General features: G+C 43.9%; 3 protein-coding genes, 1 long non-coding RNA gene and 1 pseudogene across 7 annotated transcripts; 4 read left to right on the top strand and 1 right to left on the bottom strand.

Annotated features, from left to right (window-relative positions):
- The first annotated feature begins 15,446 nt into the window (after positions 1–15,446).
- LOC127918189 (uncharacterized) lies at positions 15,447–17,652 on the top strand. Of its 3 annotated transcripts, none has more exons than XR_008099390.1 (3): positions 15,447–16,252; positions 16,589–16,768; positions 16,892–17,652. It is a non-coding gene; the product is annotated as an uncharacterized LOC127918189 (long non-coding RNA). The 3 variants fall into 3 exon arrangements; XR_008099389.1 differs by having other exon boundaries at positions 16,233–16,342; XR_008099391.1 differs by lacking the exon at positions 15,447–16,252 and adding an exon at positions 16,373–16,468.
- An 8,228-nt stretch (positions 17,653–25,880) lies between these two features.
- LOC127918193 (fas apoptotic inhibitory molecule 1-like) lies at positions 25,881–27,433 on the bottom strand. Its single transcript, XM_052501459.1, has 4 exons — positions 27,095–27,433; positions 26,758–26,986; positions 26,250–26,299; positions 25,881–26,075 (listed from the first exon to the last, which is right to left on the bottom strand). Exons 1-4 carry the CDS (start codon positions 27,209–27,211, stop codon positions 25,881–25,883), a joined length of 591 nt encoding a protein of 196 aa, XP_052357419.1. The 5' UTR covers positions 27,212–27,433.
- Positions 27,434–29,649: 2,216 nt separating this feature from the next.
- Positions 29,650–40,845, top strand: LOC118375862 (coiled-coil domain-containing protein 80-like; annotated as a pseudogene).
- A 2,357-nt stretch (positions 40,846–43,202) lies between these two features.
- On the top strand, positions 43,203–49,130 carry LOC118375865 (ubiquitin-like-conjugating enzyme ATG3). 2 transcript variants are annotated; one of them, XM_052501458.1, is made up of 12 exons: positions 43,203–43,376; positions 43,787–43,828; positions 44,055–44,104; positions 44,454–44,524; positions 44,949–45,056; positions 45,180–45,229; positions 45,366–45,447; positions 46,144–46,178; positions 46,294–46,449; positions 46,939–47,066; positions 47,286–47,422; positions 47,924–49,130. In XM_052501458.1, the coding sequence occupies exons 1-11, from the start codon at positions 43,305–43,307 to the stop codon at positions 47,413–47,415; spliced, it is 924 nt and encodes a 307-aa protein (XP_052357418.1). In that variant the 5' UTR covers positions 43,203–43,304; the 3' UTR covers positions 47,416–47,422; positions 47,924–49,130. The 2 variants fall into 2 exon arrangements, with proteins under 2 accessions (XP_052357418.1, XP_052357417.1); XM_052501457.1 differs by having other exon boundaries at positions 43,205–43,376; positions 47,286–47,354.
- A 420-nt stretch (positions 49,131–49,550) lies between these two features.
- LOC118375864 (thiamine transporter 1-like) lies at positions 49,551–65,686 on the top strand. Its single transcript, XM_052501456.1, is given in 7 exon segments — positions 49,551–49,780; positions 50,337–50,784; positions 50,787–50,899; positions 51,257–51,503; positions 51,706–51,898; positions 63,751–63,892; positions 64,021–65,686. Coding segments are annotated over 7 exon segments (1,479 nt in total). The 5' UTR covers positions 49,551–49,633; the 3' UTR covers positions 64,210–65,686.
- Positions 65,687–72,089: the final 6,403 nt, after the last annotated feature.

Here is a 72,089-nt window from a genome sequence, read left to right as displayed (position 1 = left end):
TCTAGAAAGAACACAGAGCGAGAGGAGGCTTCTAGAAAGAACACAGAGCGAGAGGAGGCTTCTACAAAGAACACAGAGCGAGAGGAGGCTTCTAGAAAGAACACAGAGCGAGAGGAGGCTTCTAGAAAGAACACAGAGCGAGAGGAGGCTTCTAGAAAGAACACAGAGCGAGCGAGGGAGGCTTCTAGAAAGAACACAGAGCGAGAGGAGGCTTCTAGAAAGAACACAGAGCGAGAGGAGGCTTCTAGAAAGAACACAGAGCGAGAGGAGGCATCTAGAAAGAACACAGAGCGAGAGGAGGCTTCTAGAAAGAACACAGAGCGAGAGGAGGCTTCTAGAAAGAACACAGAGCGAGAGGAGGCTTCTAGAACACAGAGCGAGAGGAGGCTTCTAGAAAGAACACAGAGCGAGAGGAGGCTTCTAGAACACAGAGCGAGAGGAGGCTTCTAGCACACAGAGCGAGAGGAGGCTTCTAGCACACAGAGCGAGAGGAGGCTTCTAGCACACAGAGCGAGAGGAGGCTTCTAGCACACAGAGCGAGAGGAGGCTTCTAGCACACAGAGCGAGAGGAGGCTTCTAGCACACAGAGCGAGAGGAGGCTTCTCGAACACAGAGCGAGAGGAGGCTGTTGTAATAGTTGTAAATGAGAACTTGTTCTCAACTAGTTAAATAAAGGTGAAATAAATAAATAAATAAATAATTGGTTGAGCAGAGAGAGCTGGTCAGAGGATGGTAGACGGTGGGGTCTGCTGATATCTTGTAGAGGGTAAATCAGGGAACCAGTCTGACTCTTACAGCTACTGGGCTTCTCCTCTTCCTCTCTGTGTAGCACCACTTGGGTGATGCCTCAGCAGCTCTGGGCGACAGAAAGATCACCACACAACGTTCAGAATAGTAGCCAGTCGTCCTCACCACGAGCCCTCTGCCTCGGCACTGCTGTAGTCCTCTGTCTCCCATTCCCCTCACCCCTCAGGCCACTTTTCAAATGATGTTGTCAGAAGATCAGGAATTGGCAGCCAGGTGAAACAAAAACATTAGCCAGCTAGCTAGCTAGTTAGCCAAGCAAAAACATTAGCCAGCTAGCTAGCTAGTTAGCCAAGCAAAAACATTAGCCAGCTAGCTAGCTAGTTAGCCAAGCAAAAACATTAGCCAGCTAGCTAGCTAGCCAAGCAAAAAACATTAGCCAGCTAGCTAGCTAGTTAGCCAAGCAAAAACATGTTAACCTGTCAGTCAATCTGCAAATCCATGGCTGAAAAACATGTTAACCTGTCAGTCAATCTGCAAATCCATGGCTGAAAAACATGTTAACCTGTCAGTCAATCTGCAAATCCATGGCTGAAAAACGCCAGATACATGCAATAAACACTCTGCTATCTAAAACTATCAACCATTAACACCTACAAAAATGACTTCATATGTACACATCTACAGGAGCTCTGTGCTTAGGCTGCTACTAGGGCGCCATGGTAACAACAGAACAGTCTAACTATAGAAAATAGTGGGGTTCAGAGAGACAGCCAGGGAGAGCTGCAGGCTGCAACACAGTAGCTGGCTCTGTTTCAGACACCTATTAAGGTTCAAGAGGACCAGCATTCATATCGCTGGGAGAGCTACACCACTCAGCTCTGTGAAACCAGTACACAGGAAACATACACAGCCTAAGGAATTCAGTTGGGGTGTGTGTGTGCTTATGATTGAATGCAAAGTGTACAAATACATGAAGCATGCACACTCACAAGTCACCGACAAGACATAAGCCCTTCCTTCCTTCCTTCCTTCCTTGGCATGTCATGTGTGGCTATTTGACTAGTACAGTAGAAATCTACGATGAAGAGGGGTAAAGGATGGGACATAGCAGCCTGCCACTACCTCTCTCTCACCACTTAACGTTACCGTCCCTGTCTCCCTCTCACCCCTTAACGTTACCGTCCCTGTCTCCCTCTCACCCCTTAACGTTACCGTCCCTGTCTCACCCCTTAACGTTACCGTCCCCGTCTCACCCCTTAACGTTACCGTCCCCGTCTCCCTCTCACCCCTTAACGTTACCGTCCCTGTCTCCCTCTCACCCCTTAACGTTACCGTCCCTGTCTCACCCCTTAACGTTACCGTCCCTGCAGCCTGTCTCCCTCTCACCCCTTAACGTTACCGTCCCTGTCTCACCCCTTAACGTTCCCGTCCCGAGAGAGAGAGCTCTGTCCTCTGGGGCTAATTATCCCTTTATCTCAGTCCTCACCACGGCAACACACACACAACGCGTACACAGAAGGGACACACACACACATGGGACAGATTGTACCTCAGGTGTGTTTGCGCATGAACATGTGTGTTTGCAGCAGCCTGTATGCGTGCTGAACAGCTTAGGCAGACGCCGTACATTGCCTTTCCAGGGTATATCCACAGCTGCCAAAAACAACGTTAGTGATTCCCTGGGTCAGTCAGTGTCCCTCTCTAACGACAGCTGAGGCAGATGAATAACCCCCCTGCCTTAATATGACAAGATGTATTTAACCTAACAGACAGGCCTGGTTTGCTGTACACCTAATATCATACAGGATACAGAGGGAACGCAGTGGAAGTCTGTGGACTGATGGGACCACTGGGGGATGTTCGGCTGGCGCTGCATGTTAGCAGAGGGACTATGTTCCTACACGCTACAGGCCCTAAAACAGCTTGGAAACACACAGATCCAGGTGATATTTTGACCCTTCTAAAAGGACTGATCGTCTCTCTAGGCTACTCAAGGGTCAGAGACCTCACCAACATCACCATATCTACATCTGATAGCATTGATCTGGAAGCTCCTCACAATGTGTCAACGAGAGGGCGGTGAGGATCCACGCCACCATCAGAACAGGAGAGATGCGTGATGACACAATCACACAGCCTAACCTCTTAATGCTGTTTCAGTCTGTCTGTCCAGTCTGAAACTGTCTGTTTCAAGGTATGGTCTGTGTTCTAATCTAACACAACATCCCCACAGCACTCAGTCAACATTCATTATAAATAACTAGAATATATAAGAACTAGAAATCATTAAATAACCCAGCCAGCCCACATTACATGAATCACACAGTAACTCAACAGCCTGATTCGTGCAGCAACAAGGCCAGCGGATGGATGCACATTGGTCCTCTAATAGAATGGAACATCAGCATCAACACGAGAGGCTGATGAGCTGTAGACACTGAGCTGCCTTAAATTCCTGACGTTGTTAAAATGGAGGACGGCCGGGCGGGGATCCCACTGGCAGATGGTGACCCAATACAAGGAGAGGGTCCTTTAGAGAGAAGGGGGCATTGATTTCACCTCCAAAAGGCCAGATGGGGAGAGTGACTGAGTGGTGCCTCCAATTGACCTTAGCTCCGCACAGAACCATTTTCTAAAGCATCATAGTAAGTGATGACCAATAAGACTGAGCCAACACCATGCAGATAACAGGCGTCCCCCCCAGGAAGTAGGTGTAACCACTAGACATAGCCTAACTCTGATGGATAATGTAGTAACTAAACATTATATAAAACATTATATAGGCAAATGGGATAATTCAATTAAGGCTGATTCTACTCGTGTTATTAGTCTCTTAAACATGCTACACATCATGATTAATGAATGTTAAAATAAAGAGTTATGTATAAAATAATGTATCAATAAAAATGTGGTTTTAGTAGTAGGTCTTCCAGAAATGAGAAAATGAACCATTAATGTCTCCAGAAGTGTATTACATGATCATCAACAGGAAGAGCTCATTATCCGGTGAAGGTCCGGACTCATGGTAGTGAAATTAAATTAGGCCTCGTTAGTTAGCCAATGAAACATGTATCGTTGGATGAGACTAGGCCCTTCAGGGTGAGGAGCATCTGTTGTACCCATTTCAATAGGAAGCAGCTTGTTTCATCTATAGGAAGAAACAGAACAGTGAGCTCCAACAGTATTGGGAAAGTGACAAATGTGTTGTTTTGGCTCTGTACTCCAGCACTATGAATTTGAAATGATACAATGACAAACTGTCAGCTTTAAATTTGAGGGTATTTTCATCCCTATCGGTTGAACCGTTTAGAAATGACAGCATTCCTAAACCTAGTTCCCCCATTTTAGGGGACCAAAAGTATTGGGACAAATTCACTTGTGTGTATTAAACTGGTACCAAAAATATTTGGTCCCATATTCATAGCACGCAATGTCACAAAATGTGTCACTGTCCCCAATACTTTTGGAACTCAATGTATTAGCCTCCACTACAAACAGGGCTTGTTTCATCTAAACGTGTGTTAAGAGGGAAGGTGAAGCAGTAAACTAACAGCCTACACTACAAACAGGGCTTGTTTCATCTAAACGTGTGTTAAGAGGGAAGGTGATGCAGTAAACTTCTTCGCGTCTTGTGACGGCCGGCCGCCCAACAACCTGCCCGCTCGACCCTATCCCCTCCTCTCTTCTCCAGACCATTTCCGGAGACCTTCTCCCTTACCTCACCTCGCTCATCAACTCATCCCTGACCGCTGGCTACGTCCCTTCCGTCTTCAAGAGAGCGAGAGTTGCACCCCTTCTGAAAAAACCTACACTCGATCCCTCCGATGTCAACAACTACAGACCAGTATCCCTTCTTTCTTTTCTCTCCAAAACTCTTGAACGTGCCGTCCTTGGCCAGCTCTCCCGCTATCTCTCTCAGAATGACCTTCTTGATCCAAATCAGTCAGGTTTCAAGACTAGTCATTCAACTGAGACTGCTCTTCTCTGTATCACAGAGGCGCTCCGCACTGCTAAAGCTAACTCTCTCTCCTCTGCTCTCATCCTTCTAGACCTATCAGCTGCCTTCGATACTGTGAACCATCAGATCCTCCTCTCCACCCTCTCTGAGTTGGGCATCTCCGGCGCGGCCCACGCTTGGATTGCGTCCTACCTGACAGGTCGCTCCTACCAGGTGGCGTGGCGAGAATCTGTCTCCTCACCACGCGCTCTCACCACTGGTGTCCCCCAGGGCTCTGTTCTAGGCCCTCTCCTATTCTCGCTATACACCAAGTCACTTGGCTCTGTCATAACCTCACATGGTCTCTCCTATCATTGCTATGCAGACGACACACAATTAATCTTCTCCTTTCCCCCTTCTGATGACCAGGTGGCGAATCGCATCTCTGCATGTCTGGCAGACATATCAGTGTGGATGACGGATCACCACCTCAAGCTGAACCTTGGCAAGACGGAGAAGGACCCTTCCGGGGAAGGACTGCCCGTTCCATGATCTCGCCATCACGGTTGACAACTCCATTGTGTCCTCCTCCCAGAGCGCTAAGAACCTTGGCGTGATCCTGGACAACACCCTGTCGTTCTCAACTAACATCAAGGCAGTGGCCCGTTCCTGTAGGTTCATGCTCTACAACATCCGCAGAGTACGACCCTGCCTCACACAGGAAGCGGCGCAGGTCCTAATCCAGGCACTTGTCATCTCCCGTCTGGATTACTGCAAATCGCTGTTGGCTGGGCTCCCTGCCTGTGCCATTAAACCCTACAACTCATCCAGAACGCCGCAGCCCGTCTGGTGTTCAACCTTCCCAAGTTCTCTCACGTCACCCCGCTCCTCCGCTCTCTCCACTGGCTTCCAGTTGAAGCTCGCATCCGCTACAAGACCATGGTGCTTGCCTACGGAGCTGTGAGGGGAACGGCACCTCAGTACCTCCAGGCTCTGATCAGGCCCTACACCCAAACAAGGGCACTGCGTTCATCCACCTCTGGCCTGCTCGCCTCCCGACCACTGAGGAAGTACAGTTCCCGCTCAGCCCAGTCAAAACTGTTCGCTGCTCTGGCCCCCCAATGGTGGAACAAACTCCCTCACGACGCCAGGACAGCGGAGTCAATCACCACCTTCCGGAGACACCTGAAACCCCACCTCTTTAAGGAATACCTAGGATAGGATAAAGTAATCCTTCTCACCCCCCTTAAAAGATTTAGATGCACTATTGTAAAGTGGCTGTTCCACTGGATGTCATAAGATGAATGCACCAATTTGTAAGTCGCTCTGGATAAGAGCGTCTGCTAAATGACTTAAATGTAATGTAAATGTAAACTAACAGTCTACACTACAAACAGGGCTTGTTTCATCTAAACGTGTGTTAAGAGGGAAGGTAAAGCAGTAAACTAACAGCCTACACTACAAACAGGGCTTGTTTCATCTAAACGTGTGTTAAGAGGGAAGGTGAAGCAGTAAACTAACAGCCTACACTACAAACAGGGCTTGTTTCATCTGAACGTGTGTTAAGAGGGAAGGTGAAGCAGTAAACTAACAGCCTACACTACAAACAGGGCTTGTTTCATCTAAACGTGTGTTAAGAGGGAAGGTGAAGCAGTAAACTAACAGCCTACACTACAAACAGGGCTTGTTTCATCTGAACGTGTGTTAAGAGGGAAGGTGAGGCAGTAAACTAACAGCCTACACTACAAACAGTTCTTGTTTCATCTGAACGTGTGTTAAGAGGGAAGGTGAGGCAGTAAACTAACAGCCTACACTACAAACAGGGCTTGCTGTCTAAACAACAACTAGACCATCACAACAAAACACCCTTCACTCAGCCTCTAGCATCAACTTTACAGTCAGGAGGTCCGTGTCCTGAGCTTCAGACCGACCGAGCAGACGGCATCCGCGGTCACACTCCCTCCTCTGGGACTAGCAGACTGCTGGGAGTGCCAAGCCTGACACAGCGATCAATGCACCCGGAAGTGACATCATAATGCCCCTGGGGAAGCTGAGGGGGTGCGTGTGTGTGTATGGGGGGGTGTAGTACTGCATGTCCCCCTTGTGGCACACACACACACACACACACACACACACACACACACCAGGAGGGGAAGCTGCTCTCTGTTCGGAGCCAGACACGGACCGGACTAAAACAAAACAATAGCATGAGTCTGATTCCAGCAGCATATCACATGGAGGACATCTTAAAAATAACCCCTACGCTAACACACTTCCTGCTGAAAGGAGTGCTGTGAGACACACACACACTAGCCTCCCGGTGCAGCTGCAGTCCACAGCTGGTGTGGCCTGGGCCTCTCTCTGCTTTCAGACAGGACTAACTTAGACTTGGACAAGCTTCCAGTCCCCTCGGTCTCTCCCCTCCCTCATGCTTCTTTAACAGGGCTGTAGATAACAGCTAGTGGCGGAGTGGAGCTCTGTCCTGTCAGCAGCTGTTTCTACTTCCTCCTCTAGTACACCAAGACTCCACAGGCAGGCTAGACAGGTCTTATTCAGTCATGGGGGGGTCAAGGAATGATCAACTTCTGAGGGACAGGAAGAGGGAAGTTGGGGGATTTTCCAGCTACTCGGTTTGAGAGGTTACATATCTGAACCCTAAGTTTGTCAAGTAGGCTACACAACAGTGTCATAACAGTGACACAACAGTGTCACAACAGTGACACAACAGTGACACAACAGTGACACAACAGTGACACAACAGTGACACAACAGTGACACAACAGTGACACAACAGTGACACAACAGTGACACAACAGTGACACAACAGTGACACAACAGGAGAGGAATGGGAGGCAATGTGAGAAATGAAAAGGCTGTAATCTACAGTTGCATCGGGTGACCTGTTCTCATTAGCTACGTAGCGGTGGTACACAGACGGTGTTTCTGTTCAGTCAAAACAGCTGTAGCCGTTTGTTCTGCCTCGTTGGAGAACTAAACACTTCCTCTCTGAAGAGGAGTGACTCAACTAAGGCCACAGGTGTCAGGGGAGATAGGATGAGATAAGAGCAAAACCATGGCTATCTACAGTAAGAGAGGCCTTTTCCAAGAGGTCCCACTGCAGCAAATACAAACACAGTACAATACAGCCCAAGGAAGTGGCAACCAGAAGAGAAAAGCATCTGTGACAGGGGGGCTCTTCACAATGTTACAGGACAAAGACAGAGGGGGCTCTTCACCATGTTACAGAAGAGCAAACAGATGACAGGCCAGGCTGAATCCCAATGTTCCCTAAGACAAAGGCTCCCAACCTTTTCACAATGTTACACCTTGAGGATAAACATTCCGTGGCACACTTTTCCCATTCATGTTTTAAGGTAAAAGACCCATCCTCTGAGGGGTACTGCAAATCAGCAATTTTCTGGGCAAAGTTTTTTATACATTAAATTATTTTAGTATTTGAAATATTTATGATAAAATACTCATGATGGTTAAAATTGTAAGTACCCTTTAAGAGAGTTCCAAATCTGACCAGAAATAATGTTGTTTTTAGCTCCGGCTAAAATAGGTCTTTAGAGACAGTGGCAGTTTTCTGCATGTAAATGTGCAACCACTGAAATCAAGCCATGCTCTGTTTGTTTCTATGGCAGAGGCTGTGGTATAGCTAAGCCCAGAGCCATGTGGCACACATTTTTCCCTATTCATGAATTAAGAAATAAATGACTCTGGCTACTGGTAAATCTAGTTAGATTACCTGTGCTAATGGTTTTCACAGACAAAGTAAAATGATACAAATGACTTTGCTTGAAATATTCCTCAAATGATAAAACAAGTCCAGTGTTCTCAAATTGTATCTGACCTCCACTGGTGTCCCAAGTCAACATCCCATGTATCTGACCTCCACTGGTGTCCCAAGAAATCCCATGTATTTGAGCTCCACTGGTGTCCCAAAACATCTTTCATGTTCTGACCTCCACTGGTGCTCCAAGTCAGCATCCCATGTAAATCTGACAACCACTGGTGTCCCAAGTCAAGCCCATGTATCTGACCTCCACTGGTTCCCAAGTCAACATCCCATGTAGGACCTCCACTGGTGTCCCAAGTCAAATCCCATGTATCTGACCTCCACTGGTGTCCCAAGTCAACATCCCATGTATCTGGCCTCCACTGGTGTCCCAAGTCAACATCCCATGTATCTGACCTCCACTGGTGTCCCAAGTCAACATCCCATGTATCTGACCTCCACTGGTGTCCCAAGTCAACATCCCATGTTCTGAACTCACTGGTGTCCCAAGAACATCCCATGTATCTGAACCATGGTGCTCCCAAGAACATCCCATGTATCTGAACTCCATGGTGTCCCTAAAGACATCCCATGTATCTGACCCCCATGGTGCTCCCAAGAACAGCCATGTTCTGAAACTGGTGTCCCAAGTCAACATCCCATGTATCTGAACTGGTGCCCAAGTCAACATCCATGTATCTGACCTGGAACTGGTGCTCCCAAGTCAACATCCAGATGTATCTGACCTCCACTGGTGCTCCCAAGTCAACATCCCATGTATCTGACCTCCACTGGTGTCCCAAAGTCAACAGCCAGAGAGGTGTCCCATTCAACATCCCATGTATCTGCCTCCACTGGTGTCCCAAGTCAACATCCCATGTATCTGACCTCCACTGGTGCTCCCAAGTCAACATCCCATGTATCTGACACCCACTGGTGTCCCAAGTCAACATCCCATGGAGGTCTGAAATGGTGCTAAAGAACATACCATTATCTGGCCAGCCACTGGTGTCCCAAGTCAACATCCCATGTCTGACCTCCACTGGTGTCCCAATCAACATCCATGATCTGACCTCCACTGGTGTCCCAAGTCAACATCCCAGAGCATTCTGAATCCACTGGTGTCCCAAAACATCCCATGTGCATTCTGAACTCCACTGGTGCTCCCAAGTCAACATCCCATGTTCTGACCTCCACTGGTGCTCCCAAGTCAACATCCCATGTATCTGACCTCCACTGGTGCTCCCAAGTCAACATCCCATGTGCATTAAAACCCCACTGGTGCTCCCAAGTCAACATCCCATGTGCATTCTGACCCCCAACAGCCAGTGCTCCCAAGTCAGACATCCCATGTGCATTCTGACAGCCCCACTGGTGTCCCAAGTCAAAATCCCATGTGCATTCTGACCTCTACTGGTGTCCCAAGTCAACATCCCATGTGCATTCTGACCCCCACTGGTGTCCCAAGAACATCCCATGCATTCTGACCCCCACTGGTGTCCCACAGTCAACATCCCATGTGCATTCTGAGGCTCTACTGGTGTCCCAAGTCAACATCCCATGTGCATTCTGAACTGGTGCTCCCAAGTCAACATCCCATGTGCATTCTGCCCCCACTGGTGCTCCCAAGTCAACATCCCATGCATCTGACCCCCACTGGTGCTCCCAAGTCAACATCCCATGTGCATTCTGACCCCTGTCTGGTGCTCCCATTCACCATCCCATGTGCATTCTGACCCCCACTGGTGCTCCCAAGTCAACATCCCATGTATCTGACCCCCACTGGTGCTCCCAAGTCAACATCCCATGTGCATTCTGACCCCCACTGGTGCTCCCAAGTCAACATCCCATGTATCTGACCCCCACTGGTGCTCCCAAGTCAACATCCCATGTGCATTCTGACCCCCACTGGTGCTCCCACGTCACCATCCCATGTGCATTCTGACCCCACTGGTGCTCCCAAGTCAACATCCCATGTATGGACCCCACTGGTGCTCCCAAGTCAACATCCCATGTGCATTTTGACCCTCACTGGTGCTCCCAATGTCAACATCCCATGTGCATTCCACAGCTGATTGTTCCAAAACAAAGATTAGGAAAATTTTGGAGGCAAAGCTGAGAGTTCCTGCTATCAACCGGTTGGGAACCATGCCCTAAAGAACAGCCAGAGAGGTGGAACCATGCCCTGAACAGCCAGAGAGGTGGAACCATGCCCTAAAGAACAGCTAGAGAGGTGGAACCATGCCGCCCGAACAGCCAGTGAAGTGGAACCATCTTAAAGAACAGCCAGAGAGGTGGAACCATGCCCTAAAGAACAGCGAGAGAGGTGGAACCATGCCCTAAAGAACAGCGAGAGAGGTGGAACCATGCCCAAAAGAACAGCGAGAGAGGTGGAACCATGCCCTAAAGAACAGCCAGAGAAGTGGAACCATTTGCGAAAGAACAGCCAGAGAGGTTAACTATGCCCTAAAGAAAGCCAGAGAAGTGGAACCATGCCATGGAACCATGTTTATTTATTTTTTGTTCATGTTTTGTATTAAAAAACTATTATTTAACTATGCAAGTTAGTTAAGAACAAATTCTTATTCTGAACGACAGGCCTACCGAGAGGCCCAAACCCAGATGACGCTGGGCCAATTGTGCGCCGCCCTATAGGACTCCCAATCACAGACGGTTGTGATACAGCCTGGATTGGAACCAGGATATCTGTAGTGACGCCTCTAGCACTGAGATGCAGTGCTTGAGACCACTGCGCCACTCGGAAGACCTGAGTATCTGTTACAGCGGTGCACTTTGCAAATGACAAGTTAAGGGATGTTGAGTTTTGATCAATATTTCAGGAGGAGCAAGCCAGCTGGATTTTCCATAGCTAACTGAGAAGTGGTAGGCAGCTGGAGGGGATCGTTCTCAAACAGGAGAAATGATGAGAGGAGAGAGATACACAGTGAAATGTGAGATCTACACCAAGCACTACACAAAACACTGACTGCTAAGAATAAGCAGGCAGACTTCAGTGCAAACTTGCCTTGCCTTGTTTATTATTCAAACATTAGATCAGGAGTGTCGAACTCAGTCATTTCCATGGGAGCCCAGTGTCTGCTGGTTTTTCCTTTCAATTAAGACCTAGACAACCAGGTGAGGGGAGATTCTTACTAAATAGTAACCTAATTTCATCAAGTACAAGGGAACAGTGAAAGCCCAGAGACACTCTGCCCTCCGAGGAATGAGTTTGAAAAGTGCATTAAATGAACAACAAACTGTGTGGAGAATGAGGGGATGAGAGGGAGACTGGATAAAGGCAGATATACTACAAGAGGGAGACCGGTTTGAGGTCAGTACATACACCTTTATTGGCCACAAATAGGCTATTGTTGACAAAGAGTGAGGAAGAATTCTAAAAACAGAGAGATGAGGAAGCGTCCATCTTTAGTGATACTCTCTGGCATCACACACACAGTTCTCCAAAAACACAAACCTTTCCCTCATCGCTGTGGCTTCAGGTCTCTTCCTCCATTTCATTACTGGCCTCCAAAGTAGTGAATTCAGAAGGGACACAAATCACATCATCATACAAAGCTTCATAGCGTTCACTGTGACGTTGTGATTCACCCCCCTCTATCCTTCACTGTGACGTTGTGGTTCACCCCCTCTACCCTTCACTGTGACGTTGTGATTCACCCCCCTCTATCCTTCACTGTGACGTTGTGGTTCACCCCCCTCTATCCTTCACTGTGACGTTGTGATTCACCCCCCTCTATCCTTCACTGTGACGTTGTGATTCACCCCCCTCTATCCTTCACTGTGACGTTGTGATTCACCCCCCTCTACCCTTCACTGTGACGTTGTGGTTCACCCCCCTCTATCCTTCACTGTGACGTTGTGATTCACCCCCTCTATCCTTCACTGTGACGTTGTGATTCACCCCCTCTATCCTTCACTGTGACGTTGTGATTCACCCCCCTCTATCCTTCACTGTGACGTTGTGGTTCACCCCCCTCTATCCTTCACTGTGACGTTGTGATTCACCCCCTCTACCCTTCACTGTGACGTTGTGATTCACCCCCCTCTACCCTTCACTGTGACGTTGTGGTTCACCCCCCTCTATCCTTCACTGTGACGTTGTGGTTCACCCCCCTCTATCCTTCACTGTGACGTTGTGGTTCACCCCCCTCTATCCTTCACTGTGACGTTGTGGTTCACCCCCCTCTATCCTTCACTGTGACGTTGTGGTTCACCCCCCTCTACCCTTCACTGTGACGTTGTGGTTCACCCCCCTCTATCCTTCACTGTGACGTTGTGATTCACCCCCCTCTATCCTTCACTGTGACGTTGTGGTTCACCCCCCTCTATCCTTCACTGTGACGTTGTGGTTCACTCCCCTCTATCCTTCACTGTGACGTTGTGATTCACCCCCCTCTACCCTTCACTGTGACGTTGTGGTTCACCCCCCTCTATCCTTCACTGTGACGTTGTGATTCACCCCCCTCTATCCTTCACTGTGACGTTGTGATTCACCCCCCTCTACCCTTCACTGTGACGTTGTGATTCACTCCCCTCTACCCTTCACTGTGACGTTGTGATTCACCCCCCTCTATCCTTCACTGTGACGTTGTGATTCACCCCCTCTACCCTTCACTGTGCGTAAATTCACCCCCTCTATCCTTCACTGTGAAGTTGTGATTCACCCCCTCTACCCTTCACTGACGTTGTGCACCCCCTCTATCCTTCACTGTCTACCACACAAATTCACCCCCACTGGGTCCCAGTCTAATAATAACTGTTGTGATTCACCCCCTCTATCCTTCACTGTGACTGTTATGAATCACCCCCTGGGCCCCTTCAATAATAACTGTATATGAATTCCCCCCTTCCCCACTGGGTCCCAGTGATTCACCCCCTATAATCCTTCACTGTGACGTTGTAATTCACCCCCTCTACCCTTCACTGTGACGTTGTGGTTCACTGGGCCCCAGTAAATTCACTGTGACGTTGTGATTCACCCCCCTACTGGGTCCTTCACTGTGACGTTGTGATTCACCCCCCTCTATCCTTCACTGTGACGTTGTGATTCACCCCCCTCTACTGGGTTCACTGTAACTACATTGAATTCAGGACACTGGGCCCCAGTTCACTGTGCATATGATTCCACCCTCCACTGGGCCCTTCACTGTAACAATAACTGTGATTCAATCCACCCTCCCTTCACTGGGTCCCAGTATAATTCTGTATATGAATCCACTGTGACCCACTGGGTCCCAGTAAATCCTGTGTATGAATCCAGTCTCCACTGGGCCCCAGTAAATAATAACTGTATATGAATCCACTCCCCACTGGGCCCCAGTAAATAATAACTGTATATGAATCCAGTCTCCACTGGGTCCCAGTAAATTCACTGTATATGAATCCACTCCCCACTGGGTCCCAGTAATTGTAATAACTATATTCCAGTCTGCATGGGTCCCAGGACATGTAATAACTGTATAAATCCAGTCTCCACTGGGTCCCCAGTAAGTAATAACTGTATATGAATCCTCTCTAACTGGGTCCCAGTAAGTCTAATAACTGTATACAAATCCACTCCCCACTGGGTCCCAGTAAATAATAACTGTATATGAATCCACTCCCCAATGGGTCCCAGTAAGTAATAACTGTATATGAATCCAGTCTCCACTGGGCCCCAGTAAATAATAACTGTATATGAATCCACTCCCCACTGGGTCCCAGTAAGTAATAACTGTATATGAATCCAGTCTCCACTGGGCCCCAGTAAATAATAACTGTATATGAATCCAGTCTCCACTGGGCCCCAGTAAATAATAACTGTATAACTGTATATGAATCCAGTCCCCACTGGGTCCCAGTAAATAATAACTGTATATGAATCCAGTCTCCACTGGGTCCCAGTAAATAATAACTGTATATGAATCCAGTCCCACTGGGTCCCAGTAAGTAATAACTGTATATGAATCCAGTCTCCACTGGGCCCCAGTAAGTAATAACTGTATATGAATCCAGTCTCCACTGGGCCCCAGTAAATAATAACTGTATATGAATCCAGTCTCCACTGGGTCCCAGTAAGTAATAACTGTATATGAATCCAGTCTCCACTGGGCCCCAGTAAATAATAACTGTATATGAATCCAGTCTCCACTGGGCCCCAGTAAATAATAACTGTATATGAATCCAGTCTCCACTGGGTCCCAGTAAGTAATAACTGTATATGAATCCAGTCTCCACTGGGCCCCAGTAAATAATAACTGTATATGAATCCAGTCTCCACTGGGCCCCAGTAAATAATAACTGTATATGAATCCAGTCTCCACTGGGCCCCAGTAAATAATAACTGTATATGAATCCAGTCTCCACTGGGCCCCAGTAAATAATAACTGTATATGCATTGTCCTCTTCACCCAGTTTCTTAATCCCTGTAAACAGTCTAGACAGTGGAACCTCTTTAGCATATGGACCCCCATATGCCCTCCTCCCTCACTACTAGGCTGCTGCTAGCTGGGGCTTGTTCACCCACCAAGGCACCACTCCAGGGCTCCTTCCTAATCAAGTCTAAAGAGATCGAGCCAGGGCTTTTCACTCCGGCCCGCTGAAGTCCAATTGAAACGGTCTGTTCAATACAATTTGGACCCTGAGGAAGTGGGCACTTCAGAGAGACTTAATGGTCATCAAAATGTAAATGCCTTCCATGTCGGCAGGAGGGGATGAAGCCTGTGTGAGAGGAAGGAGTCATACTGGTTTGAGGGGGAAGGAACGAGCCTTACACATAAAAATACATGGATCACAGACTGTCTGAAACTCAAACATTGTGGGTTGACTGTACGTGTGTGTCTGTTGTGGTTGCTGATGCATCCTGAGTAGCATCCAGCTAAACTCATGGATGGCAAACTCTCATGGATGGCTGATGTCTGTCTGTCTGTCCTGTCTAATGGTCGCCCTGTCTGAGGCAGGCTGGTGTCAGTGTGTGTGTGTGTGTGTGTGTGTGTGTTGTTTTCCCAGCTCCTGGATGAGAGAAAGCGATGACAGCGAGAGCAGCGGGCGGGATAAATTGAGCCACACAGCCACTCATAGGTGACCTTACCTCAGCCCTGTCCAATGAGAAGGCCCCTGAGACTGTGCTCTGCATCATAGGGGGAGGAGGGAAAAGCTCAGCCAGCTGCTACACAACAAGAAAGAGGGAGCTTTTATCTCCATGTCCTGCTGTTCATCTAACACACACTATTGTTAGCCTCTACAGATGATTTGACCTTTTCCTACAGATTATTATCCCTTCAAGCACTGGCCTTTATCAGCCTCATCTCTCCCATCGTTGTCCCATTCCTCTTATCTGTCCTCTCCTTTATTAGCCTAGGATCTGGTCATAGGTTAGATTGGAGAACTGCAGCGTGCCGCCCGGTCCGCCCAGTGAGGGGGGTCCAGGTGGTTAACCCACTGTGGGGAGCTGTTGTAATACTGATCCACTGAACAAAGTGAGGCTCTGGTTTGTTTCACACCAGGTTACACTAAAGGAGGGATTCCACAGCGAGGTAGACGCAGAGGTTGACACACACACACGTTGCTGAAGAGATCTGATAGCCTATGCATGGAGACATGAAGCACCATGTGAACTGTAGACTACATAACATGTGTAAACAACTACCTCCAGAGATCAGGTTACCTGCCTGCTAGGGCTGGGAAATGCCAGGGACCTCACGATACCATATTATCACCATACTTAGGTGCCGATAGCATATTATCACCATACTTAGGTGCCGATAGCATATTATCACCATACTTAGGTGCCGATACCATATTATCACCATACTTAGGTGCCGATAGCATATTATCACCATACTTAGGTGCCGATAGCATATTATCACCATACTTAGGTGCCGATAGCATATTATCACCATACTTACCATACTTAGCCGATAGCATATTATCACCATACTTAGGTGCCGATAGCATATTATCACCATACTTAGGTGCCGATAGCATATTATCACCATACTTAGGTGCCGATACCATATTATCACCATACTTAGGTGCCGATAGCATATTATCACCATACTTAGGTGCCGATACCATATTATCACCATACTTAGGTGCCGATACCATATTATCACCATACTTAGGTGCCGATAGCATATTATCACCATACTTAGGTGCCGATAGCATATTATCACCATACTTAGGTGCCGATAGCATATTATCACCATACTTAGGTGCCGATAGCATATTATCACCATACTTAGGTGCCGATAGCATATTATCACCATACTTAGGTGCCGATAGCATATTATCACCATACTTAGGTGCCGATACCATATTATCACCATACTTAGGTGCCGATACCATATTATCACCATACTTAGGTGCCGATACCATATTATCACCATACTTAGGTGCCGATATTATCATATTATCACCATACTTAGGTGCCGATAGCATATTATCACCATACTTAGGTGCCGATAGCATATTATCACCATACTTAGGTGCCGATAGCATATTATCACCATACTTAGGTGCCGATACCATATTATCACCATACTTAGGTGCCGATACCATATTATCACCATACTTAGGTGCCGATACCATATTATCACCATACTTAGGTGCCGATACCATATTATCACCATACTTAGGTGCCGATACCATATTATCACCATACTTAGGTGCCGATACCATATTATCACCATACTTAGGTGCCGATATGTTATGCGATTCTCATGATTCTTATATGTATTGCGATTTGATACTGTGATTTTTATTGCGATTTCGATGTTCCAAACATGTTGCTCACCACATGTCTGCTGCAGAGGGACGAGGGAGAGACATGAGAACTGCTGTTGATCAGTCGGGGAAATAAAAGTGCTGAAGACATGTCTTACTATTTAAAAAGAAGATGAGAACAAACTATGAAACTATGAAAGAAACACACTGGAGTTTTAGTGCAGGTACAGCCAAGTAGCGCAAAAATAATATTGTCATATTGTCAAAACAGTACAATATTTTGTCAGAAGTAATATCCCGATATACAGGTGAATGAAGGTGAAAGCTATAATCCCTTATTGATGTCACCAGTTAAATCCACTTCAATCAGTGTAGATGAAGCGGAGAAGACGGGTTAAAGAAGGATTTTTAAGCCTTGGGACAATTGAGACACAGATTGTGTGTGTGTGTGTGTGTGTGTGTGTGTGTGATTTAGAAGGTGAATGGGCATGACAAAAGATTTAAGTGGTATGGAGGTGGTGCCAGGTGCACCGGTTTGTGTCAAGAACTGCAACGCTGCTGGGGTTTTCCACGCTCAACAGTTTCCCGTGTGTATGAATGGTTCACCACCCAAAGGACATGACAACTTGACACATTGTGGGAAGGTTGAATGGCATCCCTGTGGAACAACACCTTTAGGACCTGAGGAACTGGTTATGAAGGGAAAAGGGGTGTTTTCCTAATGTTTTGTACACTCAGGGGTTTGTGGAGAGGCCAGAGATCATGTTCCCTGTCTGCCTGGTGGGAGGCCAGAGACCATGTTCCCTGTCTGCCTGGTGGGGAGGCCAGAGATCATGTTCCCTGTCTGCCTGGTGATGGTTCCCTGTCTGCCTGGTGGGACCAGAGATCAAAGCCTGGTGGGGAGGCCAGTCATGTTCCCTGTCTGCCTGGTGGGAGGCCAGAGATCATGGCCCCTGTCATGCCTGGTGGGAGGCCAGAGATGATGTTCCCTGTCTGCCTGGTGGGGAGGCCAGAGATCATGTTCCCTGTCTGCCTGGGAACTGAGATGATGTTCCCTGTCTGCCTGGTGAAAGGCCAGAGATGTTGTTCCCTGTCTGCCTGGTGGGAGGCCAGAGATCATGTTCCCTGTCTGCCTGGTGGGGAGGCCAGAGATCATGTTCCCTGTCTGCCTGGTGGGGAGGCCAGAGATCATGTTCCCTGTCTGCCTGGTGGGGAGGCCAGAGATGATGTTCCCTGTCTGCCTGGTGGGGAGGCCAGAGATCATGTTCCCTGTCTGCCTGGTGGGGAGGCCAGAGATCATGTTCCCTGTCTGCCTGGTGGGGAGGCCAGAGATCATGTTCCCTGTCTGCCTGGTGGGGAGGCCAGAGATGATGTTCCCTGTCTGCCTGGTGGGGAGGCCAGAGATCATGTTCCCTGTCTGCCTGGTGGGGAGGCCAGAGATGATGTTCCCTGTCTGCCTGGTGACGAGGCCAGAGATCATGCTCCCTGTCTGCCTGGTGGGGAGGCCAGAGATGATGTTCCCTGTCTGCCTGGTGGGGAGGCCAGAGATCATGTTCCCTGTCTGCCTGGTGGGGAGGCCAGAGATGATGTTCCCTGTCTGCCTGGTGACGAGGCCAGAGATGATGTTCCCTGTCTGCCTGGTGACGAGGCCAGAGATGATGTTCCCTGTCTGCCTGGTGACGAGGCCAGAGATCATGCTCCCTGTCTGCCTGGTGACGAGGCCAGAGATGATGTTCCCTGTCTGCCTGGTGGGGAGGCCAGAGATCATGTTACCTGTCTGTCTGGTGAGGAGCATAAATGTGAAGGAATCTCAGCATGTGTCAGAAGCATGTTAGCATCAACCATGTCACAAACAGGACCTTTGCTTCGTGGTAACAATCATCTCTAGCGACCTCAATGCATAGACTGAGGTAGGAAACACAGTCTGACAAACTGCAAAGTCCTTTCCTTACAGATGATGGCATCCTGATGATTCATTGATTGATCATTCTAAAGAGTAGCTATAATGTTTCTGTATGACAAAGACCATGATGCTGATGAACTGAGAACATTACTGAACCAGCCACTTGGTGCCAACAGAACAATGCAAAACTGGTCAGCAAAAACTAAAAACTATTATTTTACTGGGAAACAGAACATTGTGTCAGTTCCTTCCTCACCTCAGCAGTCAGAATGTGGGGAGAGCAGTGTGATGTAGTGCTGTACTGCTGTCTGGGGATGGATGTGATTTAGCAGGAACAAATGCAGCAGAATACAGAGATCAGGGTATGCGGAGTCTGAAATGACACATTTTACATTTACATTTTAGTCATTTAGCAGACACTCTTACCAGGAGTGATTGGGATTAAGTGCCTTGCTCAAGGGCACATTGATAGATTTTTCACCTCGTCTGCTCCGGGATTTGAACCAGCAACCTTTCCCTTACTGGCCCAACACTCTTAACAGCTAAGCTACCTGCCTGCCGCCGCCGACACCCTATTCACTATATTGTGCACTACGTTTGACCAGTGTCCCTGATCAAACGTAGTACACTAATATGGAGAAAATAGGATGTCAGTGACATCAGCATCCTTCAGCAGTACAACTCTGTAAAACCTGCACACACACACACACACACACACACCATGGTTGCATAACGGACTAAAAACACTTTAAAAGGCACCCGCACTTATTATTACAGCCAGGACATCAGTCAGCCAGGACATCAGTCAGCCAGGACATCAGTCAGCCAGGACATCAGTCAGCCAGGACATCAGTCAGCCAGGACATCAGTCAGCCAGGACATCAGTCAGCCATCACAGGCATTACATAAATTCTCTTTTGTTCGGTGCCCCATCTCTCCTCTTTTCCCCATCTCTCCTCACAGCCCCATCTCTCCCTCACAGCCCCATCTCTCCCTCACAGCCCCATCTCTCCCTCACAGCCCCATCTCTCCCTCACTCTTCCTCCCGTATCGCTCTCTCTGGATCACTGTTTCTTTCTGTCTCTCTTCCCTCTCCCTCAATTCCTTTCTGTTTCTCTCCACCGCCCTCCATCACTCTCTCTCTCCCTAGATATCAGTCATTCTGTCAGGAGTGACAGTTGTCCTGGCTGGGTTTGAAAGATAAAGGAAGTGTGACGTAGCAGTTTTCAGAGTGGATTTGCCATCTGTCAGACAAGTGTTCGGTGAGATGTCATTCAAGGATCCTGAAAACGACAGCCAGGCTCTAATCCCAACCAACCTGATCTACAATCCAACCACATGTTTACAAACATGATGCTGGGTTCTCCATCAGAAAAGCATTTGGTCATCTGACATGTTTAGAGAACTAGAATCTCTGTCAGAATGTTCCAGGCTACTGTGACAGAGCTATCCTTCTCGAAGATTATTCAAATATATAATAGAATCAGAACACATGCTACAGTGCACACATGGACGACAACATTTGGTAAACAAAACAAGCATACATGGTAACAACTGGACTTAATAAAACATCCAGGAGAAAAGCAACCGGTGTCCCATCTCAGAACATATGATACAGCCCTAAATCACATCAAAGTGTATAGGTGAAATGGGCCGAACACAACCGGTGTCCCATCTCAGAACATATGATACAGCCCTAAATCATATCAAAGTGTATAGGTGAAATGGGCCGAACACAACCGGTGTCCCATCTCAGAACATATGATACAGCCCTAAATCATATCAAAGTGTATAGGTGAAATGGGCCGAACACAACCGGTGTCCCATCTCAGAACATATGATACAGCCCTAAATCATATCAAAGTGTATAGGTGAAATGGGCCGAACACAACCGGTGTAGACTTTACAGTGAAATGCTTACGTACGAGCCCTTCCCAACCAGTTAGTTTAATGGTATTTCTGGAGTATTGGCGGAGCCCCAGACCAACAGTGGTCCTGACTGATCTTGTTCAAACCAGTCCTCAGCTTCTACTACTGACCATCAAGCCAGGAGAGAAGAACAGCCGCTCAACCCACACACTCCAATCAGTACCATTAACCTGGCCAATGTTGATCCCCAGTGCCAACAGCACTCGAGGACCAAAGAAATCTCCCCCTGCCCAGACCACACTCAGCTTCTCAGTTTCTCCATTCAGGAGGCCCACTCCAGCCAGTTCCTTCCAGACCACACTCTGCTTCTCAGTTCCTCCATTCAGGAGGCCCACTCCAGCCAGTTCCTTCCAGACCACACTCTGCTTCTCAGTTCCTCCATTCAGGAGGCCCACTCCAGCCAGTTCCTTCCAGACCACACTCTGCTTCTCAGTTCCTCCATTCAGGAGGCCCACTCCAGCCAGTTCCTTCCAGACCACACTCTGCTTCTCAGTTCCTCCATTCAGGAGGCCCACTCCAGCCAGTTCCTTCCAGACCACACTCTGCTTCTCAGTTCTTCCATTCAGGAGGCCCACTCCAGCCAGTTCCTTCCAGACCACACTCTGCTTCTCAGTTCCTCCATTCAGGAGGCCCACTCCAGCCAGTTCCTTCCAGACCACACTCTGCTTCTCAGTTCCTCCATTCAGGAGGCCCACTCCAGCCAGTTCCTTCCAGACCACACTCTGCTTCTCAGTTCTTCCATTCAGGAGGCCCACTCCAGCCAGTTCCTTCCAGACCACACTCTGCTTCTCAGTTCCTCCATTCAGGAGGCCCACTCCAGCCAGTTCCTTCCAGACCACACTCTGCTTCTCAGTTCCTCCATTCAGGAGGCCCACTCCAGCCAGTTCCTTCCAGACCACACTCTGCTTCTCAGTTCCTCCATTCAGGAGGCCCACTCCAGCCAGTTCCTTCCAGACCACACTCTGCTTCTCAGTTCCTCCATTCAGGAGGCCCACTCCAGCCAGTTCCTTCCAGACCACACTCTGCTTCTCAGTTCCTCCATTCAGGAGGCCCACTCCAGCCAGTTCCTTCCAGACCACACTCTGCTTCTCAGTTCCTCCATTCAGGAGGCCCACTCCAGCCAGTTCCTTCCAGACCACACTCTGCTTCTCAGTTCTCCATTCAGGAGGCCCACTCCAGCCAGTTCCTTCCAGACCACACTCTGCTTCTCAGTTCCTCCATTCAGGAGGCCCACTCCAGCCAGTTCCTTCCAGACCACACTCTGCTTCTCAGTTCCTCCATTCAGGAGGCCCACTCCAGCCAGTTCCTTCCAGACCACACTCTGCTTCTCAGTTCTTCCATTCAGGAGGCCCACTCCAGCCAGTTCCTTCCAGACCACACTCTGCTTCTCAGTTCCTCCATTCAGGAGGCCCACTCCAGCCAGTTCCTTCCAGACCACACTCTGCTTCTCAGTTCCTCCATTCAGGAGGCCCACTCCAGCCAGTTCCTTCCAGACCACACTCTGCTTCTCAGTTCCTCCATTCAGGAGGCCCACTCCAGCCAGTTCCTTCCAGACCACACTCTGCTTCTCAGTTCCTCCATTCAGGAGGCCCACTCCAGCCAGTTCCTTCCAGACCACACTCTGCTTCTCAGTTCCTCCATTCAGGAGGCCCACTCCAGCCAGTTCCTTTGTACCTCTGACAGGACAGGTCCAGGTACTAGAGAGCAAGTCCCGGCAGGTAGCCACCCTCCCCTCACTGTGTCCAGAGGGTACATGTAGGACACACACACACATAGTTAGTGATGTCGGTGGGATAACCCTAGCCTCAGTCAGTCACACACCCACACACTGATCACACCCACCGCATACACCTTTTGTTGTTAACAGCTATGTTACCTCAATGTGTGACACTTTCCACTTGCTCTTCTTTGCTGCTGGCTCCAACATCAGTGGAAAGTGGGTCAACAACACCTGGCTGTCTGGCAAGTCCTCCCTAACTCCCAACCTCCCTACCCTACCTACCGCACAGCACCCATTTATATGCAAATTAACAGTCTATACAGTGAATGAGAGAAGGCGGTTGCCATTCTCACCAACAACAATACTAGACCTTCACTACAATACTGCTGGACATTTCATCAGTCAATCAATAGAGTAAAAAAAGCAGTAGCCATGAGTCACGATATGATGACGCCATTATAACAGGACAATGTATTATCAAAGGGTCATGAGATAATGCATGTCACTCCTTCTAGTACATAGTGGTGGCCCAACATCTGCCCAGCTGTGTGAGAAGTTTGAAAAGCAGATGGTCGGAGCTTCCCCTCATGTAGTTCTGCATGCAAGTTATTCAAATGACAAGCTACTGATTGTTATGCGAGTGTCATACAGCTGGGCGAAGTGCTTGTTGAAACAGCTCAATAGAGAAATCAATTGTTGCCAATCAGGGAACCGAGGCCTATTCATTCATTCATTCATTCACATACAACATAGCAGCTCTGCCATGATGTAACCATATTAAAACGATACAACACTCCGACACCACAGCAGTAAACAGATTTGAGAGGATTAGAGAGTGCAGAGCAAAACATGTTATGGTGATGTACCGATGTCACCTGTAGCGACATGCACCCCTACTGCCTTACCTTCAATGGCGATGACATGTTCTCGAATCTGATTCTGCAGGTTGGGCTCTTCCACGCGCTCCAGCAGTTCATATATGGAGTAGATGTTTGGATGGACGGATTCGAACCTCTGGATCTCAGACCGAATGGCAGCCGAGTTTGCAAGGTGCTGCTGATAGTTCATTTTGCGCGTCGTTTCTGTTCTTGCCCTTTCACGACTGGTAAACGAGTTGACTGGTCTGGTCAAATGGTGTGGTCCTCAGCACAATATTGTGGGTGAGGCACGCCAAATAATTTGTCGATAGCGAGCTACTTGATTCAAACTGCAAATATGGCTTGAAATGAAACAGCAGTTACTTGTCAGTGAGTCCATGTAGCTAGCTGGTTATCCGTGAGTCCAAACAACCGACCCGGGCTCTCCTGATTCGAAATCCTGGAGGAGTGACAGTAGTAGTCGGCTGAGCAACGCTTCCCCATATCCTTGCTCCGTCCCTCACGGAGTGTGGAAGTAAAAACCCTATTCACGAATATTAGCGTGTGTATGAATAGTAGCAATCCAGCAAACAGGTAAGTACTGTACTGCAGTCATGTCATAACTCTCAAACGCTGGAAAGGTTTGAAAATGCTTGCTAAATAGGCCCTTTGGCATTTGCTAACTCGGTAGCTAGCAGTAGCTAACGTACAAGCCGGGGACAAAACTCTGAATTTCTCAAACCCCTATCATTCTCTCCTTAGACCGACCAATCTGTTTGAGCTTTTCTTCACAAACATGCAAATAAACCAATGTAGTTATGTACCCAGGCAAACCTGCCAAAAGCAATCTACATAACTAGCTAAATAGTTACTAATCGTGGCTGGATGTGTGTTCTGCGCAGCCAAGTCCTCGTTCGTTGTTTTGTTTAGCGTGCAAAAGCAGGCGCAAAACTCCCCCAACAGTCCGGATTTGGTCCAAACACTGGGCGCATGCAGTTGCCGAAAATTCCAAGACACAATACAAATGTGGCTACTTATTGCGATGAGAGCAATATATATTTTACAGATTGCTCTAGTTGATCGGCAGACATAGGTGCTTTCCCCTTCCTCTTGGGTTGAAATCCATCCCGTCTGTATCATTGGACGTCATTCCCTGAACGTTTCCTTCTGGAAAACGTCCGCTGCAACACATAGACTTAGATAGACATCGCATCATTGTATCTGTCATATTATGGTATCTGTGAGATCACAGGCAGAGAGAGCCATTGCGTCCATCTCCATTTCGAAGTAGTTCATTTTCTTATTCTACTACTTCTATGAGTTGGCAAACAAACTGAACGGGTGCATACTGCCACCTGGAGTGTGTTGTTTTAACAGGTATAAAGTCAGCGATTTATTGCCACCTGCATTTCTGGAATGTTTTCACGGGGGTATAATTCATCGGCTGATCCCTCCTGGTGACCTGGATTAACACATAGGAAGTCCCACCCAGTTGACTTCTTTAAAATGGTGAAAGTCCTCAATGGCAATGTCCATGCTAAAATAGGCATTTGGGCACGATAGTTCATTTGGGCACTAGAGTTTTCAATCTATCTCTATGGCGGCAACCATATAACGCATTGGCTGGTTCAGAGGCGTCGCGTTCTTGAATGTACTTATTGCGCAGAGGCTGCGCATCTGTTTCTCGGCATTTGAAGAATGTTCACTCACATGCACAGTATATGCCAATATATAACATTAATTTAGCCATATATATGGAGCTCTAAGGTATTCATATTTCAGAAGAGATACATTTGGCTTGCAAATTAGTGCAATATAGCGTAGCATCTGCATAAACAAGCAAAGATCATACATGATTACACTAAAAACTAAAAATTGTATTGCTATATTTTATTGATTGATTTGAAATGTTAAATATTTACATATTTCCTTTGATTAATTGACTTACACAACCTCGTTATCAGAAAGATAATACTCCTTAGTTCCACCATAAAAATATTGATCCCATCTATGAAAATCTAGTAACAGTACAGAGACCTTGAGTCGATTGATATCTTGGTTCAATGCCACTCACTCATCCCTGAGGCTGCCTCCTCATGTATATTTCCATAGGATTTATCCAACATTTCAGATTCCTGACATGAAAAGTTCAGCTCTCTTCTTCAATCTGTCCAGCCGGCCACTGCTTCCCCATCCACCATTAAGTAATGGACCCCTCTCTTCTTCATCCACCACTGCTTCCCCATCCACCATTAAGTAATGGACGATGCCAGCTCTCTTCTTCAATCTGTCCAGCCGGCCACTGCTTCCCCATCCACCATTAAGTAATGGACGATGCCAGCTCTCTTCTTCAATCTGCTTCCCCATCCACCATTAAGTAATGGACCCAGCTCTCTTCTTCCCACTGAAAGCCTGATGCAGCATTCATGGTCTGCCACCGTGAAGTGTGTCTCTGTTCCGTCATCCACAAACTCTCCCTATAGCCGACAATAAGAGACGGTACATAAATATCCATAGAGGACTGGGATGACTAAAGTATGGACCAAAACATTAGTGAATCATGTTAAACCAGAACCTTGGCCTATGTATGTATGCAACATACATGGACACAATAACTTCACATTCAATTCCATAAGAGGTTGAAAAAGTACCTCGGTCTCCATTTTCTGCCCATTGAACCATACATCCATTGTGTCCTTTTCTGTTGAAACCATACAGTAGTAATTTAGTGTATTATTAGTATTGCTTGCATCATATTTTTCACCATAGGCCTACAGGACAGAAGCACCATGCAGTGCATTGGAATGATTGCTAGTGATTTACCAGTGTGCATTACACATCCACAAGAGCATCATAACATCACACAGTGCAGACTCCCCTGCTTTGTTTATTCATGTCACATGGAGCTTTCTGCTATAGGCTACAAAGGACAGTGTCCCTTCCAATCAGGTTGCTCGCATGGCTTAAAATAGCCCGCCCAAAAGTGTTCCCCTAAATAGATTATACTCCTCAGAACAGCGCTGACCTGCATGTTGCCTTACACACAGCCAACTATTGTTTTTATAGACTTTTTAGAATAGACAGTGTAGCTGGAATAGACACTGAAATATTGCTCAATGCTCATAGGAAAGAACATGCTTCTTGTTTTTTGAGCCTTACCAAGGACAATCCTGCAGTCAACACCATCCACTTGCAGCACCCACGTCTTAGTGACTTTGGATCTGTTATCTATGAACTTCTGGAGACTCTTGCCATCAATCTCCAAGGTGTACTCGTAGGTAAAGCCACTGATAGCCTCAATGTTTACTGTTGCTTTTGTTTCCATGCCTCCCACTGTGAAGGTCTCCTTTCCAACCAGTTTGAACATCCAATCTCTTCTGAGCACCTCCTGAGGAAGAAAGCAAATCAGACAGCCATAGGCCTTCTGTACATAGCTCTGACTACTCAATAACACCTTAGAGATTTTAAGAAGGAATATGTTTCAGGGCCTACGTACCTGTCCATTGATCCAAACAACCCTCTTCCCTGTCGCCGTGCCGTGTTCAAACTCAATCCTGTAAACCCCATCGCTTAACGCCACCTCCCAGATACCAACAACATCTCCGGCCATCATCTTGACTGACCTTGCAGGGGTATAAAGCCTGTAGGCCTAACTGGAAATGATTATATATGTCCCATCGACGCTATCCTCGTTTCAAACCAAGGTTGTAGTTCAAATCTCATCCTATAGGCAGTTATTAAGCAATGTTAGCCCGTGTGTCCATCAAACTGTCCTGGATCTGCTCTGCTTTGCTCTGCCTGCTCAGCAACAAGTGCAAACTGCAATACTGTAAGAGGCTTATTGCTGCAAGACCTCTTTCAATCCAATTACTGCCAGAGGTCATTTGTATGTGAGACTTCTACAGTGAATGACTATACCTTCTTGAGCCAGGCCTAGGTGATGCCTATACCTTCTTGAGCCAGGCCTAGGTGATGCCTATACCTTCTTGAGACAGGCCTAGGTGATGCCTATACCTTCTTTAGACAGGCCTAGGTGATGCCTATACCTTCTTGAGCCAGGCCTAGGTGATGCCTATACCTTCTTGAGCCAGGCCTAGGTGATGCCTATACCTTCTTTAGACAGGCCTAGGTGATGCCTATACCTTCTTTAGACAGGCCTAGGTGATGCCTATACCTTCTTGAGCCAGGCCTAGGTGATGCCTATACCTTCTTGAGCCAAGCCTAGGTGATGCCTATACCTTCTTTAGACAGGCCTAGGTGATGACTATACCTTCTTGAGCCAGGCCTAGGTGATGCCTATACCTTCTTTAGACAGGCCTAGGTGATGCCTATACCTTCTTTAGCCAGGCCTAGGTGATGCCTATACCTTCTTTAGCCAGGCCTAGGTGATGCCTATACCTTCTTTAGACAGGCCTAGGTGATGCCTATACCTTCTTTAGACAGGCCTAGGTGATGCCTATACCTTCTTGAGCCAGGCCTAGGTGATGCCTATACCTTCTTGAGCCAGGCCTAGGTGATGCCTATACCTTCTTTAGACAGGCCTAGGTGATGCCTATACCTTCTTGAGCCAGGCCTAGGTGATGCCTATACCTTCTTTAGACAGGCCTAGGTGATGCCTATACCTTCTTTAGACAGGCCTAGGTGATGCCTATACCTTCTTTAGACAGGCCTAGGTGATGCCTATACCTTCTTGAGCCAGGCCTAGGTGATGCCTATACCTTCTTGAGCCAGGCCTAGGTGATGCCTATACCTTCTTTAGACAGGCCTAGGTGATGCCTATACCTTCTTGAGCCAGGCCTAGGTGATGCCTATACCTTCTTTAGACAGGCCTAGGTGATGCCTATACCTTCTTGAGCCAGGCCTAGGTGATGCCTATACCTTCTTTAGCCAGGCCTAGGTGATGCCTATACCTTCTTGAGCCAGGCCTAGGTGATGCCTATACCTTCTTGAGCCAGGCCTAGGTGATGCCTATACCTTCTTGAGCCAGGCCTAGGTGATGCCTATACCTTCTTTAGACAGGCCTAGGTTAAATAAATCACACACACAATTAGCAAACTAATCAACAAATGAATCACACATTTGTGATCAAATATACAGTCTTTATTAAGGATCTTTCTAGCGTATTTTTCAAGCATCTTCGGGTCTTTGAAAAGCGATATAATAATCCCATGGTTTATTATTAACATTAGTAATATAAAGAGCCTAGAGGTAAGCAGTTTAGAAGCTTAAATGTAGTTTATAAATCTGCAATAAATAGCTATAACACATTGGTTGAATTTGGAGCGTGACAAATAGTGAGTTTATATATGATTGCACTGTTATTGACTGTTACGGTTATTATTGACAGTGCGGTCATTCGTTGGTATATTGACCAAGGTATTCAGACGATCACAGAAGAGCGATCATGACTCGACCGTCGCCTCTCCTGAGCCCGTTGGGGGAGTTGCAGCGATGAGACAAGATCGCAATTGGATATCACGAAATTGTGAAGAAAAAGGGGGTAAAATTACAGCAACAAAAACAAATAAAAACTAAGAGCATACTTTGTGGCAAAGCCTGCCAGTAGATGGCATAAATCTACCCTGTCTAGTTTCCCTCAATAAAACTTCCCAACTCCCCAAAACTTTAGTTTACTGGCTATTAAAACAACAATAATCAAGTGTTCTTGTAAAAATCTATATGAATACAATTCCACTCCCATCATGTATTTTTATTGACATTATGCTAATAAAATATTAAATAGTTGGGCCTACCATATCTGATTATTTTAACCTTAAACTACACCCATGTCAACTTATGGATATAGACTGCATTGGTAATACATAATAAATGCAGCCACATTATTTCATGAGCAGATATGGTTGTAATAACTATAGTGCTCTATTATGTGTACATGTGTACGGTGGGCGGTGTCGAACATTGCCGTGAGAGCCGCTACTTATGTTGCGTTCAAGTGCTAGCCGGTACTAGGAAACTCGGAAATGTTCGACTTTCTGACTGGTTGAACGCGGCACGTCTATAGCTATAAACAATTAGCAAGTCGGACCTTTCCGAGTTTTCTCGTTCCGACGTGCGCGTGAACGCAGCAAAAATCGTTTCTTTCTTGGTCTTGGGTTGGTGCTCAGAGGGGAGAAAGCGTTTATGGAATTTGTGGTTACATAGTATTTCCTCGGGTAACTCGATGCGCTGGAAGGGGGAAGGCAGAAGATCCCTCCTTGCCGACAACGCATTGAGACTTCCAGAAATCTCTCCGTCTGAAGACGTTAGAAAGAGGAAAATGGCCTCTAAAGTTACAATCGATGGAGTAAGTTTTGTATAGACAGAATATATGGAACCGTTACGTGTAGCCGCCTAGTAAGCAGAAGTTGCACTGTCTACATTAACATAGAAAATGAAATGTATGTCATTTCAGCTGCAGAAACGGAGAAAGGAGTCATTGGACGACTGCCACAATATTTCTTATCATCGGGGAGTTATTTTTTTGTCACCAGAATGGAATGGTAAATGGTGCATTTTCATGTAAACTTTCAGCAGGATTATAGCACACAAGTTGACAAGTGTTTGTGTTTACTTTATTGAAACAGCCCAGATTGTGCATTTGTCTTTCTGAACAGTTACGTCATAACCTACTGCGGAACTATTTTTTTCTTCTCAAACAAAGCGTTTTTATCACGTTTAATCACTGATCAGTTATTTCATCTGAAAACTGGACACAACGTCAGAAAGACAGAGGACTACAGGCAATGCCTCTCTCACTGATCTTCTTCTACCCATTGTAGGTTTTTCTTGGACACTGCAAAAATGAAACAGACACTGCATCTCTGTGTGTTTTGGCTGTTGCTGGTATGGAGCACAGGGGCCTCTGACAGGAGACCCCTCAAAAGGACAATCTTACGACGAACATCCCTCCGGGGGATTTTTAACAGAACACAAAATGTGCTGAAATCTGACAGTATTGCTCCTTCCGCTGGTGGTATAAATGTATCCCCTATGACGAGCCATCGTGACAGAATGCAGAGAGATGAGAAAGCTGAGCCTCCAAGAAGAGGAAAAGAACCACCAAGCAGAAGGATGATGCCAAGCAGAAGAATACCCCAACAACCAAAGAAACCCATAAACCAGGTTGGCAGTGGAACTGGCACATCTCAAGACAACAGTAAACAAGTGACAGTGGAGGCGGTTCAGGCTCAGTCCACACCAGCCCACACCGTCCCCGGCAGCGCCGGCTCCTCAACGTCCTGGCCAGCTTCGCAGGGAAGAACCGGGTCCTGGTCATCTCCGCCCCACATGACTCAGACGGTTACTATCGCCTGATGATGACCCTCCTCAAGTCGGACGTCTACTGCCAGATGGCGGAGCGGCACATGCAGATGATAGTGATGTTCCACCAGGAGGGAGAGCGAGGCGGGAAGGTGCGGCGGGTCAACGCCAAGGGACAGGTGACGGAGGAGCCCCTGGATACGGTCCTCATCCCCAGGCTAATGAACTTCCTGAAGCTGGAGGAGGGGAAGTTTGGCATGGTTCTCCTGAGGAAGACCCTCCAGGTGGAGGAGAGGTACCCGTACCCGGTCAGGCTGGAGGCTATGTACGAGGTGATGGACCAGACCCACATGCGCAAGCTGGAGAAGGCCAGGCAGAGAGGCTTCGTGCAGAGGTGCAAGGCGGCCGGTGTTGAGGGCCAGGTGGTTGAGTCTCAGGGCCAGGGGGTATTGACCATGGGGTCAGAGGTCACAGTGAACTCTACAGTGGAGAGGGTGCCAGTGAGGAAAGGGGTGCAGAGACCAGCTCAAGGACCAAAGGCTGGGACAGTTACCACAACCCGACCAACCACAAAACCAACTATGACCACAAAGGCAACCACAATTACAACAAAGCCAACCACAACCACCACAACTAAACCAACAAGAACAACAAAAAAAACAACTACAACCACAACAAAACCACCACCAACAACAAAAGCAACCACAACCATAACTACAGCAAAGCCAACCACAACCACCACCAGAAAAACAACCACGACCACAACAAAACCAACAACTACTACAACGACCATAAAAGTAACCACCACAACAAAACCAACAACCACGACCACCACCACAACAAAACCAACAACCACAACAAAAACAACCACGACCACCACTACTATAAAACCAACCACCACAACAAAACCAAAAACTACAACAACACGACAAACCACAACCCCCACAAAACCCACAGGTCTGAAGCCCTTGGACCCCCAGACAACACCGCACTGGGACCTAGAGGTCCCCACCACAGACGAATCCTCCTACATCCTCTCAGAGACCCACAAAAATGGCATAGATGACGTTACAGAATCCCACAGAGACCAATATGAAGAAGACACAACCGACGATACCAAACATGGCCGACAAGTTGTTACCTCTCCAACTCAGCTCACTAACAACAAACCAACTGAAGGAGTGGAAGAGCTGGGCAGTGAACTTAAGGTTGACTCTGATGCACAGGTGGAAACAGCTTCCCCCAAGAAGAGCAAGGTCAAGCGGCCTGTCAATGCAGAGAGGAAGAAAAAGGCTGATAAATCAGGCAAAAAGAGTAAAGCAGACAAGAAAAGGTTGAAGGCTACTAAAGACAGTGATGGGGGCTTCTATCGTGGCAGGAGACCAGGGAAGAAGGCCGTTATTAACCAGGAGAAAGAAGCAGACAACAAGAGGCCCCCCACCAAACAGCCAAACCTCTTAGTATCCTTTTTTGGTCATTTTGAGAAGAGACGACGTCTACTTGTGAGTATTCTGTTGTATTACATAAATGTATTGATTAAATCTGATATGAAGCAGGCATATTGGTACACTAGAACAGAATATAACTAAATAGAATGGAAGAGAACAGAACAGAATAGAACTGAATAGAACTGAACAGAATAGAATAGAACTGAATAGAACAGAACCGAACAGAATAGACACATGATACAACAGTCACTTTTCTTTCCCTCCCAGGTGATCAGTACTCCAGACGAGGAGAATCCTATGTACACGCAGCAGAGAGATGAGTATCTGGAGCATGTGTGTGAATTGGGCGTCAGAAAAATCTCTCTTATCACCATCTTTGGCTCTCTGACCAATGGCACCATGAAGATGGACCATTACCAGGCTGGTAAGTAAAGTTTTGAACTTTTTGTTGCTAATTTTCAATTCTATTTTACTCTGATGACAAGTGTAATACTCGTTTGTGGTTACAGAGAAGGATCAGCCTCTGAAAGGCATGAAAGAAGAGGACTTCACCAACCAGCCCCTCATCAGAGCCTTGAGGAATGAGTTGGGACTGATATTTGACGACTACTATATGGTGCTGACCGACTTTGATATGAAAGTGAAGGTTGGTTGGCCTTGTTTCCCTATAAAGCTTACTGCGGTATAATTACAATGTGTTATTGTATACTGCTACTTAGTATTGTGCATCCTGGATGACCTTCTTATTTAGATGAAAGAGCGTTTAACCTTTCGGTCCTATGTCTGAGTGAAAATCCATCATATCGGTTGTCTGAGTGAAAATCCATCATATCGGTTGTCTGAGTGAAAATCCATCATATCGGTTGTCTGAGTGAAAATCCATCATATCGGTTGTCTGAGTGAAAATCCACCATATCGGTTGTCTGAGTGAAAATCCATCATATCGGTTGTCTGAGTGAAAATCCATCATATCGGTTGTCTGAGTGAAAATCCATCATATCGGTTGTCTGAGTGAAAATCCATCATATCGGTTGTCTGAGGGAAAATCCATCATATCGGTTGTCTGAGTGAAAATCCATCATATCGGTTGTCTGAGTGAAAATCCATCATATCGGTTGTCTGAGGGAAAATCCATCATATCGGTTGTCTGAGTGAAAATCCACCATATCGGTTGTCTGAGGGAAAATCCATCATATCGGTTGTCTGAGTGAAAATCCACCATATCGGTTGTCTGAGGGAAAATCCATCATATCGGTTGTCTGAGGGAAAATCCATCATATCGGTTGTCTGAGGAAAATCCATCATATCGGTTGTCTGAGGAAAATCCATCATATCGGTTGAGCGCTTCAATAGCTCCATTTTACTGCAGTGAATTGATACAGTATCATCCGTAACACTTTTTTCTGCCTAAAGATGGGTGATATGGTTTTCTGTCCCCATTCACAGCAAGAATATGAGGTGCCCATCGCCATGACGGCTGTGTTTGACTACATAGACACATTCTCTTCTCGCATCAAGGAGATGGAACAGCAGAAGAGACAAGGAGTGACGTGTAAGAAAGAAGACAAATCCAAATCTCTGGAGAACTTCCTCTCACGGTACTAGTGGGCTTTTGTTATTATCTAGGACGATGCAATTGCAATATAAGACTGTGTGACTGCAGTTTCAAGTCAACACAACTGACAAATACACTCACCTAAAACTGACACTGACATCCTGTGTGCTCCTGGTCGAACATATATATACAAATAAATAAAGAAATGCGTTTGTAACCTTTTTGTTCTTCTCAAAGGCTTGTGGAATTTTGTTTGTATAGATTTGATGTCATTGTTTGTTCTGTGTTTATATTTTTCTAGGTTCCGCTGGAGACGCAGGCTGTTTGTGATCTCCTCCTCTGACGACGAGGAATGGGCCTATCAGCAGCAGCTCTACGCCCTGACTAGCCAGGCCTGCAATCTGGGTGAGTAGTGATGTCACACTGTTGTCTCAGGCCTGTACGGTACATTAGACGTTTGTTGATGATTTCACTGGGGCCCCTAAGTGTTTGTCTTGGCTGCTTCACTCCCTTCTGCGGAGATGTTCAGAATGTGTGGCCACACTTTGGTCAACTAGGGTGACAGGTAGCGTAGCGGTTAAAGTGTTGGGCCAGTAACTGAAAGGTTGCTGGTTTGAATACCTGAGCCGACAAGGTAAAAATCTGCCAATGTGCTCTTGAGCAAAGCTCTTAACCCTAATTTACTCCAGGGGTGCTGTACTACTATGGCTGACCCTGTAAAACAACACTTTCACTGTTCCTATCTGGTATGTGACAATAAAACATTATCAAAAAAATGTTTTGCCTGTTACGTTCAAGAGCAGACATATTTCCTGAATAACTCACCAGCTCACTCAGATCCTCAAGCTTCTAGAGATAGTGCAGGGAGGGTTACCTCTCAAATACCACTCCTGAAACACACTGTCCTCATCCCTTGTTGTTGCTGTCTGTCACTGTTGGTCCAACGAGCCATGCTGTACAAGCATCAGGATATATCTGTTCAGAGTTCAAATGGACTACTAACATACCTATTAACAGAAGATAATCTCATGGAATGTCAATGTATTTGTAGCTTGCAGAGTCTGTCACAATTAGTTTTAACTGTTGCGAAATATGTAACATACTGCATTAGCTATGCAAACAAACAAAAGGGATTTTTTGGCGTTTAGCTATAACATGCCTGAATTGTTTAGGTTAGAAAATAGACACCATTCTAAAGCTGGGTTACGATAGAGGTCTCTTGAGACTCGCCAGAATGTTTGGTATTTGGTTTTGAGCCTGTTGTAGACAATGTGGTCAACTACTCATGTTGGTCTCGTACTGATGAAAAACAGGGTTCTTAGTTTGGGAGGACATGCTATTGTTTAGCTGCCAACACAGTCTTTCTGTGGAGGACATTAATAGTACTGGGATGAAAGATCTGCAAATTAGAAACATTTGTAATTTGGGGAAAGGAATCTAGCGAGCAGTGAAACGAATTCAACAAGACCGTTGAGCTTCAGTTGTATGCATGTCTTTAGCACTTCTACTGGGAAATGTTTCATGGACTCAGTTTGGCCACATTGCAGACATTGGGCTCTGTCTCTCTTAGACAGAGAGAGAGGTCATTCTGTGTAGTATTATACGGTACCCTCCATTCTGTGTAGTATTATACTGTACCCTCCATTCTGTGTAGTATTATACTGTACCCTCCATTCTGTATAGTATTATACTGTACCCTCCATTCTGTATAGTATTATACTGTACCCTCCATTCTGTGTAGTATTATACTGTACCCTCCATTCTGTGTAGTATTATACTGTACCCTCCATTCTGTGTAGTATTATACTGTACCCTCCATTCTGTGTAGTATTATACTGTATCCTCCATTCTACTACCCTGTATAGTATTATACGGTACCCTCCATTCTGTGTAGTATTATACTGTACCCTCCATTCTGTATAGTATTATACTGTACCCTCCATTATGTATAGTATTATACTGTACCCTCCATTCTACTACCCTGTATAGTATTATACTGTACCCCCATTCTACTACCCTGTATAGTATTATACTGTACCCTCCATTCTACTACCCTGTATAGCATTATACTGTACCCTCCATTCTGTATAGTATTATACTGTACCCTCCATTCTGTGTAGTATTATACTGTACCCTCCATTCTGTATAGTATTATACTGTACCCTCCATTCTGTGTAGTATTATACTGTATCCTCCATTCTACTACCCTGTATAGTATTATACTGTACCCTCCATTCTACTACCCTGTATAGTATTATACTGTACCCTCCATTCTACTACCCTGTATAGCATTATACTGTACCCTCCATTCTGTATAGCATTATACTGTACCCTCCATTCTGTATAGTATTATACTGTACCCTCCATTCTGTATAGTATTATACTGTACCCCCCATTCTGTATAGTATTATACTGTACCCTCCATTCTTATACCCTGTGTAGTATTATACTGTATCCTCCATTCTGTATAGTATCATACTGTACCCTCCATTCTGTATAGTATTATACTGTACCCTCCATTCTACTACCCTGTATAGTATTATACTGTACCCTCCATTCTGTATAGTATTATACTGTACCCTCCATTCTGTATAGTATTATACTGTACCCCCCATTCTGTATAGTATTATACTGTACCCTCCATTCTTATACCCTGTGTAGTATTATACTGTATCCTCCATTCTGTATAGTATTATACTGTACCCTCCATTCTGTATAGTATTATACTGTACCCTCCATTCTACTACCCTGTATAGTATTATACTGTACCATCCATTCTGTATAGTATTATACTGTACCCTCCATTCTGTATAGTATTATACTGTACCCTCCATTCTGTATAGTATTATACTGTACCCTCCATTCTGTATAGTATTATACTGTACCCTCCATTCTGTATAGTATTATACTGTACCCTCCATTCTGTGTAGTATTATACTGTATCCTCCATTCTGTATAGTATTATACTGTACCCTCCATTCTGTATAGTATTATACTGTACCCTCCATTCTGTATAGTATTATACTGTACCCTCCATTCTGTATAGTATTATACTGTACCCTCCATTCTGTATAGTATTATACTGTACCCTCCATTCTACTACCCTGTGTAGTATTATACTGTACCCTCCATTCTGTATAGTATTATACTGTACCCTCCATTCTGTATAGTATTATACTGTACCCTCCATTCTGTATAGTATTATACTGTACCCTCCATTCTGTATAGTATTATACTGTACCCTCCATTCTGTATAGTATTATACTGTACCCTCCATTCTGTGTAGTATTATACTGTATCCTCCATTCTACTACCCTGTATAGTATTATACTGTACCCTCCATTCTACTACCCTGTATAGTATTATACTGTATCCTCCATTCTGTATAGTATTATACTGTACCCTCCATTCTGTATAGTATTATACTGTACCCTCCATTCTACTACCCTGTATAGTATTATACTGTACCCTCCATTCTGTATAGTATTATACTGTACCCTCCATTCTACTACCCTGTATAGTATTATACTGTATCCTCCATTCTGTATAGTATTATACTGTACCCTCCATTCTGTATAGTATTATACTGTACCCTCCATTCTACTACCCTGTATAGTATTATACTGTACCCTCCATTCTGTATAGTATTATACTGTACCCTCCATTCTACTACCCTGTATAGTATTATACTGTATCCTCCATTCTGTATAGTATTATACTGTACCCTCCATTCTGTATAGTATTATACTGTACCCTCCATTCTACTACCCTGTATAGTATTATACTGTACCCTCCATTATGTATAGTATTATACTGTACCCTCAATTCTACTACCCTGTATAGCATTATACTGTACCCTACATTCTGTATAGTATTATACTGTACCCTCCATTCTGTATAGTATTATACTGTACCCCCCATTCTGTATAGTATTATACTGTACCCTCCATTCTACTACCCTGTATAGTATTATACTGTACCCTCCATTCTGTATAGAATTATACTGTACCCTCCATTCTGTATAGAATTATACTGTACCCTCCATTCTGTATAGTATTATACTGTACCCTCCATTCTGTATAGTATTATACTGTACCCCCCATTCTGTATAGTATTATACTGTACCCTCCATTCTACTACCCTGTGTGGTATTATACTGTATCCTCCATTCTGTATAGTATTATACTGTACCCTCCATTCTACTACCCTGTATAGTATTATACTGTACCCTCCATTCTGTATAGTATTTTTTCTGTACCCTCCATTCTACTACCCTGTATAGTATTATACTGTACCCTCCATTCTGTATAGTATTATACTGTACCCTCCATTCTACTACCCTGTATAGTATTATACTGTACCCCCCATTCTGTATAGTATTATACTGTACCCTCCATTCTGTATAGTATTATACTGTACCCTCCATTCTGTATAGTATTATACTGTACCCTCCATTCTACTACCCTATATAGTATTATAGTGTATCCTCCATTCTACTACCCTGTATAGTATTATACTGTACCCTCCATTCTGTATAGTATTATACTGTACCCTCCATTCTACTACCCTGTATAGTATAATACTGTACCCTCCATTCTACTACCCTGTATAGTATTATTTGGGCTCCTTAGTGGCGCAGCGGTTTAAAACTGTGCATCTCGAGGCGTCACTACAGACACTGGTTCAATTCCAGGCTGTATCACAACCAGCCGTGATTAGGAGTCCCATAGGGCGGCACATAATTGGCCCAGTGTAGTTAGGGTTTGGCCGGGGGTAAGCTGTCATTGTAAATAAGAATTTGTTCTGAGCTGACTTGCCTAGTTAAATTAAAACCACTGCTTACACCTATATCCATACCTTCACATGTCCTAGATATCTTTGGGAAGGCGCTAGGGCTTTGTGTGAAAGGGGTTTGATATTAGGCATAAGAGGTGCAGTGGTGTAATGTGAAATGATGTGTTTTCACCTGGCTCTACTCAGGCCTGCGCCACTTGTCTGTGCTGAAGCTGATTGGAAAGGACATGGAGGATATGGGCGGGACCCTTGAGCTATACCCAATCAACGGTAAGAAACCGTTACTGTTCCCATATTGGTGGGAAAATCCTGAGCTTATATAACTGAAGATTTGATTTAGGTTTAAGTCTTCTTCTTCTTCCATTCTTCTTCTAAACATTGTTGTTCTTAATGTATGAAATCAATTAAAGTTCACCCCTCAACCCTGCCTGTGTCACAGGGACTGCCACTGTGGAACGTGAGGACGTTTCTCCCTCTCTGGTGCAGGACATCAGGAACTACTTCCAGATCAGCCCAGAGTACTTCTCTATGCTGCTGGTGGGGAAAGACGGCAACGTCAAGTCCTGGTACCGTCTCCCATGTGGTCCATGTCCATCATATATGACCTGGTTGACTCCATGCAGCTCCGCAGACAGGAGATGGCTATCCAGCAGTCCCTTGGCATGCGCTGTCCTGAGGATGAGTATGGGGGCTACGGTCATGACAGAGACCCGGATGGTTACCACCGTGGATATGGTTACTAAAGGATTGAGAATAGGATGTTCCCCTTAGAATGTGTTCGATTTTCTATTGAGGCCTGGTTGTGGCCTTGTCCCATGAACTATATGAAGCCATTGTATGAATGGCATTTCTTGAAGGCTTTTTTTTTTGCATTTTGATAACTGTGACGTTGTTTTATAAGAATTGACTTTTCTAAAATAGATTAGGAAAATGCAGCATACTTTTTCTTCCATATATATTTGAATGTATGATTTGTTTCACAGGGAGAATAGAGATTTTAGGAAAAACTCCCAAGAAAGGCAGGAACCTAGGAAGAAACCTAGTGCGAAGCCAGGCTCTGAGGGGTGGCCAGTCCCCTTCTGGCTGGAGATTATAAGAGTACAATTAAGGCCAGATCGTTCTTCAACCCCACCCACTTTGCCAAAGCAGAGCCCCCACACCACCAGAGAGATATCAACAGACCACCAAATATAGCCCACAAAGATCTCCCCCACCACACGAACCCAAGGGGGTGCAAAACCAGACAGGAAGATGATATCAGTCACTCTACCCACTCAAGTTCAGTATACCAAAAATGCCTGGCACGATGTGATGCACCCCTCTTAGGGACTAGCAAAGCCAGAGACTCAGCCCCAGTAATAGGGTCAGAGGCAGAGAATCCAGTGGAGAGAGGGGAGCCAGCCAGGCAGAGACAGCAAGAGGCTTTCCTCACTCCAGTGCCTTTCCGTTCACCTTCACACTCCTGGGCCAGACTACACTCAATCACAGGACCTACTGAAGAGATGAGTCTTCAGTAAAGACTTAAAGGTTGAGACCTAGTCTGCATCTTTCACATGGATCGGCAGACCATCCCATAAAAATGGAGCTCTATAGGAGCTAATTCTAGGAACAATTAGGAGGCCTGCGTCTTGTGACTGTACATGTAGGTTTGTACCGCAGGATCAAATCGGCGAGATAGGTAATGCTTTGTAGGTTAGCAGGAAAACCTTGAAATCAGCCCAAGCTTTAACAGAGACCAGCACTGGAGTAATATGATCAAGTGTTTTGGTTCTAGTCAAGATTCTAGAAGACGTATTTAGCACTAGCAGACGTATTTATTTAGTTCTTTATCCAGGTAGCCGGAGAGTAGAGCATTTCAGTAGTCTAATCTTGAAGTAACAAAAGCATGGATTAGCTGTTCTTTATGATTTTTTGACAAAATGTTTGCAATGATAGAAAGATGGGGGAAAAAAGCCATTTTTAAAATATTGTTGATAAGGGTCCAGAGTAATGCAGAGGTCCTTCACGTTTTATTTGAGATGACTGTACAACCACTGAGATTAATTGTCAGATCAAACAGCAGATCTCTTTGTTTCTTTGGACCTAGATCCAGCATCACTGTTTTGTCGGAGTTTAAAAGTAAAACGATTCATCAAAAATAATAATAAAATAAATAATAATAAAATAATAATAATAAAATAATGAATCATCTCCCTATGTCTTCCTTATGTCTGAAACACAGGCTTCCAGGGTATTCAATTTTGGGGCTTCACCATGTTTCATTGAAATGTACAGCTGTGTGTCGTCTGCATAGCAGTGACAGTTGACATTGTGTTTCCAAATGACATCACCAAGAGGTAGAATAGTGAAAACAATAGTGGTCCTAAATTTGAACCTTGAGGAATACCGAAGCTTAACATTGATTTGTCAGAGGACAAACCGTCCACAGAGACTAACTGATATCTTTCCGACAGATAAGATCTAAACCAGGCCAGAACTTGTCTGCGTAGACCAATTTGGGTTTCCAATCTCTCCAAAAGAATGTGATGATTGATGGTATCAAAAGCAGCACTAAAGTCTAGGGACACGAGGACAGACACAGAGCCTTGGTCTGATGCCATTAAAATGTAATTTACCACCTTCACAAGTGTGGTCTCAGTACTTTGATAGGGTCTAAAACCAGATTGGAGTGTTTCGTATACATTATCTGTCATCAGGAAGAAAGTGAGTTGATGAGAAACAGCTTTTTTCCAAAATAATTGAGAGGAATGGGAGATTCAATATAGGCCAATAATTCTTTACATTTTCCAGGTCAAGGTTTGGCTTTTTCAGGAGAGGCTTTATTACTTCCACCTTTAGTGAGTTTGGTTCACATCAGGAGGATAGGGAGCCATTTATTATGTTCAACATAGGAGGGTGAAGCACAGGAAGTAGCTCTTTCTGTAGTTTAGTTGGAATAGGGTCCAGTAGACAGCTGGAAGGTTTAGAGGGCATGACTATTTTCTTGAACGTGTCGAGATATACAGGATAAAAACACTTGAATGTCTCCATTGATCCGAGGTCCTGGCAGTTCTGTGCAGACTCATTATAACTGAGTTTTGGAGAAATATGAATATTCAAACAGGTGTCTGTAATTTGCTTTTTAATGATCATGATCTTTTCATCAAAGAAGTTAATGAATTCATCACTGCTGAAGTAAAGGCCATCCTCACTTGGGGAATGCTGCTTTTTAGTTAGCTTTGCAACAGTATCAGAAATCTATTTTGAATCCTGTTTTATTCTCCTCAGGTTGTAAAGGTAGGTTGAACGGGCAGCATTGTAGGCTTTTTCATATTGAACGGTACTGTCTTTCAGAGCTCGTTGGAAGACTCCCAATTTGGTGGAGATTTGGTCACTCGTGTCACCAGGAGGAGAGGCCTCATTTAACCCAGTATATTCATCAGTCTTGAGCCATGTTTCAGTCAGGCCAATCACATGAAGTTTATGATCAGTGATGAGTTAATTGCCTATGACTGCCTTGGAAGTGAGGGATCTGACATTAAGTAGTCCTATTTTGAGATATGAGCACAGGCGGCCGGTGGCACCTTAATTGGGGAGAAGGGGCTCATACTAATGGCTATGAGCCCGGAACAGAGGAAATGGAATGGTATCGAGCAGATAAAACACATTTCCATGTGTTTGATACCATTCCAGCCATTACTATGAGCAATTGTGGAGTATTATCACAATATCTTTCAATAATAACAGGAATGGAGGAGGTCTTTATTCCAGTGAGATTGCTAATGCGAACAAAGCCATGTTTAGTTTTGCCATACCTAGATCGAGGCACAGTCAGGGTCTGAATGGGAAAAACTGAGCTGACTACACTAAGCTGGCAGGCTGGCTGACAGACTACTGCCTGGCCTGCACCCTATCTCATTGTGGAGCAAGAGGAGTTCGAGCCCTGTCTATGTTGATAGGGAAGATGAGAGCACCCCTCCAGCTAAGATAGTCTGTCACTCCTGAGCATGCCAGGCTTGGTCCTGTTGTGTGTGAGTCCCAGAAAGAGGGCCAGTTATCTACTAATATATTTTGGGAGGGACAGAAAATAGTGTTCAACCAGCGATTGAATTGTGCGAGTCTGCTGTAGAACTCAACACTCGTCATTGTTCTCCCATGGCTCGAAGAAGATATCTAAGTGACTTTGAAATAGAGGGCTCAAAGAGCAGAGGGGTTTAAATGGTTGTGTGTTTCTCAGTCATCAGATCTCAACCCAATTGAACACTTATGAGAGATTATGGATCAGTGTTAAAAACCATCAACAAAACGCCAAATTATGGAATTTCTCGTGGAGGAACATCCCTCCAATAGAGTAACAAATATCTGAATCTATGGCATGGCACATTGAAGCTGTTTCCTTCATTTTGGCAGTTACCTGTATGTATGCTGAATAAAGCTCTTATTCCAGATTGAAGAACTCAAATGTATTTAACTTTCCCTTGGGGCCTGGGCCAGTCATGATCGGGCAACCTTTGAGCCGTCCAGACAAATCTCTCGAGACTTTAACAGCGGAAGGGGATTCTCAAATGACAAGTCATGTGATCTATTACTGACAAAAAAACAACTGAAACCGACAGTCTTTCGGCATTTGAAGACGCACACATCTATCGGGGATCGATCTGATAGCTAACATGCAGAACGCCATTAATTCCGTAAAAGGCACCGCCCTTGGTGTAGCCGAGTTTTTTACTCCAGTGCTGAAGGTAAGCTATATTAGCTGTATCGCTAGCTACTGTAGATTGCTATCACTCAGCAGTGATGTGTAAGATGCTAACATGCTAGCATGCTTTATCGGGAAGTCTTCCCTCAAGTGCTCTCAACATGTATTATGTAGCTACAATTCGCTGTTTACAGTCCTATTGCCGTGTATAATCTCGGTTTATGAAATATTTAGAGGGTTCATGGCGTTGATGACTGTGTCTTGTCAATGTAGCTAACGTTAGCTTCGCATGATTTCAGTTATCACACTTGAGAAATGTGACATTCAGTGTTTAAGTAATTAAGAATGGAATGTCTAACCTCTGTAATTAAATGGTTTGTAGGCAGTCACACACGTTAAATATACCAAACTGACAACTCAACAATAATATTACTTCATTATTTTGTCTGATAGGAATCCAAATTCAAGGAGACAGGAGTTATCACTCCAGAAGAGGTGAGGAAGTTGTCTTTGGTATCATTTGTAACTGAGTCACGTAGAAAGCCCAACAAGTCACACGTATGTAGGCTTTCATCATTTGGGCAAATGAGTGCAACTGAAAGAGATTTGGAGAAGTAGGTCATAATTCCAAAAAGCTCCTTTCCCCCAAACCCACAGAGTAATTGTCATCTGACGGAACTATTACAACTTCCTATTAAATCTCTCTTTTTCTCTCCATTAGTTTGTAGCTGCTGGAGATCACCTTGTTCATCACTGCCCCACATGGAAATGGTGAGTGTCCATTGGAGTAAGATTGATACTCAATATTGTACACGCTACCCCAGGACATGGGTTGGCTCCATCCAAGTCAATTCTGAAATTGAATTACACTCTTATAAAGAAATGCCCATGTTCCGATGTCCAGTTCAACTAACAGGAATTGAAATGGACTTTATCGCACCTCTAATACGATATTGTAGTCAGCTAAATTGCACTTAATTTCTCCAATCTAATTCCTCTGATATGAGCATGTAATTATTCTGGATGGATGTTATGCTGTCTCCAAATATAGCATCAACTACAGTATGATGTTTTGACAGCACAGTAGTCCCAGATGTCACATCATGTTTATTCCATCCAGGGTGTCTGGGGAAGAGGAGAAGGTGAAGCCGTATTTACCCAAGGATAAGCAGTTCCTATTGACTCGCAATGGTAAGAACTGTGTGAACTCAAATCAAATGTTATTGGTCACAAACACATGGTTAGCAGATGTTATTGCGAGTGTAGCGAAATGCTTGTGCTTCTAGTTCTAACAGTGCAGCAATATCTAACAAGTAATCTAACAATTCCACAACAACTCCCTAATACACACAAATCTAAGTAAAGGAATGGAATAAGAATATATAGGTATAAATATACGGATGAGCATTGACCGAGCGGCATAGACAAGATGCAATAAACGGTTTAAAATACAGTTTATACATATGAGATGAGTAATGCAAGATATGTAAACATTATTTAAGTGGCATTATTAAAGTGACTAGTGATCCATTTCTTAAATTGGTGCTTTCTCTACAAACTGTTACTTGTCCTTATTGTTGCTGTAGTAATGTATATTTTGTGTGTGTACCTACAGTTCCCTGCTACAAGCGCTGTAAACAGATGGAGTATTGTGATGAACTGGAAGCCATCATAGAGGAGGATGACGGAGATGGAGGATGGGTCGACACCTACCACAACTCAGGTTGGACACTTTAGACATTTCCTGTGACATTTTCTTGGGTCTTTTACCAGGAATACATTATAAATAAAGTTAGCTTTTGGTTTTGTTTGTCCAGGAATGTTATATTTCAAATTGATATTTTAGGTATAGGGGGAGTTACAGAAGCTGTACGAGAAATCTCATTGGACAACAAGGTAAATATGATGGACCATTTACGTTTTGTTATTGAATCCTAGTAATCTGCATTTCGAATGAATGTTTCAAATTAACAACCTTAGATTAATAGCATTTCAGACGTCTTAAAATAGTTGTGTTCCTTTGTTTTGAAAGGACATGAACATGAATGTGAACTCTGGTGCTTGTGGGAACGGAGATGATGATGATGATGAAGACGAGGCAGCAGATATGGAAGGTGTCTACTCTACTCCTCAAGGAATATTCCAAAGACTTGTATAACTAAACCAAGATTGAAACAAAGAGCTATGGTCTAACGCGAACAAATTAGTCCTAGTGGGCAGAGGCAAGCACGAGCTAGCGAGATCCTAATTGGTGCGTTCTAGCACACGTGCATATTTCCATTAGGGAACACCTACTTTGAAGTGAGTTTGTGCAATAACTCAACTCGCCTTTGCACTCCTAAACAACACCATTTTAAAAAACTTTGGCAACGGGTAAATTATACAAAACTTATTTGATTATGTTTGTAGCATATTTTAGTTTTGGGGACGGAAAATTTAATTGAGATCAAATGTTTAATCGATGAGAAATGAGCAGAATGTCGGCCAAAATCCATCTCGTTCAGTCTTCTCCCACTCCCGGCCGTTGGGCTTCCTTTCACTACCATATTTGGTAGTGAGTGGAAACTCCAAGTGGATGCTTCACATTTATACGTCCGGTGAAATATCTGATATCTCATTGTTCTGTGCTTATACTTCACTGGTTGTGATGTGTGTTTTGTCCTATTATTTTTTTTTGTGTATTTTTAAGCCCCGCCCCCGCAGGAGGCCTTTTGGTAGGACGTCATTGTAAATAAGAATTTGTTCTTAACTGACTTTCATAGTTAATTAAGTAATGTAATTGTTCAGTTTGTCTTGTTCTGTTCTTTCAGAGTATGAGGAGAGTGGACTACTGGAAACAGATGAGGTCAGAAGTTCACAGTATTGTTGTAACTTTTATTGTACATTGCTTCCGTTTCCAGGAAGTGTCTCTATTCCCCATTTTTCACTTCATTTTTTTCTTCTTTCCCATGTGCCTCTAGGCCACCCTGGACACCAGTAAAATGGTGGACTTGTCTAAATCCAAAACGGGAGAAGCTGGGAGCGATGACATCCTGCAGACTCGAACCTATGACCTCTACATCACATATGACAAATACTATCAGACTCCTCGACTCTGGCTATTTGGATACGATGAGGTAACACTTACTGTACATTGACTCTGTATCGGTACCCCCTGTATATAGCCTTGCTACTGTTCTTTTATTGTTGCTCCTTAATTATTTATTTCATTTTTTACTTCAGTTTATTTTTGTAAATACTTTAACACATATTTTTCTTAACTGCATTGTTGGTTAAGGGCTTGTAAGGTAATACCTGTTGTATTCTGCGCATGTGACATTAAAATGTGTTTGATTTGTAAACTAGCTCTCAGCAGTACAGAGTCAGCTTAGTGTAACTGGGTTTCTTGGGTAGACCAAAAAGTGCATCCCATGTGCACAGTAACAAAACATGTTGGCATTTAGATGCTGCAGTGTGTCCTTTTGTATTGCATTGTGAATATTACTGAGGATGTAAATCCCAAGATGTGTTCTTACAGCTGAGGAAGAATGTCTTTGACTTTGACTTGGGAAACTGAGATCCTGGGTTCCACGTTCTGTTGACCATTTCCCCTCTCACTCCTACAGGACAGACAGCCCCTGACAGTGGATCAGATGTATGAGGACATCAGCCAGGATCATGTGAAGAAAACCGTCACCATCGAAAATCACCCCCACCTACCACCCCCAGCCATGTGCTCTGTGCATCCCTGCAGGTAAAAGCAAGAGATCATGAACATGCTTTCATCGACTCAAAGTCGGAGGAGTGCTGATCTAGGATCAGGTCCCCCTTTCTATTCATTATAATCTAAAACTGATCCCACATCAGAACTCCTATTCTGAAAAACTTTGAGTACGGGCCCTGATCCGACTAATACTCATCGAGGGAGCGCTTATGGTCCTGTAAACTAATGTTGCCACTTCCTGTTTTCCAGACATGCTGAAGTGATGAAAAGGATCATCGAGACGGTGGCGGAAGGGGGAGGAGAGCTTGGAGTTCATATGCATCCTTTAAGGGAATTGTCGGCTCAGCTGAAGTCAGGTGTTTTTAATGCAGCTTGGTGATTTAAGTGTATGTATCATCATGGAAGAGGGGCCATGTGATCTATGGAAAATAATGAACAACTTACTTTCCACAGAGTTGCGTTTAATATCCAGGGAGCGAGTTGATTATTCCTTTCATACCATGGCTATAATTTAACAAATGTGCTGCTTGAAATGATTTCAACATCCACTGAAGTAGCTAGAAAGTTTACTAGATAACTACAGTAGTTGCCTTGGTAACCAAACAAAGAAACCATCAGTCGTAGCTTGCTATTATGAAAAATCTAATTCAAAGTTCTCAATTCGAATTTTGCTTTCAAACGCAGCTCAAACACGGTAGAATTCAATGGCTATAGTTGAATTCGTACGTGCTGATATACTGTGCTTTATAGTGAAAGGAGTATTCAAAAATGCCGTGGTATAATTCACTGTAACCCAAGATAAGATGAGTTGTAAATAGAAGTGATCTTGCTAATACTGTTTCTCTTCCATTCTTGCCTACACATTATTCCTTAACTTCATGTTTCAGGTATCTGTTGATTTTCTTGAAGTTTGTCCAGGCCGTCATCCCCACGATAGAATACGACTACACAAGGCACTTCAACATGAAGCTCCATCCTACAGAGGTGTAGGCTACTCTTGCTACTCATCTTTGAGTGTAGGAGGAATCTGTCTTCTGGCTGGCAGCGTTAGTGGGGTATGGAATGTTATCTCTGGGAATGACTCTTGGAATATTCTGGGTACTCTGACCCTCTTTGCGTGGGAATAGGTTAAATCGCTGAGGGGTTGATGGGTGTGTACAGATGTTGGTAATGCTGTAATCCCAATGATGTAATGGCTTTATGTGGTGACCGATCTCGCAGTGTTTTTGTCTGGAAGATTCTCACTCTGTACTTGGCAAATGCCCAGCTCTGCCATTAACAACCATTCAAAGATAACTATATTTATTTTACATTAATTCACTCAGACAGGCTTTCACGTTTTCTCCATTTTGTTTTTATAACTACACCTTCTTTTTTTACCATAGTAAGGGTGCCACTAATGTCTTCTCAAATGCTTACCAATTAAATGTTGTTGAAAGAAATCTAACAAATGTTTTGTCCACATTATAGCTTTTTCAGTGTGATGCACTGTGCTGGACTAATGTTTGGACCTCTTTACTGTTTCAGACCAATGCCAGTTTGTCTTAATAGTAAAGTGTACATGGTCTTTTGGGCCCAGGACCATTGTTGGTTCCTGTAAGTGGAGTCGGTGTCCTTTTTGGGGGTTTTCTTTGCCCAACTCTTCTTTTTTTTGACCCTGTTCCACTGTCTTGTCCTGTAGAGATGACATCATGATTGTGTCATATGAATATGTGAGCGTTACCATTTTGTGTGATGACGCACAAGGCTACCTGTATCACCAGATTATTCAAAGACACGGTATATCGGGAGTTTGACTGAGTCTTCTCTAATATAGAAAGATGTCAGTTCTGCACAGTGCATTCATTGTTAACTATAGTACTCTTCTCTTAACAGTATGTATAACTCACTCATTAATGCTGAAATATTGACTGTAAAATGTCTGATTAACTGACTCCAGAATACTTGATCTTTTCCTGAGAATCAGCTGGACAGGTGTTGTGGCCCTTTTATCTGTTGATCCTATAGACTCCTTGTGTAACAGCTCAGTCGTAACACACTGAACATGTTAAAGTAATGTACATTTATAGCAATAAAAATCCCCAATCTCATTGATATGATGGATTGTATACATTATGCTGTTATAAACTGCCTACCACATTATAAAGCACATGGCATCTGAAAGGATATTCTTTTCTCAGCAAATTGATAGCTAAATTAAAATGTATGCCTGGTCTATGAATAGTTATGTCATGAGTTTGTAGCCAGATTAAATTCCTATTTTATTGAACCTTTTTTGACAGTGAGTCATTCTGAAACCAAGGTCTCTTTTACAGATGAGCCCTGCATACACATCAATATAAACATCAATAATAATGGCCAGAATCTGATTAAGAAAATGTTATAACTCTGGTAAGTATACCAGCGTGTGTGCCTCATTTTGTTTTTTAAATACACTTGTATTTTGTTGCCTTAGGCTTAGACGAACCCTCTCTTGGCTCTCATTTAATTGGCCGAAGGTTCTGTCGTCATTTTACTGCGACGCACAATATTTTCACTTGTTTTTCCATATTGCTGTCAGATCAAATCTAGCGACAGTGGTGCGTGGAGGTCATGTTATGGAGTGCTTTTTTGGGGTTGACATGTCTCAACTATATCCCACGATCTTACTTTGTGTTTATGGATTCTTCTCTAATCTCCGACCTTCTGAGCCTTTCTTAACTGCGTTTTTGATGGGACCTGATAAAAACCTTACTGAAACAGAGGTAAGTGGAAGGACAAGCATTAGCTTCTTGTTCGTTGTGCAAAAAGCAACTACATTTCGCCAGCTAACTCTACAAAATAACGTATTGTTTACATGTGAATATTTTTAACGTTAACGCAATCACCATGCTAATGGTATTTTTTTTACATTTCTTTATCACCAATATAACGTTACAACCAAGAGAACCGTTGGCTCTTCTGTAACTTTATTTTACTAACATTGTTTCTGTGTCCTCGTGCTAATCCAGTTTGACTACAATCCTTGAAATATTTTCTTAATAGGACCACTAGCTCATGTGGTCTCAAATCCTTTGGAGAAAAAAAAATTAAATCTCAAATGCGAAAATAATTGCTTTTCTCTTGTGGCACCAATGAAGAGATGTAGCCTAGTTAACTAATATGGAGATTACTTATTGCTTTGTAAGAGCTAAACAGGCAGCAACCTTGAATATTAGCCTTACATCACATTTATGTTCATTGGAAGCGTTTATATTTTTTGCCCTTAGTAGTGAATTACAATAACATGGCTGACTTTGTCTACATATCCTCTGTCCACAGCTTGTAAATGAAATCTACCCAATATGGACCTATTCCTACCTCGTGCTACTCTTCCCAGTTTTCCTGGCCACAGACTACCTGTGTTACAAGCCTGTGCTGATTCTGCAGGCGGTGAGCTTGGTAGTGACCTACTTTATGCTAATAAAGGCCCGGGGTGTGCTGGCCATGCAGCTTCTGGAGTTGTTCTTTGGCCTCGCCACTGCCACAGACATAGCCTACTACTCTTACATCTACAGTGTGGTGGAGCCGGCCCAGTACCAGAGAGTCACTGGTTACTGTCGTAGTATTACGTTACTGGGCTCCGCTGCTGGCTCGCTGGCTGGGCAGCTGCTAGTGTCTGTGGCTCAGATCCGGCTGCTCTACCTCTGTATTATCACATTGGTGTCGGCCATCTTGGCCTTCGTGGCGCCCTGGTTTTTGCCCATGCCCAGTAGGAGCTTGTTCTTCCATAAGCGCCAGGGGACAGAGGGGAGAAGCCGGTGCATCAGAACAGCAGGGTTCCCATGGATGAAGCAGAGGACCCTGAGAGCAAAGTACCTCTGAAGATTGATGAGGTCACCATGGTGAGCCTCTTTTTTTTTTTTTTGTGTGTGACGTTTTTATTGTTATTGGTAAGACGGGTCACTATGGCCTCTTTGGAGGACTGAGTAATGTTGTTGTTGAACCATGTTGCAGCTCTGAGTTAAAACCATTAATTGTTGTTTATTAATTGATGTCATGCAACTCTGCTGTCCCAAATTGAAAGACACTAGATTGACACCATTGAATGTTGCAATACTAGAGCATTTACAAAAAAGACTTTGAACTAAAACCTTGCTTCATCACTCACTTTCAGGAAGCAGTTTTTTTTCAGAGCATTTGAGTCCGTTGATTCTTACGCAAGTTCTTACTCAACTCTGTGTACAATTTTCTTCACTCAGGTCGTGACGGCCAGTGATGGGGGTGGAGCTAGCAGTGGCTTAGTGGACGTGTTAAGGATCCTATGGGAAGACTTCCTGCAGTGCTACTCATGCCCTGCCCTCCTGGCTTGGTCGGTGTGGTGGGCCCTCTCTACGTGTGGCTACTTCCAGTTGGTCAACTATGTTCAGGCCCTGTGGGAGAAAGTCCTGCCCTCCCAGGAGTTTGAGATCTACAATGGATACGTGGAGACAGTCTCCACCTTGTTAGGTAAAGTTGATGATGAAGTACCGTTTCAGATGAATTAGAACCTGAGACGATACTACTTGAATTGATTAAAGAATAGTCTTGCGTTACCATACTTCCAAGTCAGCCTGGAAGCAGAATCTAATCAAATAAGAATGCACATTTTAATTTCAATGCATGTTCTGTTTGTCTGCTGACTGATCACGCCCCTGGTGTTTATGCTTAGGTGCGTTAGCAGCCTTCGGGGTGGGCTCCATCAAGGTCTCCTGGGCAGTCTGGGGAGAGCTGGCTCTCTGCATCTTCTCAGTGGTCATGGCTGTGGCTGTGTACCTCATGGACACCATCAGGAACATCTGGGTGTGCTACACCTCCTATGTGGTCTTCAGAGCCACCTACATGCTGCTGATAACCATCGCTACGTGAGTAGGACAGACAGACATCCTGACCTACAGTACATGATATAACCATCGCTACGTGATTAGGACAGACAGACATCCTGACCTACAGTACATGATATAACCACCGCTACGTGATTAGGACAGACAGACATCCTGACCTACAGTACATGATATAACCATCGCTACGTGATTAGGACAGACAGACATCCTGACCTACAGTACATGATATAACCATCGCTACGTGATTAGGACAGACATCCTGACCTACAGTACATGATATAACCATCACTACGTGATTAGGACAGACAGACATCCTGACCTACAGTTCATGATATAACCATCGCTACGTGATTCCTGACCTACAGTACATGATATAACCATCGCTACGTGATTAGGACAGACATCCTGACCTACAGTACATGATATAACCATCGCTACGTGATTAGGACAGACATCCTGACCTACAGTACATGATATAACCACCGCTACGTGATATAGGACAGACATCCTGACCTACAGTACATGATATAACCACCGCTAGTGACAGGACAGACATCCTGACCTACAGTACATGATATAACCACCGCTACGTGAGTAGGACAGACATCCTGACCTACAGTACATGATTAGTAGGACAGACAGACATCCTGACCTACAGTACATGATATAACCATCACTACGTGATTAGGACAGACAGACATCAGTTCATGATATAACCATACAGTTCACCTACAGTACATGATATAACCATCGCTACGTGATTAGGACAGACATCCTGACCTACAGTACATGATATAACCACCGCTACGTGATTAGGACAGACATCCTGACCTACAGTACATGATATAACCACCGCTACGTGATTAGGACAGACATCCTGACCTACAGTACATGATATAACCATCACTACGTGATTAGGACAGACAGACATCCTGACCTACAGTTCATGATATAACCATCGCTACGTGATTAGGACAGACAGACATCCTGACCTACAGTACATGATATAACCATCGCTATGTGATTAGGACAGACATCCTGACCTACAGTACATGATATAACCATCGCTACGTGATTAGGACAGACAGACATCCTGACCTACAGTACATGATATAACCATCGCTACGTGATTAGGACAGACATCCTGACCTACAGTACATGATATAACCATCACTACGTGATTAGGACAGACAGACATCCTGACCTACAGTTCATGATATAACCATCGCTACGTGATTAGGACAGACAGACATCCTGACCTACAGTACATGATATAACCACCGCTACGTGATTAGGACAGACAGACATCCTGACCTACAGTACATGATATAACCATCGCTACGTGATTAGGACAGACAGACATCCTGACCTACAGTACATGATATAACCATCGCTACGTGATTAGGACAGACAGACATCCTGACCTACAGTACATGATATAACCATCGCTACGTGATTAGGACAGACAGACATCCTGACCTACAGTACATGATATAACCATCGCTACGTGATTAGGACAGACAGACATCCTGACCTACAGTACATGATATAACCACCGCTACGTGATTAGGACAGACAGACATCTGACCTACAGTACATGATATAACCATCGCTACGTGATTAGGACAGACAGACATCCTGACCTACAGTACATGATATAACAGACAGACATCCTGACCTACAGTACATGATATAACCACCGGTGATTAGGACAGACATCCTGACCTACAGTACATGATATAACCATCACTACGTGATTAGGACAGACAGACATCCTGACCTACAGTTCATGATATAACCATCGCTACGTGATTAGGACAGACAGACATCCTGACCTACAGTACATGATATAACCACCGCTACGTGATTAGGACAGACATCCTGACCTACAGTACATGATATAACCATCACTACGTGATTAGGACAGACAGACATCCTGACCTACAGTACATGATATAACCACCGCTACGTGATTAGGACAGACATCCTGACCTACAGTACATGATATAACCATCACTACGTGATTAGGACAGACAGACATCCTGACCTACAGTTCATGATATAACCATCGCTACGTGATTAGGACAGACAGACATCCTGACCTACAGTACATGATATAACCATCGCTACGTGATTAGGACAGACAGACATCCTGACCTACAGTACATGATATAACCATCGCTACGTGATTAGGACAGACAGACATCCTGACCTACAGTTCATGATATAACCATCGCTACGTGATTAGGACAGACAGACATCCTGACCTACAGTACATGATATAACCACCGCTACGTGATTAGGACAGACATCCTGACCTACAGTACATGATATAACCATCACTACGTGATTAGGACAGACAGACATCCTGACCTACAGTTCATGATATAACCATCGCTACGTGATTAGGACAGACATCCTGACCTACAGTACATGATTACGTGAGTAGGACAGACATCCTGACCTACAGTACATGATATAACCACCGCTACGTGATTAGGACAGACAGACATCCTGACCTACAGTACATGATATAACCACCGCTACGTGATTAGGACAGACATCCTGACCTACAGTACATGATATAACCATCACTACGTGATTAGGACAGACAGACATCCTGACCTACAGTACATGATATAACCATCGCTACGTGATTAGGACAGACATCCTGACCTACAGTTCATGATATAACCATCGCTACATGATTAGGACAGACAGACATCCTGACCTACAGTTCATGATATAACCACCGCTACGTGATTAGGACAGACATCCTGACCTACAGTACATGATATAACCACCGCTACGTGATTAGGACAGACATCCTGACCTACAGTACATGATATAACCATCGCTACGTGATTAGGACAGACAGACATCCTGACCTACAGTACATGATCGCTACGTGAGTAGGACAGACAGACATCCTGACCTACAGTACATGATATAACCATCGCTACGTGATTAGGACAGACAGACATCCTGACCTACAGTACATGATATAACCACTGCTACGTGATTAGGACAGACATCCTGACCTACAGTACATGATATAACCACCGCTACGTGATTAGGACAGACAGACAGTACATGATATAACCACCTACAGTACATGATATATAACCATCGCTACGTGATTAGGACAGACAGACATCCTGACCTACAGTACATGATATAACCACCGCTACGTGATTAGGACAGACATCCTGACCTACAGTACATGATATAACCATCACTACGTGATTAGGACAGACAGACATCCTGACCTACAGTACATGATATAACCACCGCTACGTGATTAGGACAGACATCCTGACCTACAGTACATGATATAACCATCACTACGTGATTAGGACAGACAGACATCCTGACCTACAGTACATGATATAACCATCGCTACGTGATTAGGACAGACAGACATCCTGACCTACAGTACATGATATAACCACCGCTACGTGATTAGGACAGACAGACATCCTGACCTACAGTACATGATATAACCATCGCTACGTGATTAGGACAGACAGACATCCTGACCTACAGTACATGATATAACCATCGCTACGTGATTAGGACAGACATCCTGACCTACAGTACATGATATAACCATCACTACGTGATTAGGACAGACAGACATCCTGACCTACAGTTCATGATATAACCATCGCTACGTGATTAGGACAGACAGACATCCTGACCTACAGTACATGATATAACCACCGCTACGTGATTAGGACAGACATCCTGACCTACAGTACATGATATAACCATCACTACGTGATTAGGACAGACAGACATCCTGACCTACAGTACATGATATAACCACCGCTACGTGATTAGGACAGACATCCTGACCTACAGTACATGATATAACCATCACTACGTGATTAGGACAGACAGACATCCTGACCTACAGTACATGATATAACCATCGCTACGTGATTAGGACAGACAGACATCCTGACCTACAGTACATGATATAACCATCGCTACGTGATTAGGACAGACAGACATCCTGACCTACAGTACATGATATAACCACCGCTACGTGATTAGGACAGACAGACATCCTGACCTACAGTACATGATATAACCATCGCTACGTGATTAGGACAGACAGACATCCTGACCTACAGTACATGATATAACCATCGCTACGTGATTAGGACAGACATCCTGACCTACAGTACATGATATAACCATCGCTACGTGATTAGGACAGACAGACATCCTGACCTACAGTACATGATATAACCACCGCTACGTGATTAGGACAGACATCCTGACCTACAGTACATGATCGCTACGTGAGTAGGACAGACAGACATCCTGACCTACAGTACATGATATAACCACCGCTACGTGATTAGGACAGACAGACATCCTGACCTACAGTACATGATATAACCACCGCTACGTGATTAGGACAGACATCCTGACCTACAGTACATGATATAACCATCACTACGTGATTAGGACAGACAGACATCCTGACCTACAGTTCATGATATAACCATCGCTACGTGATTAGGACAGACATCCTGACCTACAGTTCATGATATAACCATCGCTACATGATTAGGACAGACAGACATCCTGACCTACAGTTCATGATATAACCACCGCTACGTGATTAGGACAGACATCCTGACCTACAGTACATGATATAACCATCGCTACGTGAGTAGGACAGACAGACATCCTGACCTACAGTACATGATCGCTACGTGATTAGGACAGACATCCTGACCTACAGTACATGATATGATTAGGACAGACATCCTGACCTACAGTACATGATATAACCACCGACATTAGACAGACATCCTGACCTACAGTACATGATATAACCATCGCTACATGATTAGGACAGACAGACATCCTGACCTACAGTTCATGATATAACCACCGCTACGTGAGTAGGACAGACATCCTGACCTACAGTACATGATATAACCATCGCTACGTGAGTAGGACAGACATCCTGACCTACAGTACATGATATAACCATCGCTACGTGATTAGGACAGACAGACATCCTGACCTACAGTACATGATATAACCATCGCTACGTGAGTAGGACAGACATCCTGACCTACAGTACATGATATAACCATCGCTACGTGATTAGGACAGACAGACATCCTGACCTACAGTACATTATATAACCACCACTACGTGATTAGGACAGACATCCTGACCTACAGTACATGATATAACCACCGCTACGTGAGTAGGACAGACATCCTGACCTACAGTACATGATATAACCACCGCTACGTGAGTAGGACAGACATCCTGACCTACAGTACATGATATAACCATCGCTACGTGAGTAGGACAGACAGACATCCTGACCTACAGTACATGATATAACCATCGCTACGTGATTAGGACAGACAGACATCCTGACCTACAGTTCATGATATAACCACCGCTACGTGATTAGGACAGACATCCTGACCTACAGTACATGATATAACCACCGCTACGTGATTAGGACAGACATCCTGACCTACAGTACATGATATAACCATCACTACGTGATTAGGACAGACATCCTGACCTACAGTACATGATATAACCACCGCTACGTGATTAGGACAGACAGACAGACATCCTGACCTACAGTACATGATATAACCATCACTACGTGATTAGGACAGACATCCTGACCTACAGTTCATGATATAACCACCGCTACGTGATTAGGACAGACATCCTGACCTATAGTACATGATATAACCACCGCTACGTGATTAGGACAGACAGACATCCTGACCTACAGTACATGATATAACCACCGCTACGTGATTAGGACAGACAGACATCCTGACCTATAGTACATGATATAACCACCGCTACGTGATTAGGACAGACAGACATCCTGACCTACAGTACATGATATAACCATCGCTACGTGATTAGGACAGACAGACATCCTGACCTACAGTACATGATATAACCACTGCTACGTGATTAGGACAGACATCCTGACCTGTGGTCCTTCTGTAGCTCAGTTGGTAGAGCATGGCGCTTGTAACGCCAGGGTAGTGGGTTCGATTCCCGGGACCACCCATACGTAGAATGTATGCACACATGACTGTAAGTCGCTTTGGATAAAAGCGTCTGCTAAATGGCATTTATTATTATTATTATTACAGTACATGATATAACCATCGCTACGTGAGTAGGACAGACATCCTGACCTACAGTACATGATATAACCATCGCTACGTGATTAGGACAGACATCCTGACCTACAGTTCATGATATAACCACCGCTACGTGATTAGGACAGACAGACATCCTGACCTACAGTACATGATATAACCATCGCTACGTGATTAGGACAGACATCCTGATTAGGACAGACATCCTGACCTACAGTACATGATATAACCATCGCTACGTGATTAGGACAGACATCCTGACCTACAGTACATGATATAACCATCGCTACGTGATTAGGACAGACAGACATCCTGACCTACAGTACATTATATAACCATCGCTACGTGATTAGGACAGACATCCTGACCTACAGTACATGATATAACCACCGCTACGTGATTAGGACAGACATCCTGACCTACAGTATATGATATAACCATCGCTACGTGATTAGGACAGACATCCTGACCTACAGTATATGATATAACCACCGCTACGTGATTAGGACAGACATCCTGACCTACAGTTCATGATATAACCATCGCTACATGATTAGGACAGACAGACATCCTGACCTACAGTTCATGATATAACCACCGCTACGTGATTAGGACAGACATCCTGACCTACAGTACATGATATAACCACCGCTACGTGATTAGGACAGACATCCTGACCTACAGTACATGATATAACCATCGCTACGTGATTAGGACAGACATCCTGACCTACAGTACATGATATAACCACCGCTACGTGATTAGGACAGACAGACATCCTGACCTACAGTACATGATATAACCACCGCTACGTGATTAGGACAGACATCCTGACCTACAGTACATGATATAACCACCGCTACGTGATTAGGACAGACATCCTGACCTACAGTACATGATATAACCACCGCTACGTGATTAGGACAGACATCCTGACCTACAGTACATGATATATAACCATCGCTACGTGAGTAGGACAGACAGACATCCTGACCTACAGTACATGATATAACCATCGCTACGTGATTAGGACAGACAGACATCCTGACCTACAGTTCATGATATAACCACCGCTACGTGATTAGGACAGACATCCTGACCTACAGTACATGATATAACCATCGCTACGTGATTAGGACAGACATCCTGACCTACAGTACATGATATAACCATCACTACGTGATTAGGACAGACATCCTGACCTACAGTACATGATATAACCACCGCTACGTGATTAGGACAGACATCCTGACCTACAGTACATGATATAACCACCGCTACGTGATTAGGACAGACAGACAGACATCCTGACCTACAGTACATGATATAACCATCACTACGTGAGTAGGACAGACATCCTGACCTACAGTTCATGATATAACCACCGCTACGTGATTAGGACAGACATCCTGACCTATAGTACATGATATAACCACCGCTACGTGATTAGGACAGACAGACATCCTGACCTACAGTACATGATCGCTACGTGATTAGGACAGACATCCTGACCTACAGTACATGATATAACCATCGCTACGTGATTAGGACAGACAGACATCCTGACCTACAGTACATGATATAACCATCGCTACGTGATTAGGACAGACAGACATCCTGACCTACAGTACATGATATAACCACCGCTACGTGATTAGGACAGACATCCTGACCTACAGTACATGATATAACCATCGCTACGTGATTAGGACAGACATCCTGACCTACAGTACATGATATAACCACCGCTACGTGATTAGGACAGACAGACATCCTGACCTACAGTACATGATATAACCACCGCTACGTGATTAGGACAGACAGACATCCTGACCTACAGTACATGATCGCTACGTGAGTAGGACAGACATCCTGACCTACAGTACCTGATAGCTCAGTTGGTAGAGCATGGCGCTTGTAACGCTAGGGTAGTGGGTTCGATTCCCGGGACCACCCAGTAGAATGTATGCACACATGACTGACCTAAAAGCGTCTGCTAAATGTTTATTATTATTATTATTACAGTACATGATATAACCATCGCTACGTGATTAGGACAGACATCCTGACCTACAGTACATGATATAACCACCGCTACGTGATTAGGACAGACATCCTGACCTACAGTACATGATATAACCACCGATACGTGATTAGGACAGACATCCTGACCTACAGTACATGATATAACCACCGCTACGTGATTAGGACAGACAGACATCCTGACCTACAGTACATGATATAACATTTAACATTTACATTTACATTACATTTAAGTCATTTACAGACATCCAGACCTACAAATTGTATACATTATACAACCAGTGGAACAGCCACTTGCATCTAAATCTTGTTGATTGAGAAGGATTAGACATCCTGACCTATCCTAGGTATTCCTTGAAGAGGTGGGGTTTCAGGTGTCTCCGGAAGGTGGTGATTGACTCATGTCCTGGCGTCGTGATGGAGTTTGTTCCACCATTGGGGGCCAGAGCAGAACAGTTTTGACCTGAGCGGGAACTGTACTTCCTCAGTGGTAGGGAGGCGAGCAGGCCAGAGGTGGATGAAAGTGCCCTTGTTTGGGTGTAGGGCCTGATCAGAGCCTGGAGGTACTGAGGTGCCGTTCCCCTCACAGCTCCGTAGGCGAGCACCATGGTCTTGTAGCGGATGCGAGCTTCAACTGGAAGCCAGTGGAGAGAGCGGAGGAGCGGGGTGACGTGAGAGAACTTGGGAAGGTTGAACACCAGACGGGCTGCGGCGTTCTGGATGAGTTGTAGAAATGGCACAGGCATTGCCCAGCCAACAGCGAGTTGCAGTAATCAAGACGGAGATGACAGTGCCTGGATTAGGACCTGCGCCGCTTCCTGTGTGAGATTAGGGTCAGACTCTGCGGATGTTGTAGAGCATGAACCTACAGGAACGGGACACCGCCTTGATGTTAGTTGAGAACGTCAGGGTGTTGTCCAGGATCACGCCAAGGTTCTTAGCGCTCTGGGAGGAGGACACAATGGAGTTGTCAACCGTGATGGCGAGATCATGGAACGGGCAGTCCTTCCCGGGAGGAAGAGGAGCTCCGTCTTGCTGAGGTTCAGCTTGAGGTGGTGATCCGTCATCCACACTGATATGTCTGCCAGACATGCAGAGATGCGATTCGCCACCTGGTCATCAGAAGGGGGAAAGGAGAAGATTAATTGTGTGTCCTGCATAGCAATGATAGGAGAGACCATGTGAGGTTATGACAGAGCCAAGTGACTTGGTGTATAGCGAGAATAAGAGAGGGCCTAGAACAGAGCCCTGGGGACACCAGTGGTGAGAGCGCGTGGTGAGGAGACAGATTCTCGCCACGCCACCTGGTAGGAGCGACCTGTCAGGTAGGACCACCGCGTGGGCGTTTCCAACTCGGAGAGGGTGGAGAGGATGATCTGATGGTTCACAGTGATCGAAGGCAGCCGATAGGTCTAGAAGGATGAGAGCAGAGGAGAGAGATTAGCTTTAGCAGTGCGGAGCGCCTCCGTGATACAGAGAAGAGCAGTCTCAGTTGAATGACTAGTCTTGAAACCTGACTGATTTGGATCAGAAGGTCATTCTGAGAGAGATAGCGGCAGAGCTGGCCAAGGACGGCACGCTCAAGAGTTTTGGAGAGAAAAGAGAGAAGGGATACTGGTCTGTAGTTGTTGACATCGGAGGGATCGAGTGTAGGTTTTTTCAGAAGGGGTGCAACTCTCGCTCTCTTGAAGACGGGAGGGACGTGCCAGCGGTCAGGGATGAGTTGATGAGCGAGGTGAGGTAAGGGAGAAGGTCTCCGGAAATGGTCTGGAGAAGAGAGGAGGGGATGGGGTCAAGCGGGCAGGTTGTTGGGCGGCCGGCCGTCACAAGACGCGAGTTTCATCTGGACAGAGAGGGGAGAAAGAGGTCAGAGCATAGGGTAGGGCAGTGTGGGCAGAACCAGCAGTGTCGTTTGACTTAGCAAGACAGGATCGGATGTCATCGACCTTCTTTTCAAAATGGTTGACAAGTCATCTGCAGAGAGGGAGGAGGGAGGGGGGGGGAGGATTCAGGAGGGAGGAGAAGGTGGCAAAGAGCTTCCTAGGGTTAGAGGCAGATGCTTGGAATTTAGAGTGGTAGAAAGTGGCTTTAGCAGCAGAGACAGAGGAGGAAAATGTAGGAGTGAAAGGATGCCAGGTCCGCAGGGAGGCGTAGAGTCCATTTCCGCTCGGCTGCCCGAGGCTGGAAACTGTTTGGACAGACATCCTGACCTACAGTTCATGATATAACCACCGCTTTAGGACAGACATCCTGACCTACAGTACATGATATAACCACCGCTACGTGAGTAGGACAGACAGACATCCTGACCTACAGTACATGATATAACCATCGCTACGTGACTAGGACAGACAGACATCCTGACCTACAGTACATGATATAACCATCGCTACGTGAGTAGGACAGACATCCTGACCTACAGTACATGATATAACCATCGCTACGTGATTAGGACAGACATCCTGACCTACAGTACATGATATAACCACCACTATGTGATTAGGACAGACATCCTGACCTACAGTACATGATCACTACGTGATTAGGACAGACATCCTGACCTACAGTACATGATATAACCATCGCTACATGATTAGGACAGACATCCTGACCTACAGTACATGATATAACCATCGCTACATGATTAGGACAGACATCCTGACCTACAGTACATGATATAACCACCGCTACGTGATTAGGACAGACATCCTGACCTACAGTACATGATATAACCACCGCTACGTGATTAGGACAGACATCCTGACCTACAGTACATGATATAACCACCGCTATGTGATTAGGACAGACATCCTGACCTACAGTACATGATATAACCACCGCTATGTGATTAGGACAGACATCCTGACCTACAGTACATGATCGCTACATGATTAGGACAGACAGACATCCTGACCTACAGTACATCATATAACCACCGCTACGTGATTAGGACAGACATCCTGACCTACAGTACATGATATAACCATTGCTACGTGATTAGGACAGACAGACATCCTGACCTACAGTACATGATATAACCACCGCTACGTGATTAGGACAGACAGACATCCTGACCTACAGTACATGATATAACCATTGCTACGTGATTAGGACAGACAGACATCCTGACCTACAGTACATGATATAACCACCGCTACGTGATTAGGACAGACAGACATCCTGACCTACAGTACATTATATAACCACCGCTACGTGAGTAGGACAGACATCCTGACCTACAGTACATGATATAACCACCGCTACGTGATTAGGACAGACAGACATCCTGACCTACAGTACATGATATAACCACCGCTACGTGATTAGGACAGACAGACATCCTGACCTACAGTACATTATATAACCACCGCTACGTGAGTAGGACAGACATCCTGACCTACAGTACATTATATAACCATCGCTATGTGATTAGGACAGACATCCCCTGAAAACCATATGATGCCCAGGGATTTAAAGTTTGTTAGTAATGTTTTGACTCAATTGTATCATTGCTGTAGGCTTCTACTGTAGCTAGCTGTCTACCTATGACATATCTTAACTGTGTATTGAATTTCATCTTTCTACTGTGTATTCAAACTCCACTTTTTGTCTTTAGAAATACAATTGAAAACATAATATTTTGTGCTCCACCAGGTTTCAGATTGCTGCCAACCTGAGTATGCAGCGATATGCCTTAGTGTTTGGAGTGAACACTTTCATTGCCCTGCTGCTTCAGACTCTGCTTACTGTTGTGGTAGTGGACTCTGTCGGGCTGGGCCTGGACATTTTCCCACAGGTAACTTATCTAAAGACAATACTATCCACAATGTTTGGATGTGAAATATGTTTTGCTTTTAGAGAGTTGTATTACTGTTACCACACTGATGTAGCTTGATAAATATTTTCTCTCTCTCCGTCTCACAGTTTCTCATATACGCCAGCTACTTCGCTGTGATCGCAGTGATCTTCCTCATGGCCGGGCTGTACAAGCTGGTGTTGAGAAGATCCCAGCCAGTGGCCCAGCCTCAGACTGATAGTGGAGAGACTGAGTCAGACTGCCTTAGCAGAGACTCTCCTCCCCTCAACGAGCTGCAGCAGATCACAGGGACATGACTACCTGTTTATGGTGCAGTACTACAGAGGAACACGTCAGGACCGGTGTTGGACCCAATTCCACTTAAACTCAGTCAATTCAGGAAGATTTGAAATGGAATTGACCCCAACCGGGGTCATGACACCATGCAAGTGTGTTGTACGCCTTCGCTTGCTCAAGCACATGGTTCATGGATTGGGTGCAGGCCTAAAAAAAAATTGCAGAGTGTAACATTTGAATGTTTATATGATAGCCTTATGGGTTTAATGAAAATGTGTAGTTCGCCTATATTTAGGCTTTGTTTGATTTCCAATTTTTTTGTCACACAAAAGCTTTATCTGTGGTGTATGTTGCATAATGGTCGTTGGCCTGCTATCTGATTTTCACACTTTAAATCCTTGTCTTAACTACCAAAGGCAGTCAATGGATAAGCAATACATGTTACATTCTGTCTGCTAGAAATATGTTATGAATTGTTAAGAGTTCAATTGTTGCAAGAATAGCTTTTTATAAAATGTACCCACAAGCATCGATTCAAATGTCAAAGATTTAATTGATCAGCAATAGATTGTCAAGTGTCTTAAGATAAATATGGCCATCTAATATCTAGCTACTACGTGTTAACCATACATTCATGGGTTCAAAAATGAAAAGCATATGTAAGTGATTGACATGGAGTTGGAGGCCATATTTACAGTATATTATTGTATTATATTCACTGGCCTTGAATGTAGGTCTACTACTGAAGTGGTTCAAGTATACTGTATTAATACAAATTAGTTCTTCTTTTTTACTGTCAATACAAATCCCAGTAGTTGAAAGGCTGAGCGCTGTAGCAGATGACTGAAGGTGATGATTATGTACTGAGAGCTGATTCAGTGTTGTCTGGTGGTCACTGAAAGACCAAAAGCACATACAGTACATGTTATAACTTACCGGTTACACAACGTGCTGCCTCTGTTACAAGAGCATCCCCTAAAATACTCAAAAGATTAGCCTTGTTCTGTTTTCTTTTGTCATAATGAGAACCTTGTCATCTTCAATCATGTTGGTAACATATTTATGTCATGATACTAAGGCCTGGATTCAATCAGATCATGTTAACCGCAGTTAGCTGACACCCGCTAATCGAAGTGTAGATGACATCTCACATTCCACTGTTCAACTTGTAAACCAGGCTGCATGGGACTTTAACGGGACTCCATGCAGACAATGGTGAGTCCGCTTTAGGTGTGAGCATGGGGGCAGCTTGTGGATTTGACAGCTCTAAAACATTTCCACCTCCGACACCGCCAAAACAACCGCTATGCAGATGGTATGATTGAACACAGCACCTAATTATAGTAGGCGTTTTACGGATCAATTCATGTTTATTTTATATTTTTACAATATGTTAATTTGGACTTCAGTCACTACATTCTCTCTTCAGTCTTCCCTGTTTTTGTTCTTATGTGTAATGTTTTTCAATAAACAAATAGTTTTGTAGTATAAAATGTTTACAAATGTAGGACATTTGTTTCTTTCTGAATACAAACATTTGTGCTCACGTCACCAGCATGCATCATAATATCAGTACGTATTTAAAACAACTACCTAGTCATTCATACTGTAACTACCTAGTCATTCATACTATAACTACCTAGTCATTCATACTGTAACTACCTAGTCATTCATACTGTAACTACCTAGTCATTCATACTATAACTACCTAGTCATTCATACTGTAACTACCTAGTCATTCATACTATAACTACCTAGTCATTCATACTATAACTACCTAGTCATTCATACTGTAACTACCTAGTCATTCATACTATAACTACCTAGTCATTCATACTGTAACTACCTAGTCATTCATACTGTAACTACCTAGTCATTCATACTGTAACTACCTAGTCATTCATACTGTAACTACCTAGTCATTCATACTGTAACTACCTAGTCATTCATACTGTAACTACCTAGTCATTCATACTGTAACTACCTAGTCATTCATACTGTAACTACCTAGTCATTCATACTGTAACTACCTAGTCATTCATACTGTAACTACCTAGTCATTCATACTGTAACTACCTAGTCATTCATACTGTAACTACCTAGTCATTCATACTGTAACTACCTAGTCATTCATACTGTAACTACCTAGTCATTCATACTGTAACTACCTAGTCATTCATACTGTAACTACCTAGTCATTCATACTGTAACTACCTAGTCATTCATACTGTAACTACCTAGTCATTCATACTGTAACTACCTAGTCATTCATACTATAACTACCTAGTCATTCATACTGTAACTACCTAGTCATTCATACTGTAACTACCTAGTCATTCATACTGTAACTACCTAGTCATTCATACTAACTACTAGTCATTCATACTGTAACTACCTAGTCATTCATACTGTAACTACCTAGTCATTCATACTGTAACTACCTAGTCATTCATACTATAACTACCTAGTCATTCATACTGTAACTACCTAGTCATTCATACTGTAACTACCTAGTCATTCATACTGTAACTACCTAGTCATTCATACTGTAACTACCTAGTCATTCATACTGTAACTACCTAGTCATTCATACTGTAACTACCTAGTCATTCATACTGTAACTACCTAGTCATTCATACTGTAACTACCTAGTCATTCATACTGTAACTACCTAGTCATTCATACTGTAACTACCTAGTCATTCATACTATAACTACCTAGTCATTCATACTGTAACTACCTAGTCATTCATACTGTAACTACCTAGTCATTCATACTACCTAACTACCTAGTCATTCATACTATAACTACCTAGTCATTCATACTGTAACTACCTAGTCATTCATACTGTAACTACCTAGTCATTCATACTGTAACTACCTAGTCATTCATACTGTAACTACCTAGTCATTCATACTGTAACTACCTAGTCATTCATACTATAACTACCTAGTCATTCATACTGTAACTACCTAGTCATTCATACTATAACTAACATACCTACCTCATTCATACTGTAACTACCTAGTCATTCATACTGTAACTACCTAGTCATTCATACTGTAACTACCTAGTCATTCATACTGTAACTACCTAGTCATTCATACTGTAACTACCTAACTACCTAGTCATTCATACTGTAACTACCTAGTCATTCATACTGTAACTACCTAGTCATTCATACTGTAACTACCTAGTCATTCATACTGTAACTACCTAGTCATTCATACTGTAACTACCTAGTCATTCATACTGTAACTACCTAGTCATTCATACTGTAACTACCTAGTCATTCATACTGTAACTACCTAGTCATTCATACTGTAACTACCTAGTCATTCATACTGTAACTACCTAGTCATTCATACTGTAACTACCTAGTCATTCATACTGTAACTACCTAGTCATTCATACTGTAACTACCTAGTCATTCATACTGTAACTACCTAGTCATTCATACTGTAACTACCTAGTCATTCATACTATAACTACCTAGTCATTCATACTGTAACTACCTAGTCATTCATACTGTAACTACCTAGTCATTCATACTGTAACTACCTAGTCATTCATACTGTAACTACCTAGTCATTCATACTGTAACTACCTAGTCATTCATACTGTAACTACCTAGTCATTCATACTGTAACTACCTAGTCATTCATACTGTAACTACCTAGTCATTCATACTGTAACTACCTAGTCATTCATACTGTAACTACCTAGTCATTCATACTGTAACTACCTAGTCATTCATACTGTAACTACCTAGTCATTCATACTGTAACTACCTAGTCATTCATACTGTAACTACCTAGTCATTCATACTGTAACTACCTAGTCATTCATACTGTAACTACCTAGTCATTCACACTGTAACTACCTAGTCATTCATACTGTAACTACCTAGTCATTCATACTGTAACTACCTATTCATTCATACTGTAACTACCTAGTCATTCACACTGTAACTACCTAGTCATTCACACTGTAACTACCTAGTCATTCACACTGTAACTACCTAGTCATTCATACTGTAACTACCTATTCATTCACACTGTAACTACCTATTCATTCACACTGTAACTACCTAGTCATTCACACTGTAACTACCTATTCATTCACACTGTAACTACCTATTCATTCATACTGTAACTACCTATTCATTCACACTGTAACTACCTATTCATTCACACTGTAACTACCTATTCATTCAACTACCTAGTCATTCACTACCTATTCATTCATACTGTAACTACCTAGTCATTCATACTGTAACTACCTATTCATTCACACTGTAACTACCTATTCATTCACACTGTAACTACCTATTCATTCACACTGTAACTACCTAGTCATTCACACTGTAACTACCTATTCATTCATACTGTAACTACCTATTCATTCACACTGTAACTACCTATTCATTCACACTGTAACTACCTATTCATTCACACTGTAACTACCTATTCATTCACACTGTAACTACCTATTCATTCACACTGTAACTACCTATTCATTCACACTGTAACTACCTATCATTCACACTGTAACTACCTATTCATTCACACTGTAACTACCTAGTCATTCATACTGTAACTACCTATTCATTCACACTGTAACTACCTATTCATTCACACTGTAACTACCTATTCATTCACACTGTAACTACCTAGTCATTCACACTGTAACTACCTAGTCATTCATACTGTAACTACCTATTCATTCACACTACTGTAACTACCTAGTCATTCATACTGTAACTACCTATTCATTCACACTGTAACTACCTAGTCATTCATAGTAACTACCTTTCATTCACACTGTAACTACCTAGTCATTCATACTGTAACTACCTAGTCATTCACACTGTAACTACCTAGTCATTCACTGTAACTACCTAGTCATTCATCACTGTAACTACCTAGTCATTCACACTGTAACTACCTAGTCATTCATACTGTAACTACCTAGTCATTCATACTGTAACTACCTAGTCATTCATACTGTAACTACCTAGTCATTCATACTGTAACTACCTAGTCATTCATACTGTAACTACCTAGTCATTCATACTGTAACTACCTAGTCATTCATACTGTAACTACCTAGTCATTCATACTGTAACTACCTAGTCATTCATACTGTAACTACCTAGTCATTCATACTGTAACTACCTAGTCATTCATACTGTAACTACCTAGTCATTCATACTATAACTACCTAGTCATTCATACTGTAACTACCTAGTCATTCATACTATAACTACCTAGTCATTCATACTGTAACTACCTAGTCATTCATACTATAACTACCTAGTCATTCATACTGTAACTACCTAGTCATTCATACTGTAACTACCTAGTCATTCATACTATAACTACCTAGTCATTCATACTGTAACTACCTAGTCATTCATACTATAACTACCTAGTCATTCATACTGTAACTACCTAGTCATTCATACTGTAACTACCTAGTCATTCATACTATAACTACCTAGTCATTCATACTGTAACCACCTAGTCATTCATACTATAACTACCTAGTCATTCATACTGTAACCACCTAGTCATTCATACTATAACTACCTATTCATTCACACTGTAACTACCTAGTCATTCATACTGTAACTACCTATTCATTCATACTGTAACTACCTATTCATTCATACTGTAACTACCTAGTCATTCATACTATAACTACCTAGTCATTCACACTGTAACTACCTAGTCATTCACACTGTAACTACCTATTCATTCACACTGTAACTACCTAGTCATTCATACTGTAACTACCTATTCATTCACACTGTAACTACCTAGTCATTCACACTGTAACTACCTATTCATTCACACTGTAACTACCTAGTCATTCATACTGTAACTACCTATTCATTCACACTGTAACTACCTATTCATTCACACTGTAACTACCTAGTCATTCACACTGTAACTACCTATTCATTCACACTGTAACTACCTAGTCATTCATACTGTAACTACCTATTCATTCACACTGTAACTACCTATTCATTCACACTGTAACTACCTATTCATTCACACTGTAACTACCTAGTCATTCACACTGTAACTACCTATTCATTCATACTGTAACCACCTATTCATTCACACTGTAACTACCTAGTCATTCACACTGTAACTACCTATTCATTCACACTGTAACTACCTATTCATTCACACTGTAACTACCTAGTCATTCATACTGTAACTACCTATTCATTCACACTGTAACTACCTATTCATTCACACTGTAACTACCTATTCATTCACACTGTAACTACCTATTCATTCACACTGTAACTACCTATTCATTCACACTGTAACTACCTATTCATTCACACTGTAACTACCTATTCATTCACACTGTAACTACCTATTCATTCACACTGTAACTACCTAGTCATTCATACTGTAACTACCTATTCATTCATACTGTAACCACCTAGTCATTCATACTGTAACTACCTATTCATTCACACTGTAACTACCTAGTCATTCATACTGTAACTACCTATTCATTCACACTGTAACTACCTATTCATTCACACTGTAACTACCTAGTCATTCACACTGTAACTACCTATTCATTCACACTGTAACTACCTAGTCATTCATACTGTAACTACCTATTCATTCACACTGTAACTACCTATTCATTCACACTGTAACTACCTAGTTATTCATACTATAACTACCTAGTCATTCATACTGTACCTACCTAGTTATTCATACTGTACCTACCTAGTCATTCATACTGTAACTACCTAGTCATTCATACTGTAACTACCTATTCATTCACACTGTAACTACCTATTCATTCACACTGTAACTACCTATTCATTCACACTGTAACTACCTAGTCATTCACACTGTAACTACCTATTCATTCACACTGTAACTACCTAGTCATTCATACTGTAACTACCTATTCATTCATACTGTAACTACCTAGTCATTCACACTGTAACTACCTATTCATTCACACTGTAACTACCTAGTCATTCATACTGTAACTACCTAGTCATTCATACTGTAACTACCTAGTCATTCATACTGTAACTACCTAGTCATTCACACTGTAACTACCTATTCATTCACACTGTAACTACCTAGTCATTCATACTGTAACTACCTAGTCATTCATACTGTAACTACCTAGTCATTCATACTGTAACTACCTAGTCATTCATACTGTAACTACCTAGTCATTCATACTATAACTACCTAGTCATTCATACTATAACTACCTAGTCATTCATACTGTAACTACCTAGTCATTCATACTATAACTACCTAGTCATTCATACTATAACTACCTAGTCATTCATACTATAACTACCTAGTCATTCATACTATAACTACCTAGTCATTCATACTATAACTACCTAGTCATTCATACTATAACTACCTAGTCATTCATACTGTAACTACCTAGTCATTCACACTGTAACTACCTAGTCATTCATACTGTAACTACCTAGTCATTCATACTGTAACTACCTAGTCATTCATACTGTAACTACCTAGTCATTCATACTGTAACTACCTAGTCATTCATACTGTAACTACCTAGTCATTCATACTGTAACTACCTAGTCATTCATACTATAACTACCTAGTCATTCATACTATAACTACCTAGTCATTCATACTATAACTACCTAGTCATTCATACTGTAACTACCTAGTCATTCATACTGTAACTACCTAGTCATTCATACTGTAACTACCTAGTCATTCATACTGTAACTACCTAGTCATTCATACTGTAACTACCTAGTCATTCATACTATAACTACCTAGTCATTCATACTATAACTACCTAGTCATTCATACTATAACTACCTAGTCATTCATACTATAACTACCTAGTCATT

This window comes from Oncorhynchus keta, unplaced genomic scaffold (genome assembly GCF_023373465.1).
Source record: "Oncorhynchus keta strain PuntledgeMale-10-30-2019 unplaced genomic scaffold, Oket_V2 Un_contig_13672_pilon_pilon, whole genome shotgun sequence".
NCBI classification, from domain to species: Eukaryota; Metazoa; Chordata; class Actinopteri; order Salmoniformes; family Salmonidae; genus Oncorhynchus; species Oncorhynchus keta.
Note: the sequence above shows the minus strand (reverse complement) of the source record. Positions and strands in the feature narration are given on the sequence as shown.

What these genes read in the sequence shown, in the direction of transcription:
- LOC127918193 (XM_052501459.1), bottom strand. Translation starts at nt 27,211, where the DNA reads ATGATGGCCGGAGATGTTGTTGGTATCTGGGAGGTGGCGTTAAGCGAT. An exon ending in TTGTTTGGATCAATGGACAG is followed by an intron (nt 26,987 to 27,094) that starts GTACGTAGGCCC and finishes TTTCTTCCTCAG; the next exon opens with GAGGTGCTCAGAAGAGATTG. An exon ending in TGACTGCAGGATTGTCCTTG is followed by an intron (nt 26,300 to 26,757) that starts GTAAGGCTCAAA and finishes TGGTTTCAACAG; the next exon opens with AAAAGGACACAATGGATGTA.
- LOC118375865 (XM_052501457.1), top strand. Translation starts at nt 43,305, where the DNA reads ATGCAGAACGCCATTAATTCCGTAAAAGGCACCGCCCTTGGTGTAGCC. An exon ending in GACTACTGGAAACAGATGAG is followed by an intron (nt 46,179 to 46,293) that starts GTCAGAAGTTCA and finishes ATGTGCCTCTAG; the next exon opens with GCCACCCTGGACACCAGTAA. An exon ending in TGCTCTGTGCATCCCTGCAG is followed by an intron (nt 47,067 to 47,285) that starts GTAAAAGCAAGA and finishes CCTGTTTTCCAG; the next exon opens with ACATGCTGAAGTGATGAAAA.